The sequence below is a fragment of the Polypterus senegalus genome, chromosome 11 (genome assembly GCF_016835505.1).
Source record: "Polypterus senegalus isolate Bchr_013 chromosome 11, ASM1683550v1, whole genome shotgun sequence".
Classification (NCBI taxonomy): Eukaryota; Metazoa; Chordata; class Cladistia; order Polypteriformes; family Polypteridae; genus Polypterus; species Polypterus senegalus.
In genome coordinates this window covers 115207364-115279452 of record NC_053164.1, presented here as the reverse complement: position 1 = coordinate 115279452, position 72089 = coordinate 115207364, and the positions used below count along the sequence as shown (strand labels likewise).

General features: G+C 38.7%; 1 protein-coding gene across 1 annotated transcript; it reads left to right on the top strand.

Annotated features, from left to right (window-relative positions):
• Window positions 1-20278: 20278 nt before the first annotated feature.
• Window positions 20279-36033, top strand: LOC120539460 (achaete-scute homolog 4-like). Its single transcript, XM_039769533.1, has 2 exons — window positions 20279-20474; window positions 32508-36033. Exon 2 carries the CDS (start codon window positions 32508-32510, stop codon window positions 33066-33068), a length of 561 nt encoding a protein of 186 aa, XP_039625467.1. The 5' UTR covers window positions 20279-20474; the 3' UTR covers window positions 33069-36033.
• The last annotated feature ends 36056 nt before the right edge of the window (window positions 36034-72089 follow it).

The following is a 72089-nucleotide window of genomic DNA, read 5'->3' as shown; positions in this document are numbered from 1 at the left end:
CTTTTATAGCACACCTGGAAATGCTCCAGGTGTTTCTCGACGTTCTTCCGGCTGCACTTCCAGTTGTAGTGGAAGTGGTTCCTTCAAAGACCCAGTAGCATCTGCAGTGCCACCTGGTTGCACCCACGGAGCCCAACAGGTCTGTTCCAAACTACAAGTCCTGACATGCCCTGTGGGGATCCGTGGAGCTGTAGCTGTAGTACTAGTGTCTTGGGGGAGATAAAGTTGTGAGTAAAGTTTCTCCCTTGGTGCTTCCACCCACCCGGTGTCCCCGCCAGGTGATGCTCCTTTCCATTCGTCACACCAGGTATGATTGAGTATTCCAATGATTGATTGGCGCCACCTCCAGATTCTTGCTTTCAGCCTGATGCTACCAGGGTAGCTTTTACTTTCTTGCTACTCTATATTAGATAAAATGAATCCAATAATTAAATGAATAGGTAGATATAACTTGTCATGCATCCACAAATGTTGAATAATAACTCACATTATATCTATATAATATAACATTCTGAAGTGCACTTAATCTGCTTCAGGGTATTAGCGGCTCAGAACCAATTAGAACAGAAATAAGTACAAGGCAGGAAATAGCTCTGAATACCAGTTCATCACAGAGTCACAATAAATCATATTTGGTAAAATAAAAGTAAATCACTAAAATCAAAGGGATATGAAGTGTTGAATATACCTGTTGTCAATCCATTAATATACTTGTTAGCTATGTCTTTGTTCTAAAGAAAGAAAGAAACATAAAGAAAATTGCAGACTACTCAAATGGAAATATTTGGTGATAGTTAAAATTATGAAACATCTTTGTTCAGTTTTGAAATATTAATACAGTAGTGTAATATATTTTTGTCATCCACACAAAGAGGCCTGTGATGGTAAATGCTACTAAAGAAACTCATCTATAATGAAATCTGCTTATTTAACTAGGGATCATACAGTGGTGTGAAAAACTATTTGCCCCCTTCCTGATTTCTTATTCTTTTGCATGTTTGTCACACAAAATGTTTCTGATCATCAAACACATTTAACCATTAGTCAAATATAACACAAGTAAACACAAAATGCAGTTTTTAAATGATGGTTTTTATTATTTAGGGAGAAAAAATCCAAACCTACATGGCCCTGTGTGAAAAAGTAATTGCCCCCTGAACCTAATAACTGGTTGGGCCACCCTTAGCAGCAATAACTGCAATCAAGCGTCTGCGATAACTTGCAATGAGTCTTTTACAGCGCTCTGGAGGAATTTTGGCCCACTCATCTTTGCAGAATTGTTGTAATTCAGCTTTATTTGAGGGTTTTCTAGCATGAAGCGCCTTTTTAAGGTCATGCCATAGCATCTCAATTGGACTCAGGTCAGGACTTTGACTAGGCCACTCCAAAGTCTTCATTTTGTTTTTCTTCAGCCATTCAGAGGTGGATTTGCTGGTGTGTTTTGGGTCATTGTCCTGTTGCAGCACCCAAGATCGCTTCAGCTTGAGTTGACGAACAGATGGCCGGACATTCTCCTTCAGGATTTTTGGTAGACAGTAGAATTCATGGTTCCATCTATCACAGCAAGCCTTCCAGGTCCTGAAGCAGCAAAACAACCCCAGACCATCACACTACCACCACCATATTTTACTGTTGGTATGATGTTCTTTTTCTGAAATGCTGTGTTCCTTTTACGCCAGATGTAACGGGACATTTGCCTTCCAAAAAGTTCAACTTTTGTCTCATCAGTCCACAAGGTATTTTCCCAAAAGTCTTGGCAATCATTGAGATGTTTCTTAGCAAAGTTGAGACAAGCCCTAATGTTCTTTTTGCTTAACAGTTGTTTGCGTCTTGGAAATCTGCCATGCAGGCTGTTTTTGCCCAGTCTCTTTCTTATGGTGGAGTCGTGAACACTGACCTTAATTGAGGCAAGTGAGGCCTGCAGTTCTTTACACGTTGTCCTGGGGTCTTTTGTGACCTCTCAGATGAGTCGTCTCTGCGCTCTTGGGGTAATTTTGGTCGGCCGGCCACTCCTGGGAAGGTTCACCACTGTTCCATGTTTTTGCCATTTGTGGATAATGGCTCTCACTGTGGTTCGCTGGAGTCCCAAAGCTTTAGAAATGGCTTTATAACCTTTACCAGACTGATAGATCTCAATTACTTCTGTTCTCATTTGTTTCTTTGGATCTTGGCATGATGTCTAGCTTTTGAGGTGCTTTTGGTCTACTTCTCTGTGTCAGGCAGCTCCTATTTAAGTGATTTCTTAATTGAAACAGGTGTGGCAGTAATCAGGCCTGGGGGTGGCTACGGAAATTGAACTCAGGTGTGATACACCACAGTTAGGTTATTTTTTAACAAGGGGGCAATTACTTTTTCACACAGGGCCATGTAGGTTTGGATTTTTTCTCCCTAAATAATAAAAACCATCATTTAAAAACTGCATTTTGTGTTTACTTGTGTTATATTTGACTAATGGTTAAATGTGTTTGATGATCAGAAACATTTTGTGTGACAAACATGCAAAAGAATAAGAAATCAGGAAGGGGGCAAATAGTTTTTCACACCACTGTATATTGTCATCCCACTTTGTACAAGGTGCCAGTTCACAGCAGATACTGTTAATGGAATTATATAAAGTAAACACTAATAGATTGGTTAATTGATGAAACGAAATTTGCCAGACATTGGGATTCCTATTCTACTGGTAGAAGAGGCCAAACCAAGTTTGCAAAGGCTGATTGTTAGAAGATGACTTATACCTGATGACTTTATATATCTGACATTATATAAACAAGCCTAAAGGAATACTGTTAGAGACAATTGTAGAGTGGTGGATAAACAAGCTTGCAGGGCATATCAAGAAAAGAGAGAAACCTCATTTGTGACTCTTGCAGCAACAATCAGATTTTCACTAAAATTTAAGTTGAAGTCAGAGACTTTTCCTTCCCTAGGCTTGACTTTTGCTGTTTAGTTCTGTACAGTAGTGGCTGTTCCAGTCTACATATCAGTCTTACAATGCTTTCTTTATTTATTCATTACCAAAACCTTGTGGTATTTCAATTCCCTAGTATTATGTAGTGGTGAAGCCACTTCACCCCAGTTAATTTGTCTGAAGCCACTTCCTTTTTTTATACTTCACAAATAAGTCGGGTAATGGAGTCAGGCAAAGGGCTGTCCTAATCTGACTGAATTGGACCCAGCCACACCCAAAGTGGGGTTCAAAGGTTGTAACCTAGTAGCCTAGCCACCCACTTAAATCTCTTGAGCTCAACCTGAAATGGTTAGGTGGGTTCCAGAATATGGACTCACTACCTGCAAGGCAGAACATTTAGGCTGAGGATAAAGCAGTGGGACTGGTTTTAAAAACCTAAAATGCCTACGGTCACTTCATGATCACTTCTGTAAGTAGTAATCAACTCTGGAAGAGCTGATTCGTTATTGTCAGTTCTGCTTTGGATCTTATCAAAATCTGTTTTATTTTTGTCAAATAACAATTTCCATTCTGATTGTGGACACACAATGCCTGGACAATTTTTTCAGAAATCCTGTTCCATCACAGGGCTAACCTTGGACAAGCAGGAAGCTATTGTGGAAAAGAGGATGGTGGCAAAATTTGAATTCCATAATTAAAAATCCCCTCCATCCCCTCCAGGAGTCACTCTCTTGGAGCAAATTTAGCTACAGACTCATTCCACCACAGTGTGCTAAGAAGTGACTATGGGGATCTTTTCTGCCTGCTTCTATCAGGCAATTCAATGTTTTGTCCTGATGACCTACTGTACACTGAACACTTACTTTATTTTATACTCTTTAAGTTAATTTTCTGAGTTCTACACAATATACTCTACATTTATTTATTTATCGATTTATCTGTTGATGATGAGTCAGTGTCTTTGCTTATGTTTGATGCTGTATGTATCTAAATTTCCCATTGGGATTAATAAAGTTTATTTAATTTAAATTAAACAGTCAAACAAATAAAAGAATCAGAGAATCATTGAAAAAATGCACTGCACAAGTTATTTCATGCTTTTCAGGATAGCTCAGCTATACATCGTGAAAATGAGAATTACACAGATGAATCCATTCATTAGCAGTAGCTTTGATCTTTGCAATCATTTAGTATATTGTTTAATTTCAATAGTAAATGACTTTACATTTTTCATAGAACTTGTATAAAAATAAATGCTCTCATGCTATGAATGTGCACTTAACTTAAAATGAAATGACTGGGGATGACAGCCTTTTCAAGACACTGCATCCCCCAGAACACTAAATGGCAGCTCCTCTGGATGGAAATGGCTCCTCAGATTCCCGCAGGGCAGCATGGGACATGGGACCCAACCCTGTTGGGTACCGTGGGTGTCACCAGGGGTAGCTCACCAAGATCCAGGGGGGATATTATGAGAACGTCAACCCGGAAGTACTTCGGGGTCACAAGGACGGAAGTCCGCAGTACTTCTGGGACGATTGATAAAAGAAGATGTGTTGGTGACCCAGAAAAGAAATACTTCTGGGTCAGAGACTTTAAAAGGACTCTGGGAAACCCCAGCAGATCGAGCCGGAGTTGGGTGGTAGAGAATGGAGCTGCTGGGAGTGGAGGATTGTGGATTATTGTAATTGATTGTTGTTTATTGTATTGAGTGGAAGAATTGTGGAGAGGGCGGTGTTCGGGGCACTTTATTGAAGAATTATTAATAATCTTCTTGGTGTTTTTACACGTGTGTCTGGGACGTCTGTCTGATGGGTTCAATGGGGCAACACCGACCCCTAGCGTCCACAATATGTATTTGGTATCATTTGTGAATTTCTCCTTGGGATTAATAAAGTATCTATCTATCTATCTATCTATCTATCTTTTCAGGATATATCGAACTTTAATGTGATGTTGTTAGATTTTCAGATTCTTATTCCATTTTTAAATTATAAACTAAAATATCAAGAAAGTTGTGGATTTTGTCAGTTAAAACGAATGGATTGTTTATTTGGTCATTTATAAATACTAATCGAGCATAGTGGACCTCAGTTTAACAGGAATCCTCCAATCAGTAAGAGAGTAAATATTCTATTCTCATTTCATAATTTTTACTCCGTTAAATAATAATTAATTTTTCTTTTACATATTTATAGAATTTCATGATTTTGAATCCAATAAATAATAATTTTTCTTTTGTACATTTACAGATTTTAGTAATATTCTGTCCGCAACTTAGGGTTGGGTGCCGAAGGTGCCAGGGGGGTTTGTTCTGATATATAAAATAAGGTTACCCTTCATAATTGTAAGGTGTCTGCCTTTCTGTCTATCAAACCTTCTGTGTTTTGCTACTGTGTTAATATTTATTCTCTATAGTATTCCATAGTATTGTGCATTGTGAATGCACTTAATCCAGTACTGGGTTGTGAGGGCCACAGCCAGCTTTTGTAGAAAAGGATGTAAGGCAGAAAAAAGAATGTGATTAGGTGCTGGAGTATCACAATGTACACACACACACCCAACCACAGTCACAAATATATGGTGTTAATTTTCCTAACACACACATCACAGAAGCATGGAAAGAACATGTATACAATAGCAAAAAGAGCACACTGAAGATGTGAGGCAACACATTGTAAACATTTTTCCTATCCTAAAATATTTTCTAAAATTTGCCTTGTTTTCTAATAGATGTCTTGCTTTATTTATTCTAATGTACCATCTGCCATCTAAAATACCATTGAACCCAGTGTTCTGGCATGATAATGGCAACAGTCTACTATTATGAATTTAACAGTCCATTGTTTTTTGTACAGTGAATAAGACACAGTTCTAGAGTTTCCATGTATTGTCTGAATAGATATCTTCAAATTGACTTTAACAGCCCTAGATATGATTAATTAAAACTCAATGACTGACACTTGGATTGTGAGAATGAATGAGATTATGAGATGAATTTAATTATAAACATTGTTGGAATTAAAACATGTCAGTCTGTTTCAATAAATGTTAAAGTTAGTCTATGTTTGGGACAGCTTAGCTAGTAGGAAAACAAACAGGCTATACGGACTGAATGGTCTCTTCTCGTTTGTCTTATGTATATTTAAATTAAGGTTGAAGGTGTCCCTATATTTGGGTGAACAACTGCACCTGTATGTTGTCACAGTTACTGTATGTTTTAAATGTTGTTGTTTTGTTTTTATTTTTTGGGGATGTCATCAAGTCCCCTTGGAGGTTAGACATGATGGGCCAGTTTGCAAAGCAGAAACAGGGAAGTGCACTTCAACCCCTGGGCACAACAGAAGCCAGGAACGATAGCTTTGCTGGTGAGTTTAAATGCTTGCACAGCTCACTAAAGTGGTCCCTCACAGACAGACAATAGAGGAGGTGAACATTGTACATGGTATTATTTCTTTCTAGTTTTTCTTATCTGTATAATACTTAAAATGTTCAGGCATTACATGGTCTATATAAATGTGCAGCCTGTAAATGTCAATGCTGTATGTAATATGTTAAAGCAAACCATGATTCAGCGCATACCGCTTTTGATCAAAATCCTCCAAAAGTTTGTAATAGTACAATATTACAAACCAAAGCATTATATTTAAATCTGACTAAAGCTGCCATTTCTACAAGATGTGCTACACGTACATAGGATGAGGGCGAGAGTAATACTTTCAGAAACTGTAAGTATTTTCATTATTTTGAGTTCATCTCAGTCAAAGATGCAAAGAACATTGTGGTTCATTGTAAACTTTGTCCTGGCAGCAAAACGCCTTCAACCAAGAAAAATACAATGTCAAATTTATTAATGCATCTGATGTGGCAGCAAAGCAGTAATGTAAAACACTAGCGCCAGCTGTCTGAGGTTCAAACTCCAAGGTCTGAGAGATGAACGTAGGACAGCTTGCAAGGGAGATCCTAACAGCAGAGTGTCGCGCACTTGCTCCTGCATAGAAGCCTGCCTCTGCATCTATGATGTCAGCCAGCCATGATGAAAATGACTTTTTTGCATTTGAGGCTACTTGGCAGAAAAATAAGTTATGGACGATTTCAAGTCACAAGGTTGCAAAGTTGATACTCTGAACCAGTTCTTAAACATCAAAAACATGTACATGAAGTACAACATTTCAACCCCATCTAGCAGCGTTTTTTCAGGTTAGGATGTTTAGTTCTCACCCCGAGTAGGGGTTTGAGAAGCTTGTGTTAATGGGGTACAATATTTGTTTCACTTCTGAACATTAGATAATGTTTAATATGTCAGAGAGAGGTAACAACACTGGGGATTGAGTCTGGACATGATATCAAGCCTAAATATGAAGCAATGTTTAATGTTTTGTAAATGTTTGGTAGAACCATTAAACTTCTTGCTACTGTGAGAATAGTTTAGTTAAAATGACAGAAGAGACTAGTACTTTAATTTTTATATTTATAATTTTTAATACAAGCTACAGTGTCTGTGGTTATGCAGTCAGATTAGAACATTACAACATTAGAACACTCTGGACGAGAACAGGCCATTCAGCCCAACAAAGTTTGCCAGTCCTTTCCACTTAATTCTTCCAAAAAAAGTCAACTTGTTTTTTAAAATTCCCTAAAGTCTTACTGTTTACTACTTGGTAGCTTATTCTAAATGTCTATCATTCTTTGTGTAAAGAAAAACACCCTAATGTTTGTTCAAAATTTACCCTTAACAAGTCAGAGATTGTTGACTCTTTCTGTACAAAGTTAATTGTTCCAATAAATTGGATTAATTTTTAAAAGAAGCTAATGTAACTAATTACTTTTGGTACAAATTAATAAGTAAAGTAATACTATTACTCTTTAAAAGAGTAATAAGTAAAAAGTAGCTTATTACTCTTCCTGAGTAACTTTCCTAATAGTGGCTACAAGATTAAATTATATTTATACCTAAATTTTTTAATTGAAAAGAAGTCAGTTTCCTTTAAAATAGTGTTTTGCAATGACCATCAACAAAAGCCAAGTCACTAGCAAGAATTTATCTGCAGCAGGAATGTTTTGCTTATGTGCAATTGTATGTAGCATGTTTGAGAATAAGAAGCACCAGTGAATTAATGACATTAGCTCTGGAGACAAAAAATATTGCATACAGAAAAAGACTTGGTTACTTTCACAGTACTTCTGACACATCCAATTAACCCAAGGCAATATAACTTACACCCATTGTCTCCTGAAATTTCCCAGGCGAAGCCAGGTAACACAGCTAGTATTGCTATTTACATTTTAAACCACTTCAGGAAATTTCCACAAAAACATGAGATTAAAGATGTTTCTCAGCCATCACTAGAAACAATGTTGGGTAAGTAAAAGATTTTTAAAAATTACGATTTTTGGGTGGAGTATTCTTTTGGTGCTCACACAAATGCATCAAACACAAATCGTTATTATGTTAAACATTTCATCCATGCAGCTATTACCATTCTTTTGAAAGTTGCAGTCAAAACATAAACATTACAGAAACATTCACAGGCAAAGTTTCAATCCACCGATATTTTCATTTGTGTATTTTATATATATCAAAACCTCAAATAAAATGGAAATATGATAATAAACTTAAGGAATGTACACTATTGAAGTTTTTTTATGAACTACTTGCTTTGAGATTTTTTAATATAAATGTCTAAATGTGGTAAAACAAATACAAAAATAAACCATTTCGCTAATGTGCTGTATGTGCAATTTGGACAATTTTAAAATACTGTTTTAGGCTTCCATTTAATTACAGCAATATACATTATTTTTTAACCTTCTGATGAAAGTAATATTTTTAGTGTGGCTGTTGCAAAAAATAGTAAACAACTATTGAAATTAATACAATAAATTATACATTTACACTCTTTTTTTCTTGACTCTAGAAACCTAACATTTTCATTTATCTAATTAGTGGGGGCTGTCTGCAGGTAATTCAAACCTGTAATCTTTAATAGTGTTTAGTTCTTTTTCACATAATAAAGGGCTGCTCCACACAGTCTCTGTCATAATAGAGTGGGACAAATGGGTACAACTGCTTATCTTCAGATCTTCTTCAATTAATGGAGACCCATTGCTTCCATTATGAATAACACAACTTCATAGATCGTTAGAGAAAAACAAAATGGTTCTATTCCCCTCTGCCATCTAAAGGCCATTTTGTAGGATTATCCTTGGGTGGATAGTAATTCATCACAAATGGAGTATTAGAATAGAATGTGTAGGCCTGGAGACCCTTCTTGACTTCTTTAATCACCATTTAAACATAAATGAGGAACTATGATTTTATTTTAGCTCCCAGTCATGGATAATTGTTAACAAAATGACTAGTAAACTCATAAAATCTATTATCTCAACATCATGAAGGTCTTCTACCATAGTTTGTGTATCAGGCCACATACACAGACAACTGGACTAAGATCTGCACATTGGTCTATAGTGCAGACCACTTGTATAACATTTCTGCAAAAGTGTGAGCCTTGCAGAGTTACTACCATGTGTTCATTCACAGCAGGCATCTGGTAGACCAGCAAAAATGTAGGGATGACAGTATGTTAAATTTAGAATGTTAGAAGATTTTAGTATTCTTTATGCAGTAATGTGCATGATACCTACTTCGTTCAGTTGGGTAGACAGCAAAGCCCCACTATATTTAAGTGCAATTCCGGCCCATGAAAAATCACTTTTCTCAATAACTGCCTTGTATACCTTTTATTTTAACAGTATAATGGAGTATGTAGGATATAACAGTATTGGTGACTTATCTCCCATGAAAGTTACACACTTTGTCTTGACTACTTTTTATTATTTATTTAATTGGTAGTTTTAATATGGCCACATGTACATTGCGTGAGTGGGCCCTATGCTGGACTAATAGTTCTACCATTTATGTGTTCGATGCCCACAACCCTTAATTGGATTAAGGGGGATCTGAGAATGTTAAATTGTTTGCATTACTCCATAGACGTTATTACAGAATGAGTAAAATGTCAATGTGTAAATTAATGGGGTTACTGTAAGATCACATTGCATTAGGAGCGTGGAGGTTTTGAATTGTTACATGTATCCCTTTGTGGACTTGGTTGGGCATTCAGGCAAACAACTAGCCTTCTGTCAATACATTGTACATTTGCTTCTGATGTTGGATTTATTGTTGGATTTATTATTGGGGTGTAGTTAAAAAGGTTCAATATATTAAAAGCTTTATAACAGACTAGCTAGACAATCTGAAATCAAAGTAATCAACCCTACCCCTAACCTCAGAGTTAACATGTAATGCATGTAGTAATAAAATAAAAGCTGTTTTAATTTAATATTATCATGCAGAGCAAAGATTTTATATATAAACCACAGTTGTTGCAGGTTTACATTCTAATCCTTTTCTTAATTTGTGCACTGTTTTTGCTTCTAATTAGCTTCTTTTGAATTCATTTTAATTGACTTGTTTTTTAGAATTTGTTCCCCTGAATTTCTTTATAGTTCCTCTGAATTGCTTCATTTCTTTGTTAAATGGCACCCAAACAGAAATGAAATGTGAAGTGAGTGAGCCAACAGAAGACCAACTAAGTCAGGGCCTGAAACTACAATAAATTTCATTCCAACCAGTTGCTTATTTAGGCTCTGATTCTTGTTGTTAATTAAACTTGTTCTTGAAATCCATGGCTTGTTGCTGCTCTCATTGTGCAACAGCATACATTTCCAAAATTTTCTCTTTTCTAAAAGCACTGTTAAAATGTTTTGGGGACCTGAGCAGATCAGCATTTTTGAGACCTTCACCTTTCTGTATTTTTAGATAATGTATAATTGACACAGTTTGCTGGCCATGTTTTGGTTCATTTTGTATCTCATTAATGTTTGGCTGCTAATTAAGGAAAAAGTAACAATTAAGGGGTCTAAGTCAAATAAAATTAATTCAAAAAAAGTTAATTAGGAGAAAAAACAGGTCATTAATTAAGAAAAGGGGTTGAATGAAAACCTTCAGCCATGGGGCCCTCCAGGGGCCTCATGCATAATGCCGTATGTAGAACTCACACTTTAATATGACGTAAGCACAAAAGCTAAAATGTACTTACGCACAGAAAAATCCAGATGAAGGAATCTGTGCGTTCGGCAACTTCCGCGTTCTCCCACTACATAAATCCCGGTCAGCGTGAAAAGGTGAGTTGTTGCCCACCGTCTGAGCTTATTAGGGTACAAACAAAAAAAAATAGGCACACAGTGGGAAAAAAGCACGAAATGTCAACTTTAATCTCGAAATTTCCACTTTAATCATGTAGTTTATTTTGTCATTAAAGTAGAACATCATAAACTTCATCTTAAAATTGTTTAATTAACCAGTTTATCAAATCACATCGTAATTAAAGTAGCATGTTAAATGCTTTGTTTTGTATTTGATCTTCTATGTGCCTTATGTGTGTGAATCACTACTTGCTTTTTAAACCGGCTCTCTTCCTCCAACAGGACACAGAATCCATTACATTCATGATATTACAGCTCTCTGAATAACTAAAATACTAAGATGTATACGTGATATAATTTGCATGATGATAGGAGTTAAAGCACGTTATTAAACATGGGTTTCACGGTGCAGTGATTGGACGCGACCTTCGATTAAATTATTTATTGCAGCAGTACTCATGGGCGGCTCTAGGCTCGTGGCGGACCTGGGCAGAGAATTCGCCTGCCAATGTCAATATGGAATCGTATGCGTGGCGGATGGCCACATCTGTTGCAGACACTGCATAGCCGCTTTGTGTTCATGACACAAGTGTTTAACTTTTGTTGAAATTTGCCGCTGCGTTTTTATCTGTGTCATTATTTTCTCTTTCTGTTTTATATTCAATATATATTGGCGTGGCCGCCCCTGCAGTACTGTCTCTTTCAAACGTACTAACCTCCAATTCCTGTCCTTGCTTTTCTTTCTCCAAGTAACTTTACAGCGAGGTGATTTTACTTATAAGTACAGATAGTTCTACAAGGAGCATTTGATTGAGTACATTTAGAGCTCTTGGGATGAAACTCTTTCTGAACTGCGACATCCGTACAGGTAAGGTTTGAAGCTTTTGCTGTGTGAGAAACAGTTCAAATAGGAAGCATGGCTGAGGCAGTGTGTGCTTGATGCGGTATACCGATAATTCTCTTTCCGATCAGCTGCTCTGAGTGGTGCAGTGAGAGTAATATGGAAAAAGTTGATCTGCTGTGGCAACCCCTAACGGGAGCAGCTGAAAGAAGTAAAATAAGGTGCAGTGAGAGTAACAACGCTAAAGCAGCTAAGGTATTTGGAATAGTTTGACCATTCCGTGGACCATTATATTGCTACTGGTTAATTACAATCAGATGTATTAAACTAGTAAACAATATGCAGTTAATTTCAGTGTATTTATAAAGCCGCGTCAGGAAAAGAAAAGATAACCACACAGGAACAGTAGCACTGCTTTGATGCTGGGTGCCACCAGTCTGCAAAACCGAGCGGAGAACTTGCATATGACAGGGTATGAGGTACCTTGGAAATGTACGTAGCTTTACGCCAAGTTTAGGTTTTATACATTGCGATTTGAACGTGGAAACATTCTTACGCAAATTTTTGTGCGTACGCACCGTTTATACATGAGGCCCCAGGACAGGAGTTGGGGACCCCTGGCCTATGCCATTATCCAGCCAAGATGCTTATGTAATGGGCAGGGAAAATGGCTTATGAAGGGCGCTATATCTCCCGAACTGCTATTTGGCAGTGCCCCTGGGATGCAACGGTGCCTCAGATCCCCACAGGGCTATATGGGATTTGGCATTTGTCGGCTCAGCTGTGTTGGGTTCTAGGGGGGCCACCAGGGGGTGCTGCAGGAACCACAGAACTCTATTTGGTCAGGCTACTGTCACACCTGAGAGGACGTCAGGATCTCACTAACGAGCCACCTGGAGTACTCCCATTTGCAGCAAAAAAGGAGCTTCCCCACTTTAATGAAATGTGTACTATCCATCACTTGTGCTTGTGTCTTTGTTTGAGGCGGCTGGAGGACCCTGGTGGTCATAATATATATATATATTATATTATATTATATTATATTATATTATATTATATTATATTATATTATATCTATATAAAATTCATTTCGCGTTTGAAACGGAAATTATGTATGACCATAGAACATATTATAATGCACTCGTGCACTCGCGTTTGAAATGGAAATTAAGGATGACCACAACAGTCAGGTTACAGTGAGACAGAAGCAGATCGAGAGAGAAGACTCACAGGCTTACTGATTAACGTATACGACAATCACAATTGAGGGCCTCACAAACACCTGAACAATGTGCTGAACAGAATCGAATTCGATGGATGCAGTATTTACAGGCTACCACATCACATAGGCATCAGGGTCTGTATATGGAGGGATTCAATTATAACATTGAAAAAGATTATTGCCTACATCCAAATGTTACAATAGGAGAAATGGACATCATGTGTGAGTACTGCCAAGCACAGATGGTTACATTTGAATCACGTGGGATGTGTTGTTCAGACGGCAAGGTGAAATTAACACCTTTAAGCCATCTACCTGAACCGCTGTTGTCTCTTATTTCTGCCGCAAATCCACATTCAACTCATTTTCTACAGAACATTAGGAAATACAATTCGTGTTTTCAGATGACATCGTTTGGCACCATGGCTGCTACCGAGGAGTCTGGCTTTATGCCATACTTCCTCTCATGCATTAATGATGACGATGTTGAATAACATCAAAACATCCATGAAAAATTATGTTCTAACAACATGTTCAAACACATGTATTTTTACTAAATTATTGTTAAATAAGTCAGTTCTGGAAAATGCGTGTAATGCATGATTGTCAGAGGATCTCCTCATGGGCTTGATAGATGTGAAAGCACACCAGGGAGAGAGTTGCCAACATTCTCTTCTCCTACTTAGCCCCTCCCCTTCTGGTCTGTGCACAATAAGAAGCCCGGCTACCCAGGAGAAGAAATCATTTCCACTACAAATGACCTGCCGGATGAAGCTCCTGCGAAAGACCCTAGTTTTGACAGCCAATAAGTTTTTATTTGTAGTTGTGCCCAAAAGGCCATTTGCTTTATCACCTAAAGGCATATATATATATATATTTTTTTTTTTGGCGTAAGCATTGAACAGGATGACCGGCTTGGTGTCCCTACTTTTCCTTTGTTGCTTTGACCTGTAATTCCTGCACCCAGCCAGACATTCTTGTGATCTGACATGGATCGTGCTTAGACAAAAATGAACATTTAAATTGCAGACATACTTCCCGTCATTTAATTCATATGCTCAACTGGAAAACCTTGAAATTATGTAGTTTCCGGCTGTGAAACTGCACAAGTGAATTGACCTTCTGCTTGTTGAATGTTTTTCACTTGCTTTTATTTAACTTTTAAACTTCAGTTTGCACCCATCTCTCAGTTACTTTTGCACTGTCACTATCACATGAAATGCAATATTAGCCAATAAATGAGCTGTTACTGTACCAGTGACTGAGGTGGCCACTGTGTCTTCAGTTTAAATGATAATTTCCAACTGAACACATGCTGCTTTAGTTTTACTTTCAAAATTACTTATTTAACAATATTTTAGCAAAAATACATGTGTTTGGGTTGCTGTGAGCATACAATTGGATGACTACACACATGGATTATGTGACATGAGTAATGTAAGATGTTTTTCAATAGATGTTTTGATATTGTATGCTGTTGTCCTACATTGGTCACCATTGACTTATACTGTATAAGAAACTTTTTCATTTGTCCATTTGTAACTGTGTCACTTGGATAACAAGAGGTATATAATATATTCTTGTCACATATTGTTTATACCCTGGAAAACAATCTAACTTAAATTAGATTAAAACTGTAAAGTCAACACGAAGACCCTCACATTCATATTTTATATGCATTTTACAATAACCAGTACTACTGATCGAATATATGAATTCAACATGTTATTAGATGCCAAGTTATTTGTAGAATTTAAGCCTGGCATGAGATATCAAAAGCAATTATTATCTTCCCTTTATGCTTTCCCCTCTTGTCTTTGCCTCCAGGTGTTTTTATTCTCGATGCAAATAATTAAAACCCTATCCAATATGTTAAACAATCATTTAGCAGAAGACCTCCCAGTGTGTATGTCTGTGTGCCACCCTAGGCCAGAATTAAAATGCCACATTGCATAAATGTATAAATAAAGGGCCTTTACTGGGGGAGAATTTCAAAAGAAGCTGAAATGTGCGTAGACAAAACTAGAAAACATATCAGCCCCACTGGGTCTAAAGAAATATATTCTGAGATTCCTTTGTACCAGTGAGGGAAGCATTTTTTGCATCAAAACCACATTGATGATTAACTTTCTCACTCTGTTGCTGTCATCCCCACGGTTCCCTAACCTGGACACGTCTTGTCTTTCCCTTTTATTCTAAGTTCAATACACCTTGTGGTTGGGCAGTAGATTTTTAAAAGTGCTACAAAATACGCTCTTGCAGCTTCTTGTTCCCAGACACTCAAGACTACTCCTGTACTGACTGCAGTGTCCCTATTGCCAGCATTATATGTACAAGTTACACTTTGGTTTTATTTTTTGCTTATCATTTTGTACATAGTGTCTGTCTCTTTTGCTTCTTGTCATTTTGGTTTACTTGACTGATATGACATCCTGCATTACTATACACATCATTTATTTACTGCTTTACATGTGATGTCAAGGCTTACAATGTATATAACATTACTTTGCAACTCTGAGGGCATTTAGCTTTTGTGCATATAAACTGAGGACTTTGCAAGAAACTTTAGTGGTGGAACAAATCAAAAAGTTCTGTATCTGGTAGTGACGTTGTGCATCCTCAAACAACAGAGCAACAACCATGAAATAAAACCAAAAATAACATTATAAATGATGAAAATATAAAACATTTTTTCATCAGGTTTTAAATCTATACTAATAAAAGGCAAAGCCCTCACTGTCTCACTGATCACTAATTCTCCAACTTCCCATGTAGGTACAAGACTGAAATTTGGCAGGCTCATTCCTTACAGGTTACTTACAAAAGTTAATCAGGTTTCATTTAGAAATTCATAACTGAATCCTATTTACGCACATATATACGTCCATAGCCTGCAGCTCGGTTGCCGTGTGAGGCAGCTTTGAGTCCCCCATCCCCGCGCCTCTCACGTAGTTGGCTGCCTGCCCATATAAGGCCATCCGTCGCTCCGGTCTCTTCATTCCCTTCCTTGCTTCACTACGGTATTCATGTCTCCCTGCTATTAACTGCAGCCTTTTATTTATTCCACGGTTTCTCTGCTGTTTTATTGTTCGTTTATTACGATTATAGTTATTGTGTAGGTATTTTAGACTTAGTTTACTGTTCAGGTACCCATTTGCTTTACCGTTCCAACCGTACCCCCATTAACATGTCTATTGAGGTGATCACCATCGATCAAAGAACTGTCACTTACCGAGTGGTTTCCATGCCCGGAGATGCCACCTGCCTTTTCCATTCTCTGTGTTACATATTGCACGGCCATATCAGGCTCACTCTTGATATCCGGAGGAACATTGTGTCTTATGTATTGAATGACTGGGACAGGTTCAAGGTGTGGACTGATGATGGTATAGGAGATAATTATACTACACAGGAGCACTATAAGAGTGAAATGCTTAAGCCCTTCACCTATGGTTCTGCATGTGAGTTGATGGCTGCCGCTGAATTGTATGCTATCGCTAAATACTCGCAGGCAAATCCACAAGTTCATAGAGACACTGCCGCTAAATATTCACAGGCAAATCCACAAGTTCATAGTGTCAGGGATGCCAGGGGCAACAGAAGCGGATAAGGGTCTACGCCCACCCTGGATCATGTGGGGGCCACCTTCCTGGTTGCTTTGGGGGCCACGGGTTGAGGGCATGGAAGCTCCACCCTGTAGGGGCCCGTGGTCACTGCCAGGAGGCGCCCCAATGCCTTGGGGACCTGTTACCTCAGCACTTCCGCCACACCAGGAAGTGCTGGGGGGAAGAATTAAAAGGGCGCCTGGAGAACAGCCGGCACTTCCGCCACGCTGGGGCGTGGCCAATGAAGGAGTGTCGGGAATCACCTGGAGCTCATCCGGGAGAATATAAAAGGAGCCGTCTCCCTTCATTCAGGGCTAGAGTCGGGTGGAAGAAGGACAAGGCAAGTAAGGAGAGTGGAGGCGGCCCGAGAAGAAGGCATTTGTGGCCAGGACTGTTTGGGGTTTGTGCACTGATTTTGGACTGGGTCTGAGTGACCATTATTGTAAATATTGTTTATAATAAATACGTGTGGTGGTGAAAAACAACATGTCCGCCTGTCTGTGTCCGGGTCGGCTCCACAATAGAGATGCTGTCGCTAAATACTCGCATGCAATTCCACAAGTTAATACTGGGAATGCCTGTTAAACATCTTAGATTCACGAGTACTGACTTGGGTAGTGAACACTTCGATGAATGAAACCTGTTATCTTTACAACGGTTGACAAACACGGAATGTAACTTGAACACAACACGTCCTCCAGTTACGAATCTGATTGAAAGAAATAATGATAATCATATCCTTGATGACAGCAACACCCATAACAGTGACAAAACAATTACATTGACAATCATGTTGTGTTATTTTTAAAATGTTTCCTTTTCTTTTTCATAACTTCTTTAACACACTACTTCTCCGCTGCGAAGCCCGGGTATTTTGCTAGTTACTAATAATACACAGACATCGTTGCTAATTGACTAAAACTAAGATTCATGACAACTTTGAATATAGTATTGTTTAGTAAAAATGTAGTTATCTCTCATCACTCTTGAAATTTTCTGCTAATAATCCAAAAGCTTGAGAAGATGAGTGTAACAGCCTCCATCTTGTAAAGGTGGAAAGCGATGATATTGTATGTCACATGGCAAATATTGGGGATAGAGTTTGTAAACAATAAATTAGTGTAGGTTGTTGCCAATGATAAAAAATATACAAAACGGTGGTGCTAGTGCTAAAAAAACAAATACAAAATGACTGCCAAAATAATCAAGTGATCAAAATGAAAACAAAAGTGTAAAATATACACAAAATCTGTACCTTTCAAAACCTCAGAGTCATAACATTATCATTCTGTTACTGTTAATTTTTATTGTTTTTCACTGGTGCCAGCATTATCTGCACATTTTAATGCTGGGACAGGAACAACTTTCTATTTCTGCTGCATGCTGCCAGGAAGTCATGTTGAATGACATCAGTACAAATATTTTGCTTTTGTGTACAATGAGAAACACATTGTGATATTTATTTAGCATTAGAAGCTGTAGAATATTTCTGGGATATTTGGATTGCGTATTGGGCTTTGGTATACTTTTAATTTTGATCATTTGGCTTCTGACCTTACTAAATTTTTAATTTGATTATTTATTCTTTAATTTCAGATCCATTTTCTTTCTTTCAGTCATTTTTTACATCTTAATCAGAGCTGAAGAGCTGCATCTCCAATGTAGCCTTTGTGTCTTTTAGGTCACCCTGGTCTCTAATCATCTCAGAGGAAATGATCTTCTTCTTCTTCGGCCACATCTCACCCTAGTTTGTAACTGATCCAGTCTGAAACCAAATAAAGATATTCAATAAAATTACAGGACTCATTGTGCCCTAACAGAGCTCTATCTTTGACATGCATCACATAATTGCAGTGAATAGTTCTCTCTGTTATATTTGTGAGTGTGTGTGTGTGTATATATATAAAGATGAATCATCAAAAGAGTGGAAAAAGAAAAAAACAGAATTTTCAATGTAGAGTGCAAAAACAAATTGAATGCCAACTTTTCAAACAAATTGTCCTCAAGAAAATGTCAAGATGTAAGATCATTTTTTATTTTGGTTACTGATTCTTTCACAAATTTAAAAATGTGTTTTTTCAATGAGCTCATTACTATAAGGGATTTTGTTCTGTTATTACCACAATGTGTTCTATCTGAATATACTCTGACTGAAATTGTGTAAGTCTGAGGTAACTGCTGCTCAAGACAAAGGCTGTCCATCTTGTTAAACCTGCCTGAACTGTTTACATTGTGATGCGGACCAAATATACCCTTCACCAGACATAACATGTATTTGTTAAGTGTTTAATGCATTTAGAGTCTGTGAAGCTCACACAAATTTCTGACAAAGTTAACCTTTGTCTACTATTAGCCAAGTGGTGAAGATCTAGCACATTCACATCATTGTGTCAACTTAAGCCATTCTAATTCTCCACTGAGGCTTATATTTTATTACTATAAACAATCTTTAAAATGTACAAACATTTTATAAATAACAAACCTTACACATTAATTAATTGAAAAATTGAACACTTCAACTTTGTTAAATACAGAATGTACTGTCCTAAAGGTTTATTAGCTGCACTTCATGTCCCATAGTTAAATAGCCTGATTTTAGGAGAAAAGAGGACAAAAGAGACTCTTGAATGACTGATAGTAACTGTTCAGTATTATACCTTAAAATGGTTAACTGGACTTACATTTCACTACAATTTGCACTTTGTGTATAACTATATGTGATTCATTTTTTTGTAACCCACACACACCTTTACTAACTGAAATTTTCCTTTTAGTGTTAACTTCATAACCCTGATAATCATAAAGTGGTTATGAAGATAACCACTGCCCTCAGAGCATGCATTTCTACTTAGTCCTTTGTTAAGGACAAGAATCGATAGAATTTTTTCTGAGAGTGATTTTTTGAGCTAAGATGCTAGGTTTTATAATGCTTTTTTTACATGTCATACCTGCTTACCAGCAAAGGATTAGGCATTTTTTGTGAGTAGTAGTAAAGATGATCATTTTAATGTCCCTTTATTGTTTTCTATCATTTTGACTAAACAGGATTTCTATTTAGATATACTCAAGTAGACTGTAAAACTGTTATTTCTTCAGATATTACAAAACCATACTTTGCAAAATTCCTGTTACCTGTTCATAGAGGCAAATGTTTACAATTATCAGTGAAGATCCTTAGGTAGACAATATCCAGTTTATTTGGCCTACCTGCATGCTTGCAGGAAAACTTCACAAAACATGGAAACCTTTCAACTCCTAAAAGCTATACTCCCTGTCAGTCTACCATGCTTTATGAAGTTATTCAATTTTCTCCTTAATACCTCTAATGCTGAAACCTGATCCCATCTAAGGGATTATGCAGGAGGTAAATCTGCTATTTCAAAAAGACTTTGTGGGTGGAGGCCAAAGCTTGAGCTGTCTGTCTCAGTTGTTTTCGTTTGATCTCATCTCATTTACCTGGCCTTAAAAAAATGTAGTGACAAACAGGGTCTCTCCTCCCTTCAGAGTCTTAGACGAGGAACCTATCTGCAAGCTCTTTTATAGCACTCGCTAAGCTTGTGGGTTTAAACTACACCATTTACGTTAACCGACTGCTTTTGAACTATGATTTTGCTTGCAAATTAATTTGTGAATGTGATTTTGAGCGTCAATGGTGTAAATGAAACAAAAAAAAATCCTCGAAAGGTAAGAAAATGTATTTATAGATTATATAGCTTTTGTGACTGATTAATGACTGTGGTATTTTAAAATGTATTTATAAATGATGTGTTCAGTTGCATATTAAAATTAAGTTAATTGCAGTTTCACTTATTATTATAATACAGTTTTAATTTATAGACACTGCATGAGTATTATCCACCCAAGAAGTTAAAGTGGTGAATGTTAATGTTCTTTTCTTTGGAACTTAACTTTTTTCTGCAGCTTTAGCAAGAAAAGATTTAGCTATTGCCAAACCACATCTGACATTATGCACCTTCAAGGAAGATAAAAGTGAATATCAAATAGTTATAGCATTTTCAACAACAACAACAATAATAATACATTTTATGTATATAGGCTTTTTGTTCCATTGTCCACTAACACACTATAACTCTGAGAGCACCAGAAGCAGGAACACAGCTAAAAGAATATTTTTAGCTTTAAATCTTTAAAATTTTAATTCTTCTAAAGTGGAGTACATAATATGTCAATTTAATATATTGATTCTTAATTTTAAGATTAGCACAAAGTTTAGTGCATTACTTTAACCAGTTTATCATAATTTTATCACAAGCACAGCAAAAAAAATAAAAAAACACATCAGACAATAAAACAAAAAAGCATGCAAGTTACTAAAAATCTTTCCAAAACACATTTGAATATGTTTTTAATTATGTTTTAAACAGTATTGCTGTACAAATTGAAATCAGGTGTTTTTTATTGTTTGGGTTGTGCCCTGATACCCTGAACTATACTCTATAGAGTGGCATTGACAAAAGTATATTTCATTGGTAGCCTTTTAGAGAATGTTCTAGACTATTAATACTAAATTAATACTATAGTAAACAGTGCCTATCTATCTGGTTGGTTTAGTAGAACAAGTTGAAGATGAAGTTTATACAACTGAAATGCTGTCACTCTATCCTTCATTTCAATTTTGAATTTTCTTTTAGCCTGGAAAAACATCAATCTGTATTAAGCTATAGAGCTAAATATTAATTAAAATCCACAAATCCTGCTAATATTTTTTCATGGTCATAATAGCACAGCAATAAAATATGCAGCAAATGCAAATTTTTCATTAAAATCTTTCTAATAGATTATTAACTATAATTGAGTTTTTATGGTCAAATTTAGTTATATGTTAGTACTGTAGTTCACACAACCACCTTAAAGCTTCCTGAGGCTGGTAGCAAATTCAGACCAGGATGCTGTCTGCATCCATGTTGTATGTTCTTCTCCCAGTATCCTGTTTCCCTGCAGTGTGCACATTAGGTTAATGGCAGATTCCTAATTGGTCTTGCATGGGAGAGAGGAGGTATGTGTGTGTCAGAAAATGGACTTTGGCTCCTGACTTAAGCATGATGCTGTAGACAAAGGCTTCAGCCCTCTATTACCTAAAACACTGAACTAAGCATTCAGTGCTTCCGCCCAATGCACCAAACTCAATTCATTTTGCAATTTCTGCTCAATATACATTATTAATAGATTGATTGATTGCTTGCTTGCTTGCCTGATTGATTTGGCTGTATTATTTGTCCTGTGAGTCTGTATCCTCGTTTTTTATGTTTACGCTCCTGAATGCATGTAAAGTTCCCCTTGGGATACATAAAATGTATCTAAAATAATTTAATATAATCTAACCTAATAAACATCTTGCTAATTGATTACATACAGTATATACATATATTACACACATTATTAAAAAAATAATAAGCATATAACAAAAGAATAGCTAAAGTCTTGTTACTGAAGACTGAAATGTGCAAAACTGATAATATTAAGAAAATGATAATAAATACAGAGCTGTGAGTTTAACATCAAACAGTGAGATATTAAATACTTTTAGTTTTGTATCATCTAGGTATTTGTTAATAGTATACATGTGATTTTTAAATATTTATTTGCTCCAATTAAATGTACATGTCAATAAGATACATGTAAACAAATATTCTATGCTTAGATTAAATATTTAAACTTACATTCCACATGTATGTAATACGTAATTAATCCCTGAGCTAGAATAATTGAATGAGCAAATAGTTTCCTACCAAGATTGGCACAGTGGTTAGTACTAATGCATTGTAGAAACAGGGAGCAGGGTTTGATTCTGGACCACACCATTGTCTTTCTTCAAGCAGCATGGCTTTCTTTTACAAATCAAATTCATGCAAGTTCAGTTCAAAAGCAATTCTGAATCAATACAATGAGTGTGGGATTGTGTATAAAAATGCATCCTGATTGACAGGCATTTGCTCCAAGGTTAGTTCCACCTTTGCTCCTGATGTTGCAGACATACATGTTGGCTTCAGTACAATGGACTAAGCAAATAAAGAACAATTATGCATAGATGTTTGGGTTACTGTATTACAATAACAACAACATTTATTTCTGTAGGACATTTTCATGCACAGGATGTAGCTCAAAGTGCTTTACAAAGTGTCAAAGAAATAGTTTCAAGAAAAGAAAAACAAATTATGTTAAGCACAAGCAATAATGAGTAAGTAACAAAAATAAAATAAATCTATGCAGGCTTATATAACATAGATATATAACTAGTAGAAAAACAGAGTCCATATATATATATAATATCTTACTGCACTTTGATAAACTCAGATAGCCAGGAGGACAGATAAAATAAGAAAGAAAGAAAGAAAGAAAGAAAGAAAGAAAGAAAGAGAACAAGCTGCAGAAAATAAAAACAAAACCTGCAAGGCTTTTTTTAATATTAATATTAAAAAAAATCAGATATACAGCTAATAACATCAGAAAGCTTGGTCATCACAATAAACACAATAACAGCTCTGTTGTAATGAGAAAAAGTTGTCCAACATGATAACTGGAACAAGAATCCTTAATAAAATAATTTTACCCTCACCTGCTTTTTAAGACTAAAAGCAGTCTTTATAGAATATTATGATCCATTGCATTTTGTTTGAAATTCACAGCAACAATAAGATGACCTTGTTGAGATTTTCATGACACAAAAAAATTGCATTCTCATTTGGTAGGAACAGAAAATTCACATACAATCTCATTGTACAGGTCGTGGATGATCAAAGATATTTTCCATCATTATATTGTTTCATTGTTCATACCATTTATGCATCAATGATCTAACAACATCTATAAAATTAGCTTAAACTAGCCAGTACAGATAGTCCAAACAATATTGGGCAAAAAAGCGAATTTGTATTGGAGTCTAGTTTCTTGTATAACATACTGCCTAACCTATTTTCCAAGCACTTATGCTTATACACTGTATACTTAAAAGACACTGAATTCTATTTTGAGAAAACATTTCATATTGTCTTGTATTCCTTTCAAGTTCTCCTTTGTGAAGCTTATGACCACTAATCTGCAGATATTGTTGTCAATCAGGTTAATAAGATATATTGGTTAGGTGAGACTCCAAATTGGACCATCAGGAAGGAGTAAGGATAAGTTCATGATTGTGTCCTGGAGTGGACTGGAACCACACTTGTCTTTTTCCCATCATTGACAGGAATGTCTGAACCTCTTTAAAATCTTGAGTTTGCTAACATAAAATTACATTACAATTACATTTGTTTTGATTATTCTTATATTCTCTAAATCTAATTAAGAGTTTTAGGGGATCAAAGACAATAAAGGCAGAATTGGATGCAAGACATGGGCAGGGCATGAGCCTATTGCAAGGCTCACTCATGCACACACTCACATGCACACGTGGTAAGTTTGGAATCACCAACCTTAGCCTAACCTGCAGATTTTGGGAGATGTGAAAGGAAACCTAAAGTACCTGAAGGAAAATGTACTGTATGAAGACACAGGAGGATGTGTAAACTCCACAGAGATGGTGACCTATGGCAGGACTCATGCTATGCTATCCCTTAAGTTTAGATAAGTGGGTTAGAAAATGGATGGGGGTGTCTATGGTTAGACACAGCACTTCTTTAACTTAATGAACATATACTTAACTTAGCAAGTTAAAGTATTTTGGTTTTGTGAGTGAGGAATAAAAATGCAATAAACATTATTTTAATATATGGAAAGTTTTCTATCTTCTCAAATCAATTGCCTTAATGGATTTGAAGATCCATAAAGGGAACAGTACAGTTTTACAAAAACATTTTAGACAAAGTCAAGCTACCCGGCAAAAGCATTATATTAGCAATTTCTGTCAGTTTATTGGCATGGGCATAGTCATACTGCATAACGTCTTACTGTCTCTCCGCCATTATCCACAGTTTTCTCTATTTTAGTTTTAAATTGAAATACAATAGAATGCGCTAATAGAAGTATATTCACTAATATATGGTTTTGTCATAATATTATACATTCAGCTGTATGCGTAAGAAACAAGCAAGAGCAAAAGTACTACATCTGAAGGCTAAATTTATTTTTTTTTTATCTGTGGTCTTTCAGAGACTTCAAAAATAATTAATTGTTAAAGCTGAAATAGAGAAGAAAGATTTTAAGAAATGGGATAGATCTGCAAAATGTATACACCAGCTATACCATTAATTCCGAGACTCTTTAATCATCTCCAAAACAGGTCTCATCCTGCATTAAGGAATAGACTTCAGAGGTGAATGAAATGCCTGCTTTATTCTCCAACTTTTTTTTTCCTTTGTCTTTTACAGCAGAACACATGTAACTTAATGGTAAAATTATTTATTTATATTTTTATATTCTTTTTTCTGTAAATGCCACAGTTGAATAAATAACAGAAAGCATGCTTATAGCAAAAAAACTCATCAGTCTTACTTTAGTATAACATTTAACATGTTGCTAGTTTGAAGCCACAATCCAATTTAGTATTAGTATTTAGCAAGTATTTAAGTAGATTTCAAATATAAAGGGAATTATTTTATATTGCTACTTTTATGAATATGTGCCATGTAATTTGTGGGTGTTGAACTTTGCTTTAATTCCTGCATTTAGAAGAACTATTTCTTTAATCAAGTGACTCATGCTGTATATACTCTTAGAGTCAGAAACACTTACTGGATATTATTTTTTTAACAAAATATTTTTTAATGAAACCTTTAGCTGAAATGTAAATTGTTTAATCTTATACTGTTTTTCTTTACAGTTAAATTAACGATCAGGCATAAGGACAGATAAACGCATCATAAATTAGCAGCTCATACAGTGTTCATTGTACACGTATCAAAAGAAGGTTGCTTTAAAAACTAAAAAGTATGAACAAAATCAAAACAAGCAGCACAGGTAGGAATGAGTTCAGGGATCTGTTTCTTATAACAATAAAGTGACAAATTTTGGGCCGTGCACATTTTGATGAATCTATCTATCTATCTATCTATCTATCTATCTATCTATCTATCTATCTATCTATCTATCTATCTATCTATCTATCTATCTATCTATCTATCTGTTAGTTAGTCACTGTTAATCTGTGTATGTACTGTATGTGCTTATTAAAGCATGCCTGAGAATGATTCCTTATAAACTAGATTTTAGTATATATAAAACAGCATGGTGGTCTGAATCCTAGCCCAGTCCCTGTCTGTGTGCTTGTATGTTCTCTCTGTATGTGTGAGTTTTCCTCTGGGAAGTCGGTTTCTTCCTCCCATTTTCCATTCTCTTATATATCTGGTCACATTTCATTTCACCATAATGAGTGTTTGTGCCCTACAATCGAGTATATAGCAATGCTACTGTAATATGCTCATGCCCACACAATTCTGATTTGAGTTAAGCATGTTTGAAAATGGAAGGGCAGATGGACTTTACAAATTTGCAGTTTAGTCCATATATACCTTATTTGCTATTATGCATTTCAGATGTAGGGTAGTACAGTGGCACTGAGTGCCGAATCCCATACCTAGTCTCTGCCCTTTCTGAATCCTCACACTTTCTGAGTATCTGCATGGGTTCTTCTTCAGGTGCTCTGGTTTTCCTTGTGGGTTAATTGACACTTCCACATTGGGCTTTTCTTAAGTGGAGGTGTTTGCATGACTGGGCTCTGCAATTGACCAGCACTGCCCTAGGCTGTTTCCTGCCGTGTGGCCCGTGGTGCCTGGGTAGGTTCCACTTCTCCAAAAGGATGAATTCAATAAACAGGTTTTAAACCGCTATGCCATTTTATTTTGCTTCAGAGTTTCTTTATATACTGCGATGGGATATCGCCTTGGCCGGGGTTTGTTTCCTGCCTTGCGCCCTGTGTTGGCTGGGATTGGCTCCAACAGACCCCCTGTAGTTAGGATACAGCGGGTTGGATAATGAATGGATGGTGTCTTTATATATTTAGAACTTGGGTTGGCATATACTAAAATACATTTGAGTTCCACAATATAATTCTTAATAATTCTTTGCATTTATATAGCGCTTTTCTCACTACTCAAAGTGCTTAGCAATTGCAGGTTAAGGAACTTGCTCAAGGGCCCAACAGAGCAGAGTTCCTTTTGGCAACGATTTGGCTTCCGATTGCCAGTATAGATCCCTAGCCTCAGAGCCACTACTCTGCCTATATATACTATACTATAATATACTGTACATTGGATGTTTGTAAGCTACTTTTGGCCAGTCCAGGGTGTGTCCTACATTTGCTTAATGCTGCTTATTTAAATTCCACATGTCACAAGAAATAAATGGATTCAATTATATACGGATATCGGTGAACATACAGATACCTTGAAAGTGCAAATAAGGTGGAAGTTTCTGTAAAAGAGTTGCACCTCTATCATTTTCGTTGTTTAGTAAGTATTAATTATCAGTGTTTCTTTCCTGAAAAAAAAAATACATAATATTATAACAGCTGTAATTATCTGCAGTCATTGTTCATTTGCAATCACTCTTTGGCACAGGGGTGCAATAGTTCCAGTTCCCAACAGCAGCAGTGGTGCTTACTTTTTATTCCACCTTCAGTGGTGTCTGGTACATGTTTTGTCATGATCAATTTAAGAGGTTCACCATATTAGAAGAGAGCCATCTAAAAAATAAAATTGTGAATTAAATTCAGATATTCAAAATTGTTAGGATAATCATGCTAAATAAGGTGTAACATAATGATGAGCAGAAACAAACGCCACTGAAGAACATCACCCTGTTTGAATTTCTTTTCACAGGGGAAGCTGCAATGACAGAAATGTGAAACTTCTAAGTGAAGAGAAAAAGTCCAATTGAATTTGAGTTTTATATTGAAAGTATTGTCCTCAGCTAAAGAAGTTACCAGTTATTGGAGCATAGTGACATTACAAAATGACCTTTTAAATTATATTGTGTTGAATAGCAATTGAAAATATATTTTATTCTCCATGGAAGAAAAATGACTACAACAACATTTATTTATTTATCCATCCATCCATTATCCAACCCGCTATATCCTAACTACAGGGTCACAGGGGTCTGCTGGAGCCAATCCCAGCCAACACAGGCCGCAAGGCAGGGCACTAGCCCACCGCAGACATTTATTTATATAGCACATTTTCATACAAATAATGTAGCTCAAAGTGCTTTACATGATGAAGAAAACAGAAACAAAAGACAAAGTAAGAATTAAAATAAGACAACACTTATTAACATAGATTAATACTAAGGTCCGATGGCCAGGGAGGACAGAAAAAAAAAAAAAAAAAACTCCAGATGGCTGGAGAAAAAAATAAAATCTGCAGGGGTTCCAGGCCACGAGACCACCCAGCCCCCAGTAGGCATTCTACCTAACATAAATTACCTCAATCAGTCCTCATTGTATTTAGGGTTCTCATGGAAGGACTTGATGATGATGGTCATGTAGACTTTTGGCTTTTAATCCATCAATGTAGGAATATCACGGTGCTTTGAACAGAAGAGAGAGTAGGGGTCAGTACGGATTTTAGAGCCACCATGAATAGTTATGATAATAAATTGAATATGCAGAGCATCAGGATTAAATTAAAGTGTAGTTATGAGAAGGCCATCTTAAAGTAATATGTTTTCAGCAGTGTTTTAAAGTTCTCTACTGTATTAGCCTGGCAAATTCCTATTGGCAGGCTATTCCAGATTTTAGGTGCATAACAGCAGGAGGCCGCCACACCACTTCTTTTAAGTTTAGCTTTTGGAATTGTAAGGAGACACTCATTTGAGGATCTAAGGTTACGATTTGGAATATAGGGTGTCAGACTTTCCGATATATAAGATGGAGTGAGATTATGTAAGGCTTTATAAACCATAAGCAGTATTTTAAAGTCAATCCTGAATGACACAGGCAACCAGTGTAGTGACATCAAAACTGGAGAAATGTGTTTGAATTTTCTTTTCCTAGTTAGGATTCTAGCAGCTGCATTCTGCAAACAATTTATGTCTTTTTTGGGTAGTCCTGAGAGGAGTGCATTACAGTAATCTAGTCGAATGAAAACAAAAGCGTGAATTAATTTCTCAGCATCTTTCAGTGATATAAGAGGTCTAACTTTTGCTATGTTTCTTAAGTGAAAAAATGCTGTCTTAGGGATCTGATTAATATGCGATTTAAAATTCAGGTTCTAGTCAACAGTTACCCCTAAGTTTTTTACCTCCATCTTGACTTTTAATCCTAATGCATCAAGTTTATTTCTAATAACCTCATTATATCCATTATTGCCAATCACTAAAATTTCCTTTTTTCTCTTTATTTAGCTTGAGAATATAGCTCAAGCCAAAGACTATAATATAAACAGTCTTCTCAGAAGCAGGCCACTGCAAAATCTGTAAGTGGAAAACATATTTTTCAGAGTATAAACACAATAATTAAAATCAATATAACTGGTCTGACATATCTTGTTAGCTCACATTCACAGTTATGGGAGGAGTAAACATAATACTGAATGTGGTGGCTTTAGTTATTTATAAGAAAGGGAATTTGATCCATTTATTTCACAGGCTGCGAGTTGGCAGTGGAGTCTTACAGGTGAGATTTTAAAAATGAAAGACTGATCTATAAATTGAATTTTAAGAAAGACATACCACAGTCACTCCAGAAATGAAACATATTATTTTAAAAGGGTGATTCATTGTTGTGCATGATTTTCATTTTTGAGTTATTAGATTGTTTAACAGTTTAAGAAAGATCTATACTAGAAGGCAGCAAAGTATTGTGAAAATGCTATTTGACTGCTTGTGATTTCTAAAAATGTCAAGTATGAATAAGTAACTTTAACAAAACAAAGTTAAAAGAGTGAGTGCTTCTAAAATGCAGAGAGCTAAATAAATTAGCCTTTAATTAATTTAGCATCATTCACAGAATACTCCAAATTTCCAACTGCAATTACAATTACAATTAAAACCATGAAGTGTACATGACTAAAGAAAATTGATAACATCACATGCATTACAAATGACTTTAAAATAAGTGATACCAGTATCTGTGTAATTATTTTAATGTATATGTGAAATTAAACCTTTGTGTTGATGACCAAAATTAACAGCCAGCTTTAATATATTTTGTAAAAGAAAACAGCATAGTTTTACTCTTGTATGTCATAATGTAATTATCTCTGGAGGTGAACAAGGATGTATTTACAGTAGCTAATGTATAAAAAAATTATTTTTAAAATAGTTGGTGTACATTAAATTACAAAATCTTCATTTCAAGAAAATGTAAAAGGTGTCAGCAATAGTCTTTTTCAGAAATGGCAGAGTAAAGGAGAGTAACTAGGGAAGAAAAAATGTCCATTCTCCTTCTTGAAAACTAAAATACACCATGCATTTTTAAATGCAGCATGTTTATTGTGTTTCTTCTTCAGTTTTGTTTGTTTCAAATCTATGCATAACTGAAGTCTGAAAATATGACAGTCAAAGAGAAGTTATATAACAATATTGCAAGATTTAAAAAGTCTTAGTTTAATTTGGGAGAGGTGTGTCTGTTGTACAATTTTCAGCTGATGTACCGTGTTGTTTTGCACAAATTGAAGAAGAATGAATGCTGCAAATTATTGAATTCCCCTACTTGCCTTGCCTGAAATATTAATAGAAATTTCTCTTTTCCAGGATTGCTGGAGGTAGTCTGGCAGTAAGCACTGTGACATTTATTGATAAAACTTGGAAATCCTGCCAATATTCTTTTCATTACCAGTTTAAATGTTTTCAAGTATGAATGTTAGAGGTAATGGATTAGGGAAGTTTGGCAAATTCAGCTTTACAAAGTTGCTAACTTGTAAATAGAAAAATAAGTACATTGAGGGAATTTCATGTTTACAACAGATGCGATCAAAAGGTGACAATGTATTAATATAAAAATCTCTGAAGGTTGAGATACCTATTGTCTTCCAAGAATTAAATACGGTCTAGGTCAGGGAGGGCTAAAATACAGTGTTGTTCTGTAATGGAGCAGCAGACAAAAGTGTCTTCCTTTAAAATGTTTTCTACATTGGTTGCATATTTTGAGCGAGTGATGCACTAGGAAATTGATAATTAATAGAGACCGGAGCACAGATCAAAGTATACAGAGAGGTCTTCTTACAAGATTTTCTTTCCATATACTACCAGACAACAGCATATTTAGAACGCACTTCTTTTTATTTTCTCAAATTATAAATATTCACAACTTGGTAGAATTCAGACAGCATCGGGCCATTCTAATTTTGGCATTTGTAAAATAGTTTTTTTAACACATGGTCTTTTTGCTTTTCATATAAATGAACTAATAATGGAATCAAGCTGAAAAAAATATTTGTTAATAATAAGAATACTGTAAAACAGGAATAACCAGAATAAACATTTTGGAAGGATATTCATTTTGCCAGCTATACAAAGGTGAATAGTTGGCCATAACTATTGACATCTTGTTTAGTTCTTTCCATCAGCAAAAATTATAATTAAAAAGATCTTAAATAAAATACTTCAACTGCTTTGAAACAGTTAATGGATTGCCTTCTAATACATCATTACATGCTAAGCCCACTTTTTCCAGATTCATTTCAAATCTAGAGAACTTGTGAACGTCAAGACTGGGAATAATACATTAGTGGTGAATAGAATCCTATTGTTCAAATAGAGATCCTAAGTTTTTGTACCATTCTTTGCCTTATTTTTACATTAATTTTTGCCGAAAACAAATAGTCCACGGTTAATTGCAATTGCAAACAAAAAAAGGCTAAAGTGGACAGCCTGGTCAGGTTGCACGTTCAAATGGGAGTTTATATTGTTTTACCTACACGATGGTCTTTGGGATAAATGCCAAGACTAAACCCAAATCTGAAAAACACTGTTAAGAGAGTTTATTGAAAAATATATTTCACCAATATATACATGTAAGTAAAAAAACAGATCTGTAATTTTCATTCTACTTAAAGCTCTTATATTTTATGTAGTAGTCAGTTGTAAATTTTAAGATACTGAAAGTAAATGTTTTAATCATGCTTATACAATTAACATTTTAAACGTAGATATCATTTCACATTTTAACTGCATTGAATTTTAATTTTATGTGAATATAGCAAGCATTATTTTAAATAAATAATATCTGAAATAATATTTTGTTGTTTCCTGCAAAAGCGTTATCTTAAAAACCACAACAGAGCCTTCATAAACTTAAGGTCTATAAAACCAAATCTAAAGATTTGAAAAAGAGCTTTTTCCATCAATATATAATAATGTATGTTAATCTTTGAAAAAGCTGGAAGCTTTGAACAGTGCAGTCTTAGGCATGATCCAATGATTATAGTAACATCAAATACTGCTAGGGATTATAAAGCAATATTAAAGGCAGTTTTGTCAGAGAAGGATTGATTACTTAAACGACGATCATAGATCTTCTGTTTAAAGAGGATTTTTTGTTTACTGCTTTCTTTTGAGACTGGCTGTATCAGAAGAAATTTGTAAGGCATTATATTTAAACATGCAGGTGAGGATGATTAACTCTTAAGCACCCTGGATTTTCCTTTGACTTAATGAAGCAATTATTTTTTTTTTTGTATCTTGCTCAGGCAATTCTACAACTAAACATATTTCAAAGGATCACTTATTTGAGCATAGATCTAAAGAAACTGGTTTAAGGATTTTAGAGAAGTGTTGTGGAATAAAAGCACTAATAACCTGAAATATCTGTTTTTGATTTAGATGGCCACTAATCAAGCAGGATCATTTTTGGGCCATTTCCCTTATCCAAGGACCTCATCCATAAGCATTCCAGTGGACCACCCTGGAGTTGCCTTTGGAGAACCATTTGCTGTGCCGGTAGCCTTTGACCCTTCTTACTTGGACCAGGCTTACAGCCATGGATTTTCTAGGAGAATATCCTACATTCCTTTTCCTGGCCACTTAGGAGTTTATGACTATTCTTTTGAACCAGCTTTCATTAGAAAAAGGAATGAACGGGAGAGGCAAAGGGTCCGTTGTGTCAATGAAGGTTACGCCCGACTCCGTGAGCATCTTCCACAGGAGTTTGAGGACAAGCGCCTTAGTAAAGTGGAAACCCTAAGGGCAGCAATTAACTATATCAAGCACCTTCAGAATCTGTTGGATCTTCAGACTTCAGCTTTGTCAAAAGAAAAGTCTTTGCCTCCCAAAGGACTTTGTGGCTCATCAACTCCTTCAGAGAGGAAAGAGTGCAATAGTGATGGGGAATCCAAGACCTCATCAACCTCTTCACCTTACAGTGAGTCAGATGACATGACCTAAAGTAAAATCAGCCTGCTAGATTAAATGTTGAATGTTCATTGGTACTCTCAGGAAATGGGCTTCACTGACTAAAAAATCAGCATTCAATCAGTATTCCTTTCTGGACCTAAAAGCACTCTGTATTCAACTGGCATTGAGTTCAGAGTATAAAACAGCTATTGTTCCTTTGACAAACCCTAAAACATTGCATCCAACAGACTCTGGACCCCACAGTACTGTTTTGGAATTATCAGTTTTGAAACATAAAGAATGCCAAATTGCCAAGAAAAGACATGGGTGTCTAGATATGAGCTCCCCCAAAACTCAAAGACATTGATGGTGTTCTGTAATGTAATACAAAAAACTGGAACTTTATTACTGCTTGGTTGGGAGCCTTTATCTAGAATTATTGCCAACAAGTATACACTGTATTAAAAAAGCTGACCTGTTCTCTTTACGGTGTTATTTTTCAAAATGTATATGTCAACGTTCATTGAAGAATATGGAGTTCATTTTCCCTGTAACATATTGGATTATTCTAATTACACAGTAGGTTGTATACATCTTAATATATCCAGCAAGTTTCACAGACATGAAAGAAATCGACCTTTATATTTAAAAACAGATGGTGGAGATCATCGATAATAGCTGAAGCAAGAATAGCATTCTACAGAACCATCTAATGGTTGTTTTTCACTCTCAGAAAGCATAGACAAACATCAAAACTGTGAAGCCATAGCAGGAAGAAATTTGGAGAATTCAGTTACAATAATGCATATTTCAGAGGCATTGATTTTGTTAAACACGGTCTGAGATGGTGGTGGTGGTGGGGGGGTTGTTAAGATAAACATAAAAATGTCAAAGAGTTGAGTGCAAATGCCAAGCAGATAATATCACATTTTCAAGAGGGTAAGCAAGGAAAAAGAAAGAAAAGAAGCAGTTGTTTTCCTATTATCTCTTACAATGCTTAAATTCAATCCATCAGTCTAATTACCACACATCTAATAGCCATTTCTTCAAAGCTGCAAAATACATGAACAATCACTTAGAAGACATTAAACCAGGTAAGGCATTGCTTATGGTGGAACTTGCAGCGTCACACATCAATTAATTCATACTGCAAAAAAGCTATTCTAAGTGTTTTAATGTATAAAGTAAACAATTTTAATTGAAGGGAATGAATATGTAATCGTTAATGGCATTTAAAATAAATAATGTTTACATTGTTTGCTTGAAATAATTAAAAATCAGAGGGGATCACATAACAGAGAAAAGGTTTACTTCATTGCAAAACCGTTATAGTCTGGGCTTACCACACTGCATTCAGATTCAGCTGAAATGATCACTGGCCAAGCTCCTTTAATTGCCAAGGTAAATATCATATTCTAGAGGAAGTGAAAAAAATGAAATAAAATAACAGGAAAGTGGATTTACTGTGCTCTTTGTCTTTGCAAATCAATAGATTCAGCATGTAACCAATCATCTGTAAATTACAAATAATGTTTACAATTTCCAGAATTTTACTGAGCATGATTAACTTTCTTATAAATGGATCGTTATTAATGCACATGAACACTGAGCGATGGCCAGGGTTCTTATCTCCAGCAACCAGCATTTCAGTGGGTGGGTACTTTCTGAGTAAAATTGGCTCTTCATCTCCTTGCGTGGGTTACTCATGGGTATTACGAATTTCTCTGATGATCCTACCTCGAGGGATAGTTCTATTTTTTTTTCTCATTTATTAACAATAACACACAGTTCAATCAAAATTACAATCATACAGAGAATATACTAACAAAAAAATCTCCAAAACTGAAAACACAAATTCTTTCCATGACCCAACTCAGAGAGCTACAGTATATGACAAGAGAACCCTGTTCTCCCAGCTCCTTATCTACTCTATGAATTCTTACCTGATTCTAAAAACATTTGTTGCTGTTCCTCAAAGAGGTGATTCAATTTTCTCCAGTTTAAAATAATATATCAGCCACCACTGAGGCTTAGTACACAGTTACACTGATACATTTGAAAACACTAGTTCGATTTTAATAGTTTTCTGTTCACACTAGCATTTTAAGATCATTTTCCAAAAGTTTATCATCCACACTGAAACACCAAAAACGTGTATATCTTTTAAATTGGACATGCACAGTTAGTCAGGCAAGAGCGTTGTTTGTTTACAGAGCAAACCCAAAGTAAAGTGAAATGATGAAATAACAATAAAAAAACAAAAAATCTGACTTCTTTGTGAGGACAGGTATTAAAGTACAACTGCTTTTCTGGATTATAAAAAAGAACAAGGTTACCAATCCCTTGGAAAATATAGACGGAGAGTCATAGCAAAAATAACACAGCAAGCATGCAGCATATTGGTGTCTCAAGGCACATTATCTATCAAATGATGCAGAGCACTTATGAATGGACTGTCCCCACAGTAAATATGCAATCACAGGTGACCAATCTGAATTCAGTATCTAATCACATGACAATCATAGATTAATGCTTTCAAAAAGCTTTGTTTTCTCATATACATGTTATGTTGATCCCAGGGCTATGTGTAAATTCCTTTTTTTATGTTCTTTTTGTTTTTGGTGCTTTGCTTATTATCATGTATGTTGTTGTTTTTGATGTTTATTATTTGTTTACTTGCAATTATATATTTTTTATCAGTTTTGTTTATTGTTTGATTTCTGTGTGTGAATGCTTGTTCTGCCATGTCCCTTGTATTTAGTGGGTGGCCCTCCAAAAGGTATGGCTACCCGTCAGGCTCCCTGCCCTATAAAGGGTTGTGGAAATTGCAGTCCCTTGCAATAACATTGTATGTGCTTGGTGTTGGTGAGTTCCCTGCTTGTTTATCGTCATTTCCTTTGGATTTTCTGGATCTTGCACATTTTTTGGCTCTGTTTTAGGTTTTTGACTTTTGATTAACATATTGGTATTTAATGTTACAGTGGAGTGTCTTTTTAGGCAATCCATTTTTGCTTTTCTGAGCATTTAGCTGTATTTTTTTATTTTTGTTAAATAAATCTGTTATTTATAAAGATTCTTTACTTTTCCTTTTGTAAATAGATCAGTGACCCTTTTCCTTTCTGGGTTTTTGCTATATATTTTTTTATATTTTTAGTATTTTTTGCCAGCTCACAATTCTTGCACTTGCTCCAGCTGAAGCCAGCAGATGGTATTTGTGGCCTAGCAGGGGTGGCTCTAGGCTCGTGGCAGCCCTGGGATGAGAAAGAATCGGTGGCCCCTTCGCCCACTAATGTCAATATGGTATCTTATGCATGGTGGATTGCCATGTCCGTTGCGGACACTGCATAGCCGCCTTGTGCTCATGACACAAGCGTTTAACTTATGTTAAAGTTCAGGATTGCTCCTTTCTGTGACGCAATGAAAGCCTCCTGAGCTGCCTTTCTCTTTTGTTTCAAATAACCAGATTCATGTACTTGAAATCTCCTCATTTTGCTTAGAATGGGTATGCGAATGTCTTGTGTCCCCTATCTGACCAGATATTCACTATGACTATTGTGCTGACACTGATACTTTATTAAAACAAGGTGAAACATTAACTTGCAAGACAACTCGCCCACTTGCACTAGCTTCGCTTCAGTTGTCAGCTGTGTCGTTGTTTTCTCTTTCTGTTTTATATTCAATATATATTGGCGTGGCAGCCACTGGGATTTGGCGGCCCTAAAGCCGCCCCTGGGCCAATAGTGAGCCTATACTGGGCATACCACTGAAGATCCTGCTCTGTTTCTTGGCTGAGTTTTGGGGGCCTCACCTATTTCACTTAGTAGGGAAACTCCAATTTATAACACTATACTCTTATACAAGTCACAATGTTTTCATATTTATATACTTCGCAAAGCATTTTCAAAGTAATTTGTTTTGATATTTGAAAAAACTGTTTCAGAGTGAATAAAAGGCCACAATAATTTAATTTAATTTATCCATATTAGTGTGAACTAGGACTGAGTACTGATAAAATTAATAAAGTGCTGCTTTAGTGTGCATTTGCAATGGAAGAAAAGTTATAGGTTACTGTATTTCCACAATGTAAAGAAAAGAAGGTTTTGGTTGTAAAGTACTTCCCATGTGTGCGACCAGGAAATAACTTTGTTTCTTTTCAGATGAGTTCATCCTTTTTAGATAAGTCGTCATGCAAACATTGCAGTTTGAAACATTGCAATAGATGTTTGGTAATACTTTAGTAAATTAAGCCGCAATTAGGATTCTACATGTTGTAAAACTTATTACTGTTGTCACATATACACATGCTTAGGGAACACCTTCACTCTCACTCAGGGGCAAGAGGGGGCGCTGTCACTAACTTCTTTTCTAGCACTATCCACAGCCTTGTAGGGCTGTGAAAAGAAGTTACCTGACCACATCTAATCAAGTGTTCTTGGACACTCTGCCCCTTCTGGGGCAAACACTTCATTTTGGTGCCGACATGCAAAAAAGATAGAGCTCCTGTACTCCATTCAAGCATTTTAGTAAATCACAGCACTGGCATTTTTCTATATTTTACTCAGTTTTGCCTCTGGGATAAAACAGGGTTTTACAGAGGCAGTACTCCAAACCTTGATCTGTGCTTACTCCAGTTTATAATGTGTTACATATTTAATATGATATAAAAGAAAAATTATAGTAACATATTTCAAGAGTCTTTTATTGTTAGTGATAATGTAAAATTATTAATTCCATAAAATGTTCATAAGCTGGTATAGATACCTAAACTAAAGTGTAACCTAGATTTCAATTCATTACTATTCAAGAATCAGGTGTATTTTAGTGTTATAAGGATATCTGGCAGATATGCAAAATTTTTAACTCCAAATGGTCTGAATGTGGAGTATTCCCTTAACTAATGATCCAGTGTGACGGCATTATTTGTAACTTAAATCTTGTCTTAGATACATTTTAAAAAAGGTCAGAGCTTGATTTTACCATATAATTTCTGATATTGTATAATGTTGATCGTATAAGTAGAATATGGAAAACTCACGCTATTGGTCCAAGAGATTATGATCTACTAATGACCACCTGAGAGAGTAACCACGGAGCATACTGCCTTTTTTTCTATGTATTGTGCCTACGTGACCACACGGTAATACCCATACTATTCTGAAGCGACATTTGCACTGTTTTTTTTTTTTTCTTCACACCCTCATACACCTTTATCGTAAGAGCATTCCTTATGTACGATGGAGCGTTCGATCAGAAGAAAATATGTAGCTGCTTTTAAAAGTTGTTGAGGTGGCAAAAGAAATTGGTAACTGCACTGCTGCAACAAAATTCGATGTGTCTGAGAAACTGATGCGAGATTGGAGGAGGCAAGGAGATGTAAAAAAAAAATCTAAGTGTCGCATTTTTAAACGGGCGCATAAGTCGGGGTCTGATTTTATGATCGATTTTTCGGGCGTCAAGACCCGACCTATATGCGAGTATATATGGTAATATAAAATGGTCAAGTGTGATGAAGAATGGCAGTATGTGTCCCGACCCTTTCTGTTAAAACAGAAGTCAATACTATGTAACCAGCTACTAGTTAATAAAATGGATGGATAGGGAATGGATGAAGCAATAGACAAAAAAGGGAATCATTAGAGAGTCCAGATCAATAAGTTTTGTATTTCTATTTTTCTGTACAGCAAAAGCAGAAAAAGAATGTGGCTAGATGAAAAAATACAGGAATACTTTAGATGACATGTTAACTTATCATTATTTTTTTAAAAAACAGAGGTCTTCGATGGCAGTAGCACTATCGTAAATCAATAATTGAGTAGTTTGTGCAGCCACTATCTCAACATTCATAATAAAGCGGAATGCATTTTTTAAAATTACCCTTCTTCCCATGAGACAGTGATAGTGCTGGGATAAATTGTAAGACAGAGATGAAGAGTTAGGATTTTAATTATTGTTAGCGTAAGTGATTCATTTTAGGTTTTTCAGCTCTTGATGTTTCCTATAAAGGAAATGATAGCACAAAAACAAACTGTTTTACTATTTTACTTTGCACTGCAATTCAACAATTCAAGTATGGTATATTAAAAACCTAAACTGATTTTTTTTTTTCATTTTTAGAACAAGCAAGTCTTAACTAATTCTTGCCATATACTTATATGACAACAGAGTGGTATAGTGGGTAGTACTGCTGCCCCACAAACTCTTGGTACGAATCCCCTGCCTGGTTGTTGTCCACGTGGAGTTTCCATCTTCTCCATGTGTCTATGTGGGCATTCTTGAGGACACTGTGAAGATCATGTTAACAGGCAATACCACACTGTAGGAGTGGGGAGGGTGTTTCAGTGGGCCTTGCAAAGGACTAGCACCCTGTCTTTGGGTGTTTCCTGCTTTTTACCCAATGTTGTAAGATTAGGCTTCTGCCACATCCCGTGACCCTGAATTGGATTAAGCAGATCTGAGAATGGTTTTATGTTTTTACCCTATGTCATTTGTGATACCTGATATAATGTGCAGTCGATATGTTTGTGATACCGTATATTCATATTTTGTAATATATTTATTTTTGGCTAAAAGTAAAATTTTTATTTTTTGTGTTACTTCATTTTAACGATTCCCCAGCCTTATGCTTTTCTCTGTGGCATTTTGCAATTGTTTTTATATATTAAAAGAAAGTAATAAACAAGGAAGAAATTTTCTTAAACCACCGACATATGCATTACAATTTACTGCCCCACGCATTAAGAATATACCACATTTTAGTTCATTAAGAGTATTTTCATAAGTTGAAAGTGACTATTAATGTGGAGAAATAAGTCATAGATAAGCAAAAACTGGAAAATGTCTGGACTGTAAGAGTTTGCACACCTTTCGTTCCTTCAGCATATTAGTTAACCAAATGTGGGATAGAACTGTAACTTTAGTAGTACTATAGCAGTTCATCTTAATTACAGTTTGTCAAGCCAGGCTGACAGATATTTTGAAGTCTTGTCAACCATTACCTATTTGGCTCTTTCATGAGCCCATTCAAGAGTGTCACCTATTGGCACCACCTACCATCCAGAACACAAAACAACAGATATGAAAAATGAGGGTATTATTACAAATATACAAGGGAAAGGATTTCAAGCTGAAAACCAAATAATAATGTCTGCCTGCCCATCCTAAATGTCACAACATGGGACAATTAAAGTAGTTATCAGTGTGGGCAGCTTAAATAGTTTCCCACATTTACTGACTTTTCCTTTCACTGTTTCTAATTGATTGTTTGTATTTGTTTCTCCAGCCAGCATTGGTTTGGTTAAATCTTCTGCTACAGCTTCTGTCTCTTGAGGAGAACCGAAGTCACTTAAATTATATTCAAAAGTAACCTTCTGTTTGATAAATGAGGTTTAGGGTTATTACAATCTGACAATGAACTCCCACCTCTATCTGGACATATTTCAGGCACTATCTGAGATGTACTTAATGACATCCCTATACACCAGGGTCTACCATTGCCTTGCCTAAGAGATACTGTAATGCTGATAGCTACTGTAAACTGAAAAGCTGCTGGTTATTCAAGTACTCTGGAATACAGTCTGAAAACAAAATGTGTAATCTATAGCAAAGCCTGGTAGCCAAAGTGTACCCTTTAATCTGTGAAAAGTTGTCACATAACCTAAATTTTCTTTAACTATATCTCACATGGTGGTGTATTGGTCACCCATTTTAAAAGCTTTGTGTTCTGTATGCCTACTTCTCCAAGAACAAACTTTGGTGGTACACAAAACTTCTGCATAAAGAATTTATGCCAGCACTAACATTTGGTCATACTGGACCAATTTAAATAAACCTGGGAAATTTTTGCATTCACCTCTGCTGAAACAGCATATACTTTTACTAGGAAATAAAGAAGGCTGCTTATGGGCTAGTGGTTCATTTAACCTGTAGGTTGACCTTGCTTTTTAACTGTGATTCAGCTACAGAATTTCAGGTTTTCAATACTTGTGTTGCATACTTTTTTATGTTTTCTTTATTGTGGGATGGATTCTCTCTGAACATCTGGAAAAAGCAGAATGTGCTAGAATGTGGCACCAGGAGAATTCCATTTAACAGCTCATTTAAAAGAGCAAGCAACCAAGAACGTGTCAGACAGAACAACTGTAAGAATTTAAAGACCACTCAAGTGTACAACAGAGTGTACTCTAACCGGGGGACTCACGGTAGGTTCACTGTTGGAAAAAAGAGTGGACAGTCTTTGGAGGGAGCAATCTGTTTTACCTAACAAATGGAAAAGTGAGGGAGCAATCCAATCAGACAGTCTAGAAAGGCCTTTAAAAGGAAAAACCAGTACCAGTGCAGGGTTTCTTCATTTTTATCACCTTGTGTTATTCCTATAATTTCTTTTTTTCTGTGTTTTGTTCTAAAATATCACCATTCTGATCATTAAGACTCTATTTGGAAATATTCAGTGTCTGTAGAAATTGCAAGAGTGCTTGCCTATTACAAAAGTTCTAACATGGCATATATTATTGCAATTCACACTATTAAGGATACAATGCTTATCCCTATTTAATCATTACTTTTCTTTATCTTGGACAGCTGCAGGTTTTTGTTGCAGTCACTTTCTGCATTAGTAACCAATTAATTATTCTAATTTTTAATTTTCTGGCATTTTAATCATTACAATTTTTTCTTTCAGCACCAGTCAAACAATAATGAAATGCAAAGAGGTGAATGAACTAACATAGATACCATTTGCACCTGTGGCTTTCATACAGCATCTGTCTCAACAAAATATTTGAAAAGATTGAAGTGAAATGTAGTAAGTAAAGCATTTGGATGGTGATCTCAGAAAAAAAGAAAATCAGTTTGGAAAATGATGGGTGTGGCAGAAAGATAATGTTAACAAGCCACGAAATTAAAAGCTAGGTTTTATGAGCAACTAAATAGGAGATGGATTGAGTAAAACTTTGTCTCTTTTTCATGGGGTCAGATTAATAAATAAAACAAAAAGAGGGGAGAAATTTGCACGTGCAGGTTTCAACACAAACGATGGGATTTATAAAAGAAAACTTGACTGGAGAACGTGTGTATATTTATGGCCACTCTGAACCGTTCGTACACAAATTTTGGAGAAACTGGGAAATGATGACACCCTTGATCAATTAGGGGAATGCAGCTGAACCAGCTTCATGACGATTCATATGCATAATACTTCATTATTAAATTGTGCATGACGTGACAAGCATAATATTACACCTCAAAAGTGATAATTATTATGTATAGACTTATTTTAGTTCCGATTTAAGTTGGTCAATACTGTGTATTTGCACTGAGGAACTTTTTAAAGTTTTCGCAAGTTTAGATAGCCTACCTGTTGGCACTTCTCAGGGAACTCATTATCTCAGCCAAGAGTATCTCTGTCAAGCCTCACTCCATCATGCCTGCTGTGCTGGAAGTCAATAACTGACTGGTGAGGTGCTGCATCCAATTTTCATTTGATATGGGAGAACCTACATAAACACAACAGGTTTTTAGGACGAAGCTGCTTTTGTTAACTGTGAGTAGTGACAATTTATTAAAGCAATTCTTCTTTGATGCCAAGGTGATACTGAGAAACGTTGTGGCTCTGTGGCTTGGAACCACCCGTGATTCTTTTATTTTGATGCAAAGCCTTTTTGACAGACATGATGGTACTGTATGTGGTTGGATGTTTTATTGTTGACTTAATTGGCTGACACCTCAGGTTTTCATATGGCCTATACTATTCATTGTAACAAGAATCATATCATTACATTATGCCTTTCTCTGACCCCCAGAGCAAAGAGTGGCACTGTAATACCACGTATAATCTTACATGGTGTGGAGGACTGCCGGCTTTCCATGCCGGTCCGCACCCCCAGGCCGCCAGGAGGAGCTCTCCCGACAGCAGGATCATGCCCCGAGGTCCAGCAGGGCATTATGGACCTTGTAGTATTTTTACACAACCCTGCTGGATACCTTGGGGGCCACCAGGAGTCGCTGTGGGGGGGCTTATGGGCTCTTTTATGCCCTATGACCCGGGAGTACGTCATATGATCATGTGACAGGAACGAACAACGTGCTCCCGGGTTAAAGAAAAGGACTGATTGCCCTGACCCGGAAGGAGTAAGGAACTATGGACTGTCGGGACAGGAATACCTCCGGGTCAGGGGCTATAAAAGGACGGTGCCTCAGTCCAGACACCGAGCTGAGCTGGGAGGAAGGGTGGCTAAGTGTCTGGGCGAGGAGGAGACTTTATTGTGTTGGTTTATTGTATGAGTAGTGTGGAGGGTGCTTGGTGCACGGAAGAACAAAATAAAAGGTTCTGGACTTTTACCTGGTGTCTGGAGTTGTACCTGAGGGTTCAAGGGTGCACTACTGCCCCCTACTGTCACAATGGCCACTTACCACAAGCAGCCTGGTATTCTTGAATGCAGGTGGCAGAGTTGCAATGCATTGGGAGGAAGGCTACTCTATTAGCCAATGAAGTTCAGCAGTATTGTGACTGCATATGAATGAGGCTGGTTAGCATAGTAAATGTAGGTGTTTTTCAGGGCAACAACTTGATGGGGTTTGAGGTTGGTTAATGTGAGCACATTTACAAGATGTGATTTATAAAGGTAAATTATGTAGAAATGTGCATATGACAGGTTTTATAAATCGGACTGCCCTTCACCACATCTGCCAGGGGGACAAGGATGGGAAGCCCAGTATCTTCCCCTGGACGCAAGGTGGCAGCAACCCTGGGCTGCAGCGGTGCCTTGGACTCCTCCAGGGCTTCATGGGGGTTGGAGTTCTGTGCAGCTTTGTGGGATTCCACAGGCACCACCAGGGGGTGCTGCAACAGGAGCGACTGGCCCCTTTTGGGCACTGCTTTCGCCGCACTTGGAAGTGCAGCTGGAGGCCAGCAATCAACCACCTGGAGCCAGAAAACACCACTCAACAGCCAGAGTCGGGAGGAGGAGGACTAAGCTTGAGGAGGAGTGGTGGTAGAAGAAGACAGAACTGTGTTGTGGGTCTTTGTTGTGCTTTGGGACTGTGTTGGGTTGTGGGACACGGGGAAGACGTGCCACACGGCTAAAGAGAAAATAAAGAAAGGTTTTCATTTTATACGTGCTTCCGTGTCCATCTGTGTATGGTCAGGTGCCTATATTGTGCCTTTTGTTACAATATATATATATATATATTTGCCATAAGCTGTTTCTTGGCATCTGCATATTTTCATGCTTAAATCCAGTTTTATAAATGAGACCCCAGGACTGTTTGAGACCCCTTAATTAGCTGGTCATCTCCTGGCTTGTTTTGCTTCTCTTTATTGTAAGGAAAAAATCAGTCAAGCAAGTCAATTAAAATTAAGTCAAATTAAGAATGCTAAATTAGCAACATGAACTGATTACTAGTTGAGAAAACCACTGGAGCAAAAATTCGTGACTGCAGCCCTATGGAATCTGTTTAAGAAAAATTATGCATTGAGCAGAAAAGAGAGTCTTGATCAGAAGCTGTTCGGTCTTTGCAGTGCAAAATTACTACATTAAAGTTGTGGTACAATGGTTAAGCACTTGACCTTTGCTCAGTTTTATCTTAGAACAGATCTCAGGTCACTAAGCGTCAGCACCCTTAAGGTCATAATGAAGCCTGACAATACTAAATAAGATCAGGGCTCTACTTTCGGCCTTCACTCTGGTAGACAGTGATTGAAAGGTTTTGAATGTAAAGATATGCTTGAATATACTAAGGTTTTTGCATCTCAGCAGTATGTCAATATATGTTAAAGAAAAAGAATGATTTGAGTTTAAAAGTAGCCATTTATAAAAAATAACATCACTTTGTGAGACTTTGGTCCCATGTGAAAAAGACTTCTGAACTCCAGGATGATTAAATGTTATTATTCAATTAAATCAATTTATATAAATGTCGCAAGATGATAAAATTAAACGGTGGAATATTTTAAGTTATTTACACCAGGTCTATAGTAATGAATTATAGAGGTATGTGATCAATTAACAGATTATATAACATAACATAACCTTCCCAGGCATTTTAATCAATTCAAGGTGACGGGGGCTAGACTTTGTCCCAGAAAACCACAATGCAAGGCAGGAAACAGCCATATCACACAGACCATCACAGGAACCACTCACGCAGTCACCAACACTGTGACAGTTTAGAATGTCCCCAATAGATTAACCCTGAATGTTTCTTGGGATGTTTAGATATCGAGGAAAGAGCAAACCGCACAGAGATGACAACTAGGCGTGAGTTATAAATTTAGGACACAGGATCCCACTGTGCCACCTTGTGGCCCTTATTTATGTAGTAAATCAATTTATATAAGAAAATACTCATAACAATTATAAAGCAGTTTTCAGTGTTTCATAAAACTTGGAATAGAATTACTGTTTGCAAATAAATAAAACTTGGATGATTTGAATACTAAAGGTGGCATCTCTGTGGGGGGGGAATCAAACACTGAACCAGGTGGTGACAAGTATGAAGTAGACAACCATGCTCATTCCACAGAGAAATGTTGACTGGAAAAATGGCTTGTACTGCGGGAAATAGTTATATAAAAACAAAGAAATGTTGATGGGGGCTATCCCACCTTAATAGGCTGAAAGTCATGCTGGAGCCAGCCCTCCATATGAAAACATTTTAGACAGAGTAACGGTAGGCCTCACTGTTTGCTACATTATGTAGAGCTGAAATCTGAAATTGGTGTGCACAGTGAGATTTAAGAAGAGGAGTCATTGCTGCAGTGTTCATAAAGTCAGATGAAATCAACTGGAGAAAACACTTTATTGAAAGAGTTTTAAAACTTGAAATGTGTACATTTTAGAAAATTGAAGCTGTGACACGTGGTATTTAATCACAGAACAAATGGGTGTAGCTAATTGTCTTCTGTATGAGTCTTGGCGTGATTGCTCTCAACAAAGTGCAGTATAAAATAATTAAAAATGCTGTGCCAATCTTCTTACTTTTAATGTGAATCATTACATTCATTTTTACTTCTATGCATTATTATTAAATATAGCATAACCTATCATGATAAACACAAAAAACATGATGTTATTAAAACTGATCATGAAATTTACCATTTGCAGTAATTGCTAAGTAGTCAAAAATCTCCATCAATAGACAGTAATCTTAGAAGTTTCTTATTTGAAGTATGACATAAAGAATATGAGCCGAGTGCATGGTCCAAATGTTGAAATTGGGTAGTGTGAGATGTGGGTGCTTATCTTGCTTGCTTTCTTAGCTTTCTTGAACAGAAGCAATTTATAAATGTGAATTTCTTCTAACACTATCAATCGCCCTACTTGCAAAAGTAGTCTGCTTATGTGTTTAAGTGGCACTAGAACATAGGATAGCAAGAAGTTTATTTTGTGCCAATATAATCTGTGAAATTTATTTCAAAGCCATGCAATTCAGCTAAAAGAGAGGGACTGGCAGAGAGATGGACAAATGACAACTGGAAGGTGCAGGCTAATGAGATGGACAGAAAATATTTGAAGGACACACAAGCAGGCTAAAAAGTGCTGATAGCTACTTGACCAATATGGTTAAAAAACACAGTCTGCCATAAATGATGAGAACAGGTGAAGGTGTTATTTGGGTTCAGTTCAGAAATAAACAGTCCATCCCCATATCTATACTAATAAAAGGCAAAGCCCTCACTCACTCACTCACTCACTCACTCACTCACTCACTCACTCACTCACTCACTCACTCACTCATTCACTCACTCACTCACTCATCACTAATTCTCCAACTTCCCGTGTGGGTGGAAGGCTGAAATTTGGCAGGTTCATTCCTTACAGCTTCCTTACAAAAGTTGGGCAGGTTTTATATCGAAATTCTACGTGCAATGGTCATAACTGGAAGCAGTTTTTCTCCATTTACTGTAATGGAGATGAGCTTCAACGCCGTGGGGGCGGAGTTTCGTGTGACATCATCACGCCTCCCACGTAATCACGCAGTACATAGAAAACCAGGAAGACCTCAAAAAAGCGCTCAAGAAAACATGCATTATATAATTGAGAAGGCAGCGAAACAATAAGAAGCGAGCGAGTGACATATACAACCATATTCATGAGTTCTGCTACTGGAAACAAAGCACGATGTAAACCTACACTTTAAATTAAGTTCATAGACAGGCTGCCGCTGGCGTTTGTAATTTAGTGCCTGCCCATATAAGGCCGTCCGTCAGCGGCAATCCAATAGCAAACTGCCACGGGTAAATATTCACGGGTGAAGGACTGTGCTTATGGAGAGGAAGATGAGATGGTCAGGGTGGTGTTTGACACAAACTCAGCGAAACTGCGAGAGAAAGTTTTAAGTGCCAGGACTAAGGTAACATTAAATAAAGCTATGGACATAGCACGAGATGGCACCAGCACAGCTGGGAACCTTCGATGCAAGTACACCGAGTGGCTCACGTGAACTGGCGCAGTGCACAGATAAAAGCAACAGTTCCAAAGAGCTGAACAAAACCGAATTACACAATTGAAAAGGCAGCAAAAATATGAAGCGTCTGATAAGCATATTCATAAATGCAGCTACTGTGGAAACAAAGCACACGGTGGAAAAAGTCAATGTCCCGCTAAAGGAAGACAGTGTAAAAAAAACCCGTGCATGCAGTGTGTCAGGTCTCAGATAAAGAAGAAGACGAGCTGTTTATTGATGCAGTAAGAAACGAATCGATGAATGAAACCTGTCATCTTTACAACGATTGACAAACACGGAATGTAACTTGAACACAACACATCCTACAAATACGAACCTGATTGAAAGAAATAATGATAATCAAATCCTTGATGACAGCAACACTCAGTAACACTCACAAAACAAATACTGTATATTGACAGTCATGTTACGTTATTTTTAAAATGTTCCCTTTTCTTTTCTACCTTTTTAACACACTACTTCTCCGCTGCGATATATATATATATATATATATATATGTATATATATATATATATATATCCCGCTCTACATACTCGAATAATGGATACTTTATTCGCCATCAATGATTGTTTTGGTAAAGCCATACTCAGTGTATTCATTAGATGAACGGTAAAAAGTAAGAGCGAGGGAGGATGACTCATTGAGGCATGCAGGCTGTAGTCTTGCGTCAACTCTATCTGAATTGCGTGATCACATTTGGAAAAATATATATTTTCAAGTTCTATTTAGTCCATATGTGTCAAACTCAAGGGCCGCGGGCCACATCCGCCCGGCGTAATTATATCCGCCCGAGATCATTTTATATACTGTATTATTGTTATTAAAGCCCGGGTATATGAAGCGCTGGTAACACAATAAACTACAGATCCCATAATGCAGCGCTTCAGCTGCCTTGCGACACTTACCGCTTACTAGAGTTATTGCGCACTGAGTTTGCACGGCGCTTTGGTGACTTTGAAGAACAAAAAAAGTCCGTCTACATGCAGCTCGAACCTTGTGCATGTTTGGTAGCACATATCTGTGTGAGAAGCTCTTCTCAGTGATAAAGACTAACAAAACAGCACACAGGAGTCGCCTCACTGATGAGCACCTGCAATCCATCCTGAGAATCTCCACAACACAGAACCTCACACCAAACAGAAACGAACTTGTGGCCAAAAAAAGATGCCAGGCGTCCAGCTCTAAAATGACATATGAGCAAAGACAACTGAATGATTTGATTTGTTATTGCGTAAGAGCGGAGTCAACCGTTTTAACAAACAGCGTATTGCACTGATCTGAAATAGCTGTGTGTGTATATATGTAGATATGTATGTATATGTATATATATGTTTATATATGTGTGTGTATATATGTATATATATGTATATATGTGTATATGTATAGATATGTGTATATATATATGTTTATGTGTGTGTGTGTAAATATATATATATATATATATATATATGACAACAACACTCATCACTCACAACAGTGACAAAACAATTACATTGACAATCAGGTTACGTTATTTTCAAAATGTTTCCTTTTCTTTTCATTGCTTCTTTAACACACTACTTCTCCGCTGCGAAGCGTATGTGTATCTATATATATATATATGTGTATATATATATATATATATATATATATATATATGTGTATATATATATATGTATATATATATATATATATATAATGTGTGTATATATATATATATGTGTATATATATATATATATATATGTGTGTATATATATATATATGTGTATATATGTGTATATATATATATGTGTATATATATATATATATATATACTGTGTATATATATATATACTGTGTATATATATATGTGTGTGTATATATATATATATATGTGTGTATATATATATATATATATTGTCAGGGATGCCAGGGGCCATGACCCGGCCGGGACGCCAGGAGGGACCGGAAGAGGGTCAGAGCCCTGCCTGGATCACGTGGGGTTCGCCTTCCGGGTTGCTTTGGGGACCACGGGTCAAGGGCATGGAAGCCTTTCCCTGTAGGAGCCTGTGGTCACCGCCAGGAGGCGCCCCAATGCCTTGGGGACTTGTTTCCCCAGCACTCCTGCCACACCAGGAAGTGCTGGGGGGAAGATTTATAACGCCGCCCGGAGAGCAGCCGGGAGGACAGCCGGCACTTCCGCCACGCTGGGGCGTGGCCGAGGACTGCCGGGAACACCAGGTGCTCGTCGGTCAGCTATAAAAGGGGCCGTCTCCCTTCATTCAGGGCTGGAGTCGGGTGGAAGGAGGACGAAGCAGTGGAGAGTGGAGGCGGCCCGAAGAAAGGCATTGTGGCCAGGATTATTGACTGATTGGGGTACTGTGCACGGTGTGGATTGGGTCTTTGTGACCATTGTTCTGGGTCTTTGTGACCATAATTTGTAAATAGTGTAAATAAACGTGTGGTGGTTTGTGCAAAACAAGATGTCTGCCTGTCTGTGCCCGGGTGCCGTTGACATCTGGCGTAGTCAGCAGGATGCTCCGCCTGTTGCAAGGCGGAGACCTGCAACAAATAAATTTGTTGTGGACGGCCGGGCGCAGCAGGGGACACCACCCACGTTCCGCGGGTGCTGCGTGCACACAGCCCCGCGGAGAGAAGAAACCCCACGGACCGCCAGGGGTCCGTTTGATGGCCATACTTCCCTGACACGGGCGGGCGGTATGCCTAGCTGGAGAGCAGCGGTCTCCAGGGATCGTGCCGTTGCTGCAGGCCGAGACGGCATGGCGTCGGAAGAAGCCTCGCCGAGGAGGTGTCCTCGGTTGGACGGGTCCGGGAAGGTGAGTCCCCTGCCTAGTGGCAGCCAGCCCGGGAGGGCCGGGCGTGTTTTTTCTTTCTCAGGCAGGGACTTCCCGGATTCACGTCGGTGGCGGGCGCATGCCGGTCTGCAGGGCGCTGGCAGCACGGCGGAAGCCGCGAAGGCTGCGGAGAAGGAGACGCTGCGTCTCAAGAGTGCTGGCAACAACAGAGCTGCCGGCAGGCATATCGACGCCGAGAAAGGGAGGCAAGATGGCCGCGGACCGGATGTCCCTCCCCCTGACAGGCACGCGGTTGGACGGTGTGTCTTGGGTGCCCGCCAATGACCGAAGAGAGGCGGGACCAAGGAACGTTCGTCACGGGCCGGGGGGAGACCCGATTGGGCCAGAGGAGAGGGCCCACAGGAAGTGGCCGACGTCGGAGGCTGACGTACAGGTAGGCTCCGCGTCGGTTGACTTTCTGTCCTTGCCGGCTGCTCTGACGGAGCTGGGGGCGTGCCTTCAGCCTGCAGAGCAGAGTGTGTTACAGTTGCTACGTGCCCTCCGGGCTGCAGTGCGGGATCTGGAGAAGAAGGCGCTCGCGACCTTACGGAAGTTTCGACTGACAGCGGGACGGCGCGGCGCTGGAATCTCCAGCCGGAGAGGTACGGCGGATTTGGTGAGTACAGCCGACTCCGTACAGCAACTGGGAGGGTCTGCCGAAAATGGCTGTGATAACGATGAGCAGTTTCGAGTAAGCAGCCCTCCGACAAATAGTGCGGCGCTAATGGCTGTATGCGCGGCGAGGGGGGAGTCCGAGAGGACGCAGAATGGACACGGGCTGCTTAGTGCCCCGGGTCCTAGCGCCCTCCCTGAGTTGGCTGCGCCTCGCGCTACTGTAGGGACGCAGACGGGAAAGGGGCTTGTGTTTGTTAATACAAAGTCGCGTACCGTCAAGGCGTCCAAGAGTGAAGGGAGGATTAAGCGGCTGGGTGCTGCTTCCTCCAATATGGTGAGACGCGTTGCTGGGTGCACGCGTATGGCTGGCTGCCCTCTGGGGGAGCAGAGGGAATCCCTGAGGCAGGCAGAGAGAGCAGGCGGCGCCGCGACTCCATCATCGAGAGGACACGGAAGCCGCGGAGAGGGTGCCGATCAGGCAAGTGCCGGGGTGATTGGAGGGGGGAACGCTGCCCGTGCATGGCACGAGCTGGGTGCTTTGGCAGCGGTTCTGCCCTGTGTTCTCTTTGTAGGGACGGAACCCAGGCGGGCTGAAGGAACCCCTTCGGGCCGGAACAGCCCTCTGATGTCGGGCCGTCAGCGGAATGATCTCTGCTGCGGTGCGCAGCTGCGCTCACAGCTGGAGGAGCCTACGGGGGAACGAGTGGCTCGGAACAAAGGGGCGCGGAGGTCTCGGAGGGGGTGCCGATCGAGGAGGCCCCGGGGTGCCGGTAAAAGGGGGGAGCACAACCTGTGCAAGGCACAGGGATGCACCATGGGTTGGTGCTCAGATTGTGTCTCCGCCCTGTCCCTGCTAGGAGTGCGGGCCGGACCCGCTATCCTCAGGTAGGACCCGTTTCGGGACTCTGCTGCCCTCGCGGGACGGGTCGCTCTTTCCCACGAGTGGTCTTCGCTGGCTGTGGGGCACTGTCAGGGATGCCAGGGGCCATGACCCGGCCGGGACGCCAGGAGGGACCGGAAGAGGGTCAGAGCCCTGCCTGGATCACGTGGGGTTCGCCTTCCGGGTTGCTTTGGGGACCACGGGTCAAGGGCATGGAAGCCTTTCCTGTAGGAGCCCGTGGTCACCGCCAGGAGGCGCCCAATGCCTTGGGACTTGTTTCCCCAGCACTCCTGCCACACCAGGAAGTGCTGGGGGGAAGATTTATAACGCCGCCCGGAGAGCAGCCGGGAGGACAGCCGGCACTTCCGCCATGCTGGGGCGTGGCCAACGAAGGACTGCCGGGAACACCAGGTGCTCGTCCGGGTCAGCTATAAAAGGGGCCGTCTCCCTTCATTCAGGGCTGGAGTCGGGTGGAAGGAGGACGAAGCAGTGGAGAGTGGAGGCGGCCCGAAGAAAGGCATTGTGGCCAGGATTATTGACTGATTGGGGTACTGTGCACGGTGTGGATTGGGTCTTTGTGACCATTGTTCTGGGTCTTTGTGACCATAATTTGTAAATAGTGTAAATAAACGTGTGGTGGTTTGTGCAAAACAAGATGTCTGCCTGTCTGTGCCCGGTGCCGTTGACAATATATATATATATATATATATGTGTATATATATGTGTGTGTATATATATATATATATATGTGTGTGTACATATATATATACTAGCAAAATACCCGCGCTTCGCAGCGGAGAAGTAGTGTGTTAAAGAAACAATGAAAAGAAAAGGAAACATTTTGAAAATAACGTAACCTGATTGTCAATGTAATTGTTTTGTCACTGTTGTGAGTAATGAGTGTTGCTGTCATATATATATATATATATATATATATATATATATACTTACACACACACACAAACATATATATATATACATATCTATACATATACACATATATACATACATATATATCTACATACATACACACACATATATACACACAAATACATATATAAATATATACATACATACACACACACATATATAAACATATATATACATATACATACATATCTACATATATACACACACAGCTATTTCAGTATCAGTGCAATACGCTGTTTGTTAAAACGGTTGACTCCGCTCTTACGCAATAACAAATCAAATCATTCAGTTGTTTTTGCTCATATGTCATTTTAGAGCTGGACGCCTGGCATCTTTTTGGCCACAAGTTCGTTTCTGTTTGGTGTGAGGTTCTGTGTTGTGGAGATTCTCAGGATGGATTGCAGGTGCTCATCAGTGAGGCGACTCCTGTGTGCTGTTTTGTTAGTCTTTATCACTGAGAAGAGCTTCTCACACAGATATGTGCTACCAAACATGCACAAGGTTCGAGCTGCATGTAGACGGACTTTTTTTGTTCTTCAAAGTCACCAAAGCGCCGTGCAAACTCAGTGCGCAATAACTCTAGTAAGCGGTAAGTGTTCGGCAAGGCAGCTGAAGCGCTGCATTATGGGATCTGTAGTTTATTGTGTTACCAGCGCTTCATATACCCGGTCTTTAATAACAATAATACAGTATATAAAATGATCTCGCGGGGCGGATATAATTACACGCCGGGCCGGATTTGGCCCGAGGCCCTTGAGTTTGACACATATGGACTAAATAGAACTTGAAAAGATATATTTTTCAAATGTGATCGCAATTCAGATAGAGTTGACGCAAGACTACAGCCTGCATGCCTCAATGAGTCATCCTCCCTCGCTCTTACTTTTTTACTGTTCATCTAATGAATACACTGAGTATGGCTTTACCAAAACAATCATTGATGGCGAATAAAGTATCCATTATTCGAGTATGTAGAGCGGGATATATATATATATATATATACATATATATATACCCACGTATCGCAGCGGAGAAGTAGTGTGTTTAAAAAGGTAGAAAAAGAAAAGGGAACATTTTAAAAATAACGTAACATGACTGTCAATATACAGTATTTGTTTTGTGAGTGTTACTGAGTGTTGCTGTCATCAAGGATTTGATTATCATTATTTCTTTCAATCAGGTTCGTATTTGTAGGATGTGTTGTGTTCAAGTTACATTCCGTGTTTGTCAATCGCTGTAAAGATGACAGGTTTCATTCATCGATTCGTTTCTTACTGCATCAATAAACAGCTAGTCTTCTTCTTTATCTGAGACCTGACACACTGCATGCACGGGTTTTTTACACTGTCTTCCTTTAGCGGACATTGAATTTTTCCACCGTGTGCTTTGTTTCCACAGTAGCTGCATTTATGAATATGCTTATCAGACACTTCATATTTTTGCTGCCTTTTCAATTGTGTAATTCGGTTTTGTTCAGCTCTTTGGAACTGTTGCTTTTATCTGTGCACTGCGCCAGTTCACGTGAGCCGCCGGTGTACATGCATCGAAGGTTCCCAGCTGTGCTGGTGCCATCTCGCTGCTATGTCCATAGCTTTATTTAATGTTACCTTAGTCCTGGCACTTAAAACTTTCTCTCGCAGTTTCGCTGAGTTTGTGTCAAACACCACCCTGACCATCTCATCTTCCTCTCCATAAGCACAGTCCTTCACCCGTGAATATTTACCCGTGGCAGTTTGCTATTGGATTGCCGCTGACGGACGGCCTTATATGGGCAGGCACTAAATTACAAACGCCAGCGCAGCCTGTCTATGAATTTAATTTAAAGTGTAGGTTTACATCGTGCTTTGTTTCCGAAGTAGCAGAACTCATGAATATGGTTGTATATGTCACTCGCCGCTTCTTATTGTTTCGCTGCCTTCTCAATTATATAATGCATGTTTTCTTGAGCGCTTTTTTGAGGTCTTCCTGGTTTTCAATGTACTGCGTGATTACGTGGGAGGCGTGATGATGTCACACGAAACTCCCCCCACGGCGTTGAAGCTCATCTCCATTACAGTAAATGGAGAAAAACTGCTTCCAGTTATGACCATTACGCGTAGAATTTCGATATAAAACCTGCCCAACTTTTGTAAGGAAGCTGTAAGGAATGAACCTGCCAAATTTCAGCCTTCCACCCACACGGGAAGTTGGAGAATTAGTGATGAGTCAGTCAGTGAGTGAGTGAGGGCTTTGCCTTTTATTAGTATAGATATATATATATGTGTATATATATATATATATATATATATATATATATATATATGTGTATATATATATGTGTATATATATATATGTGTATATATGTGTGTGTGTATATTTATGTGTATAGGTATGTATATATATATATATGTTTATGTGTGTGTAAATATATATATATATATGACAGCAACACTCATCACTCACAACAGTGACAAAACAACTACATTGACAATCATGTTACGTTATTTTCAAAATGTTTCCTTTTCTTTTTCATTGCTTCTTTAACACATTACTTCTCCGCTGCGAAGCGCGGGTATTTTGCTAGTCTGACAATAATTCTAAATCAGACAGTTGCCCATATCTCACAAGAATTTCATTAATATGTAAATATGTGAGTGGCTATAATGACTGGGATCCAGCACAACATCAGAAATACCTCAATGCCGTTGACATTCCTGCCGGATGGGACATTTGGTTGTCAGCATTCCCCCACTTGGCTGTAATGTCCCTTGGCTTTATTCAGGCCTAAATATGTATGTATATATAATTATATATTGTATTATTGAGAATGAATGTTATCTTTTCAAGTGAGTTAAATACATATACCTCTATTTGTACCATGTTTATCTTGTAATTATTTCTGCCATAGTTATAAATGGGATGGTATTGGCTATAGTCTGTTGTGCATCAAGCAATACTTCCCAGGGGAGAAACAATGACCCCTGCCTGAGTGTTCCTCCATTGGGTAGTTTACAAAATGATCTGGTGTAATGCTGCTCTTGGATCAAACACACATATCTTTCACCAATGTTAACACTACACTGAGTTACTCAATGGGGAAGGTAAAAGCCAATGAAAGGCATCTTACCCAACACAATCCATTAATTACTTAATTTCATGATGTTTCCCTCTTGTATCTAACTTATTGCTTTTTTAAGGACCTTGGCTTTCTCTCTCTCCCTGGCAGCACCTATGTAACCCAACAGGGCTGCCGTAAAGCGGGTGTTCATTTGGGTACCAAGGCCCAGGGATGTTGCCATCTAGCATATGCAGCATTATGTTATATATTACATCTATACTAATAAAAGGCAAAGCCCTCACTGACTCACTCACTCACTCACTCACTAACTCATCACTAATTCTCCAACTTCCCGTGTAGATAGAAGGCTGAAATTTGGCAGGCTTATTCCTTACAGCTTGCTTACAAAAGTTAAGCAGGCTTTATTTCGAAATTCTACACGTAACGGTCATAACGGTCGATAATGGTCGACAACGTCTGCCATGTTGAACTTTCTTACTCATGGCCCCATCTTCACGAAATTTGGTAGGCGGCTTCCCTGCGCTAACCGAAACCAATGTATGTACTTATTTTGGTGGTATGACGCCACTGTCAGCCGCCATATTGAACTTTCCAACGTCACTAATTCTCCAACTTCCCGTGTAGGTAGAAGGCTGAAATTTGGCAGACTCATTCCTTACAGCTTACTTAAAAAAGTTAAGCAGGTTTTATTTCAAAATTCTACGTGTAACGGTCATAACGGTTGACAACGTTCGCCATGTTGAACTTTCTTATTTATGGTCCCATCTTCACGAAATTTGGTAGGTGCCTTCCCTGCACTAAACAAAACTGATGTACGCACTTTTTTCAGTGGTATGATGCCACTGTCGGCCGCCATATTGAAGTTTCCAATGTCCTTAATTCTCCAAATTCCCGTGTAGGTAGAAGGCTGAAATTTGGCAGGCTCATTCCTTACAGCTTACTTACAAAAGTTAAGCAGGTTTCATTTCGAAATTCTACGCGTAACGGTCATAACGGTCAACTACGTCCGCCATGTTGAACTTTCTTATTCATGGCCACATCTTCACGAAATTTTGTAGGCGGCTTCCCTGCACTAACCGAAACCAATGTACGTACTTATTTCGGTGGTATGACGCCACTTTTAGCCGCCATATTGAACTTTTCAAGTGTCTTTGTTACTTATGGGCCCATCTTCAAGAAATTTGGTACGCGGGTTCCCAACACTAACTGAATCCTACTTACGTACATATATACGTCCATAGCCTGCAGCTCGGTCACCCTGTGAGGCGGCGTTGGGTCTCCCATTCCAACACCTCCCACGTTGTTGGGTGCCTGCCTATATAAGGCCGTCCGTTGCTCCAGTCTCTACATTCCCTTCTTTGCTTCGCCACGGGATTCACGTCTCCCTGCTGATAACTACAGCCTTTTTATTTAATTCACGGCTTCTCCGCTGTTTTATTGTTCATTTATTACGATTATAGTTATTGTGTAGGTATTTTAGACTTACTTTACATTGTTCAGGTACCCATTTCCTTTATCATTCCAACCGTACCTCCATTAACATGTCTATCAAGGTGATCACCATCGATTAAAGAACTGTCACTTACCGAGTGGTTTCCATGCCCGGAGATGGCATCTACCTTTTCCATTCTCTTTGTTACATATTGCATGGTCATATCAGGCTCACTCTTGAGGAACATTGTGTCTTATGTATTGAATGACTGGGACAGGTTCAAGGTGTGGACTGATGACGGTACAGGAGATAATTATTCTGCACAGGAGCACTAGAAGAGTGAAATCCTTAAGCCCTTCATCTATGCATCTGCATGTGAATTGATGGCTGCCGGTTGTCGCTTTCAAGTGTACCGAAATGGCCAAATATTTTACACCTTTTGACAACCGCAAATGCCTCTTAAACATCTTAGATTGACAGGTGACGATTTCAGTAGTGGAGACTTTGATGTTTATGAATGTTTAAACTCTCAAATGCTGGATGTAAAGTTATCGATGAAACAGGTTGGATTTATCAGAGATACGGGGTGACCTCCGGCCAACAGGCACGCGTCCGGCATCATTGGTGCTTTGACCCCGCAGTACCGGCTAGAGCACAGGCTTTTGAGTACTGGGGCAAGCTCAGCGCTGGCTACAGCCAGATAAAAACCATGCTTGCCGGGTGGTGGAGCAAGTGGCGTGCAAGGGTTTGATTGACGCGATGCCAGACTATCTCGCCCAACAGGTCCGGAGGCACCCGTTTACTGATATGAACAGCCTTCTGGAGGTTCTGGAGAGACAACTGGCGGTGACCCAACTCAGGGGGGCTGAAAGCTCGCGCGCGGGTCTTGGCAGGGGCGGGTCATTGTCTCCGAGCCCACTCGCCGTGCCATGGAGGCTCCGGTCAAGCCGAAAGAAAGGAGGCTTGCGCTGCTTCAAGTGCGGTGAGCCGGGACATCTGCTGCCAGCCTGCCCTCTCAACCAGGAGCCTATGGACTGCAGCTGGGCGAAGGAGGAAAGGTACTGTTCACTGTCTAGTCCCCTCGCGCTCACCAATACGGGACTGGTATTGTTAAATGGGCACTCGGTGGTGGCAATGTTTGATTCCGGGAGTAACATAACCATTGTTGCTTGCCGTTACGTCCTACCTTCACAGTGGCTCGGTCAATATATGGGCGTGAGATGTGTGCATGGGAAGACCAGAACTTACAGGTCCGCGAGGTGCTTTATCGCTTGGGAAGGGGCTCTAAAACAGCTGGTGGTCACTGTGATGCCGGAACCCCCCTTCCCAGTCATCTTGGGACAAGACTTGTCAGACAGTAAAAGCGGTGGGACCGTCGCCACTCCTGTTCCTAGGCTAGGTCTGGTGGTAGAGGGTCAGGGGCCCCTCCCCGCTGTTCCCACGCCATGCACCTCGGCAATTGTTGATGATGTAAGGGGGTCGGGGGAGCCCTCAGCGGTGCCAGACCTCGACCCGGAAGCCCTCCCGGCCACGGCTCCGGAGCTGGTGGGCGCTCCCGTGGCCCCACTTGCGGATGTACTCGGCGGCTTAGACACACAGTACCGATCCACGCCGGCGTCCTTTAAGCGTGAACAGTGAAACGATGATGCCCTGAAGTTTGCCAGGAATGCTATCGTCTTCAGTGACGATATATCGTCTATGGCTTCCACACCACAAAGGCCCTACTTTGTGCTTGAAAATGATCTGCTTTATCGGGTTGCTGAGCACGAAGGCGAGATGCGGAAGTTGTTGCTAGTGGTTGTTGCTGGTAGGTTCGCGAGCTAGCTCACGCCCATCTCCTAGGTGCCCATTCAGGAACCGAAAAAACATTAGAGAGGATAAAGCTCTGGTTTTATTGGCCCGGGATCAACGAGGAGGTCCGCCGTTTCTGTCAGTCCTGCCCGGTCTGTCAGCTACGTCAGATTCCCCGGAGGGACCGTGCTCCTCTGATCCTGATTCCCCTGATAGATATCCCTTTTGAGCGGATCGGTGTTGATCTGGTTGGCCCCCTAGAGCCTTCCGTGCGTGGTCACAAATATATTTTGGTGATGGTTGACTACGGAACCCGATACCCCGAAGCAGTTCCCCTGCGAACTGCTAATACTAAAAACATTGCACGGGAATTAGTATCCGTATTTTCCCGAGTGGGCATACCCAAAGAAGTCCTCACAGACCAGGGTACGCCCTTTACCTCGGATATGTTCAGGGAAGTTGCCAAACTACTCCAGATTAAGCATCTCAAGGCATCTGTCTATAATCCCCAGACGGATGGACTAGTTGAACGCTTCAACCAAACACTGAAGCAGATGCTCCGCAAGGTGGTCAACGTGAATGGTAGGAACTGGGACCAGCTTTTACCCCTCGTGCTTTTCGCTTATAGGGAAGTGCCACAAGCCTCCACAGGGTTCTCCCTTTTTGAGTTGTTATATGGACGACAACCCCGGGGCTTACTGGATGTGCTCAAAGAAGGATGGGAAGGGGAGGCACTTCCCTCCACCAACCTCCTAGAATATATCGCACACTTACGCGATAGATTGGCTAAAATCCGATCCCTACTTAAGAATCATATGTCCAAGGCTCAAGCAGCGCAGGTCCGGAATTACAACAGAAACACCTCTCTGTGCAAGTTTCACCCTGGCGACCGTGTGATGGTGCTTGTGCCCACCTCCCACTCGAAACTCTTGGCTCATTGGCTAGGGCCATACGAAGTGAAAGAGAGAAAAGGACTCGTCGACTATTTGGTGAGTCAACCAAATCGTCGACCAAGTGAGAGAGTATATCACATTAACCTCCTGAAGCCGTGGAGAGACAGGGAGAATGCTCCACCTCCCGGCCCCACTCTCTCCCTTTACTCAGAAAAAATTCCGCTTAACTTTGGTCCTGATTTGTCACCCCACCAGCGACAGGAGCTCGAAAGAGCAATCCTGTCTGTCCCGGAGTTGGTCAGCGAAGCACCCGGCCGGACCTCGCTGATTAAGCATGACATTGTGACCGACCCGGAGGTGGTTGTCCGGGAACAACCCTACCACCTCCCTGAGGTGAAATGCGCTGAGGTGGAGCTAGAGGTCCAAAGGATGCTCGACTTAGACATCATTGAGGAGAGCCATAGCCCTTGGTCTAGTCCTATCTTCCTTGTATCCAAACCGGACGGGTCGTGGAGGTTCTGCAATGACTTCAGACGTCTTAATCAGATCTCGAAGTTCGATGCATATCCCATGCCCCGAGTGGATGAGCTCTTAGAGAGACTAGGGACGACCCGCTATCTGACCACTCTTGACATGACAAAGGGGTATTGGCAAATTCCCCTAACGGCATCCGCCAGAGAAAAAACTGCCTTTAGCACCCCTAGTGGTCACTGGCACTTCAAGGTACTCCCATTCGGGCTGCACGGGGCGCCGGCGACCTTCCAACGTTTGGTAGATAAAGTGCTACGGCCCCATCAGTCCTACTGTGCTGCCTACCTGGATGACGTCATCATCTATTCCAGCAACTGGGAGGAACATGTCGTGCAGGTTTATACGGTTCTCCTGATGCTAGCAAAAGCCGGACTTCGCATCAATCCCCGTAAGTGTTACTTTGGGATGAGCGAAACCTGTTATTTAGGCTACCTAGTGGGTGGAGGACTGGTAAGGCCACAGTGTACCAAAGTAAAAGACATCCTGGAATGGCCCCGTCCTATGGTCAAGAAGCAGGTGCAAGCCTTCCTGGGGTTAGCAGGCTACTACCGCCGGTTTGTGCCTCGCTTCTCCGAGAGAGCAGCACCCTTGACGAACTTGACAAAGAAAAGGGCCCCTTTGCATGTGGTGTGGACCGATGACGCGGAGCGGGCATTCAATGACTTGAAACGGGCCCTTACTTCAGCACCTGTATTAAGGACGCCTAATTTCTCGCTTCCTTTTATTCTTCAGACCGATGCTTCGGACACAGGTCTGGGTGCCGTGCTGAGCCAAAGCATTGATGGTGTCGAACATCCCGTAATATACCTGAGCCGGAAACTGCTGGACCAGGAGACAAGGTATGCAGCGGTGGAGCGGGAGGCCCTGGCCATCAAGTGGGCGGTGACGCACCTGCGGTACTACCTGCTGGGCCAGGAATTCACCCTGGTGACGGACGGATGGCTCTTCATCGGGATTCGAATCCCCGGGTCACCAGGTTGTTTTTGGACCTGCAGCCGTTCAAGTTCACCGTCATTTATTGCCGGGGTACCCTGCAGGCCAACGCTGATGCACTCTCTCGCGTGCACGACCTCTCAGTTTGGGTAGCCCGACCCGATCGGTGTGGGCTAACGGGGGGGTCCTGTCACGCACGAGTGTTTGGGGAACAGCGGATCGACCCAGTTTGCTTCGGAGAATGTCCCGTGAGGGGTCAACGGCAGTGTACTAACCTGTCTTTTCTTCCTTCCTTAGAAAGACCGAAACGCCACAGCCGTAAACAACGCCCGGACGGCAATAGGAAGCACACACTTCCGGGTCTATTCTATCCCTCTGTTGACCCTTCATGACGTCACACTCCCAGAATCCATCACAACTATCCCAGCATTCCTCACATCAATGTCCGGTCCGCCCCCATAAAATGTCTGTCTTTTCTCCCTTCAGTGTCTTTGAGTTTTTGTATGAAACGCTTGACGAACCTTTTTGTTGCAGTATACGGGTCTAAAAACCCCAAACCTTGATCAATATTTGTGTCTTTATTACAATACATAATATACATACATTATATTATATATTGCATATTTAAATATTACAGTCATGTGAAAAAGTAAATACACCCCAAGAAATGTTTGTTTTACATATGTGGACATATGATCTTCATTTAAACAGTATTTATTATATAGACAAAAGTGATATATTACAACCATTATCTCACATTTACATTTTGTATTTAATTGTATAACTTAAATTAACAAAAATGCAAATTTCACAAGTGGAAAAAGAAAGTATACGTGTACATTTGTTGCTACCTCAAATACCTAAAATTAGAACAAAGCGAACCAGATTAGGTGAAAATGACTAGAATATCATTAGGGATGATCTTGGAGAAGATTACCTTATTAAAATCTCAAACATTTAGTTTGGTCTTCTCTTTGTTGTCTGTAAGGTTACCTATGAGTGGAGAAGTCAAGTTGCCCCAGCAAGTTCATCCTGAGAGCACAACACAAGATGTTGAAAGAAGTTTAAAAGAACCCCAGGATTTCATCATTAGACCTACAGGCAGATCTTGCAAATTAGATCCACATGGGTTATGAACATTAGAACACTCTAGATGAGAACAGGCCATTCAGCCCAGCAAAGCTCGCCAGTCCTATCCACTTGTTTCCTCCAAGAAAACATCAAGTCGAGTTTTGAAAGTCCCTAACGTCTTACTGTCTACCATACTACTTGGTAGCTTATTCCAAGTGTCTATTGTTCTTTGGGTAAAGAAAAACTTCCTAATGTTTGTGCGAAATACACCCTTAACAAGTTTACAACTGTGTCCCCATGTTCTTGATGAACTCATTTTAAAATACAAGTCTCGATCCACTGTACTAATTCCCTTCATAATTTTAAACACTTCAATCATGTCACCTCTTAATCTTCTTTTGCTTAAACTGTAAAGGCTCAGCTCTTTTAATCTTTCCTCATTATTCAACCCCTGTAGCCCTGGAATCAGCCTAGTCGCTCTTCTCTGGACCTTTTCTAGCACTGCTATGTCCTTTTTGTAGCCTGGAGACCAAAACTGCACACAGTACTCAAGATGAGGCCTCACCAGTGCATTATAAAGGTTGAGCAGAACCTCCTTGGACTTGTGCTCCACACATCATGCTATATAACCTAACATTCTGTTAGCCTTCTTAATGGCTTCTGAACACTGTTGGGAAGTTGATAGCTTAGAGTCCACTATGACTCCCAAATCCTTCTCATAAGGTGTACTCTCGATTTTCCGACCGCCCATTGTGTATTCAAACCTAATATTTTTACTTCCTATGTGTAATACTTTACATTTAGTGACATTAAATTTCATCTGCCACAAATCTGCCCAAGCCTGTATGCTATCCAAGTTCTTGTGTAATGATATAACGGATTCCAAATTATCTGCTAATCCTCCTATTTTGGTATCATCTGCAAACTTAACCAGCTTGTTACTTATATTACTATCTAAATCATTTATATATATTAAAAATATCAACGGCCCTAGCACTGACCCCTGTGGAACACCACTCTTAACATCGGCCAGTTCTGATGAGGTTCCTCGCACCATCACCCTCTGCTTCCTGTGTCTGAGCCAATTCTGCACCCATCTAAAAACATCACCCTGAACTCCCACTTCTTTTAACTTGATGCCCAACCTCTCATGTGGCACCTTATCAAATGCTTTCTGAAAGTCCAGATAAATAATATCATAAGCTCCACTTTGATCGTATGCTTTTGTTGCAACCTCATAGAATTCCAACATGTTAGTAAAACACGGCCTCCCTCTTCTGAACCCATGCTGACTGTTCAGAATAACTCCTGTTCTTGCAATGTGTTGCTCAATCTTATGCTTAATAATTCCTTCCATTAATTTTCCTGTGAAGCATGTTAAGCTTACTGGCCTATAGCTGCTTGGATCTGCCCTGTCACCCTATTCATATAAAGGGATGAAATTTGCCATTTTTCAGTCCTACTGGAATCTCTCCAGTGTGCAGTGACATCCTAAAAATATGTGTCAAGGGTTTATATATGTACTCACTAGCCTCCTTAAGAACACGAGGATAAATATTATCTAGGCCTGGTGATTTGTTTGATTTCATCTTATTTAATCTGAGCAGCACTTCTCCCTCTACAATTTCCAAATACCTCAGTACCTCCTCAGTAGTCGCGTTTACCTCTGGCAGGTTATCCACTTGTTCACTTGTAAACACCTCAGAAAAATGTAAGTTTAGGGCATCTGCTATTTCATTGTCTGTATCTTTTAATTCCCCTTTAATATTCCTGATGAACTTGACCTCCTCCTTAACTGTTCTTTTACTACTAAAATACTGAAAGAATCTCTTGGGGTCTTCTTTCCTTATCTGTTATATTCTTCTCCAACTGTCTTTTAGCCTCTCTGATATCCTTCTTAATGGTTGCCCTCATTTTCTCATACGCGCTACGATTCACTTTGCAGTCATTAGTCTTATATGCCTTATACAGCAGTTTTTTCCTTTGCAACTTCTTTTTTAAATCTTTATTAATCCATCGTGGTGTTTTTCTTAGTTTCCTATTAATTCCAACTTAATTATGTGCAGGGATAGATCTGAAGTCTACAGGTCTCTGGGCCAGACAAGACCCTGGGCCCCCCTACCATTCCTGGCAACCATAATTAAACAAAAAATAAAAAAATGCATTATTTAACCAAGTGCAGATGTTTATTTATCATTTCTAGAACATCAAACACATTCTAATAATTTAATTATAAGAGCTGAGAAGATAGCACATGCTACAAAATACACAATGGGAGGTCTGTAAATTGAAAGTACACCTTATGCAAAGGTACTAGAAAAAGTCCAGAGAAGAATGACTAGGCTGATTTTAGGGCTACAGTGGATGAGTTATGAGGAAAGATTAAAAGAGCTGAATTTTTATAGTTTAAGCTTAAAAAGATTAAGAGGTGACAAGATTAAAAAGTTTAAAGTTATAAATGGAATTAGTTTGTTGGATTGAGGCTGTTACTTTAAAATGAGTTTATCAAGAACACGAGGACACATTTGGAAAGTTGTTAAGGGTACACTTCGCATAAACATGAGGAGGTTTTTTCTTCACATGGAGAGCCATAGATACAGGAAATAAGTTACCAAGTAGTATAATAGACAGTAGAACTCAACTTGTTGTTATTTGGAAAAAATTAAGTAGATAGGACTGACTAACTTTGTTGTCCTGAATGGCCCATTCTCATCTAGACTGTTCTAATGTTTTAATGTACACAATAAGAATTTGCATTGGGACTTTACATGAAGAGCTAACAGTTACAGAAGAACATGATGTAATTGTTGCATTCAGTAATAAAGCAAGCCTACATTATTCCACATTAACACAATAGAATAATAATGTGATCATTGTTTGGCCACCTTTGTTCCACATAGATAATCAGAAAAATCACAAGCATTACTTTGCTCAAACTGAGACTGTGTTTGCTAAAGCCAAATACACAGTATGGTGCTGAATTTTGCTGCAGAACAATGTACAGGGCTGTAGCAGCTAACACCACACTCTAAACATCCAGAGCTGTCACTGACAATGAGATTGCTTGAGTGATCCTGTACAGCTACGAAAAATATATCCAGCAACATTATATCTTTTTAATATCCTAGCTCGAACAATCAATATAGGCCAACACCTATCACCAGGTTGTAGTAGAATAGAAAATATAACTATATAAATATAACTATAACTGTGTTGGAACCTGAAAGCTTGCTGGTTCAATTCCTATTACTGCTAGAAGCGATCCTACTCTATTTGGCCAGTGAGCAAAACCTGTAACTTGAAAATTACTCCAAGGGTGCTTTACAATGGCTGACCCTGCACTCTGACCTTCATATGTCATACAAAAAGACAATTTCCACTCATGGATTAACGAAGAATATGAAATTAAAAGTTCAGTGACTGGCAGGGTCAGAAATGGCCTTAAAGCTATGTAAATGTTAGAAAATGTGGGCTGTTGTCCATATTCCAATAACATTTTCATAATCCCTGATAGGGTTTTAATTTGATTAGGCGTAATGAAAGTTTCAGTTTTACATATCATCCCCAAGCAACTGTTCAAGTCAGAAAAATAGCTAAAAGTAGTAGACTGATTCAGAGTAGCAGAGTACACTACATAGAAAGCATAAATGCTTGTAAGCCTGTTTACTAGATTGTCAATGGTGGCTTTGAATGTTTCTATCTGAAATCTACTCTTCATGTCGAACATCACTTCAGAATCTGCACCCTCATCAACAAATGATTTGTACTTGGCTGTCCATTGTTTATCTTGCTTATAGGTTTGACTTATATCATCTTATACTATCAGAGCTTAGCTTTTATAGTAAACAAACATGTGTTATTGTGCAGACTCAAGTACGTTTACAAAAGTAGAGAGGTCAAGCTCATATTTCTGCAATAAAAGAGATGTTTCTTGAAACCGAGTTAATACAGTGGCCCATTAGTTTGACATTAATATCATCAACATTGTATCCAGATGTGCACAGAATGCAGTGGTTTTGCTCTGTGGGTCTTGTTTTTCACCATCATCTGCAAAACTGCAATGTTGCCTTTACTTTGTAATAGTCTTGCCTCTGTAATTTAGCCGAGTCTGCTGCATAACAGTTCCAAAATGTGTTGGATACAGAATTTAAACTTACATTTATGAGGAATTCAGCATTGCCAAATACTCTGGCCGACTGAAAAGTGAATGCTGATGAAAACCTATACAAAGCTTGGAGTTAGCCAAAATAGTTGCCAACTATCCTTCTACATGCTTCAACACTATTGACACCAATTCATTTTAATGAACGGGCTTCATAAAGACTATATTAATAAAATTGATATTTTTATATATAGTGACTACAAGGAGGCAACCCACACCACAAAAACGAGACACAAATGCCATGGATACAGTTCTAGAGAGAGAGAGATTGGCGCACATACCACATGACAAACCAACTCAGGATCCAGATTAGGACCCGAGTGCAGCCATGCAACGGGTAATACTTCAGCACCACACTAGTTCAGATGGAATGGAACAGTGTGAGATTTTTTATTGTGGCTGGCGTGCCAGTTCTGCCACCAACCCCCAAGTTTTACCCTGCAGGTTGGATGTAGATTAATGTCACACCCAGGACGGATACAGTTCCAAGTGAAAATAAAATTGTTTTACTTTACAACAATACTTTTATAGGCTTTTAAAGTCAGATCAACAGCAGTATGACCACCAGAATGCTTCTGTCATCCCCTTCCACTCTTCCTCAGTTAACACCACCTTCTTCCTCCCAGCTCCGACTCCCTAACTGAAGTAAGACACCTCCTTTTGTTGTCGGTTCGGTAGCACTTCCAGTATCAGAGCATTGCATACCGGAAGGATGTCTGGGTCATACTGAAGCCCGCTGAAATAGGGAGGTCTAGTTTTCCCCCCTCCAGCACCCAAGGACCCGACTGGGTTGCAATGCTGTACTACAACTCTCAGGCAACCCTGAAGGTGTCCAGACTGGGCTCCAGCCAGGGGAGCACTGCCACCTCTCATGATGAGGGACAAATTGTTCAAAACATTTATTCATCCCTCATGTGTCCATTGGGATAGAAACCGAAGAAACCGAAGACTCCTCCCTGACCCCAGTTGCAGTTAATCCAGTTGTATATACAGTAGATGGATAGGCATCAGTTTGCATTATACCATGCACAGTTTGTTTTCAAAATGGAAAAGTGGGTAAAGAAGTATGTTTCATTGCTTCATTAGTGCAGCCATAAAGTACCTACACATGCCTCTTGCTTTTGGAATCTGTAGTTGCCATTGTTCAAAATGAGGAAAAGGGCTGTGCTAATGAAAGTCAAACAAGACATTATGAGGCTGAAAAATAGGAATAAAACCATTTGAGACATTGGCAAAACATTAAGATTACCTAAATTAACAGTCTAGAATACCATTAGGAAGAAAGAACACGCTGGTGAACTCTAATCACAAAGTGATTGGTAGGTCAAGGAAGACCTCCACTGCAGATGACAGAAGAATCCTCACTATGGTAAAGAAAAAACCACAAACTCCAGTCCAACACCTCAGAAACAGTCTTCAGGAGGCAGCTGTGTAGGTGTCGGAGACTACTATCCACAGGAGACTTCAAAAACAGAAACACAGATGCAAGATGCAAGCCATTAGAGGCCAAAAGAACAGGATGGCCAAATTACACTTTGTGAAAAAATACTTAAGAGACCCTGCAGTATTCTTCTGGACAGATGAGGCAAAGATGAACCTGTACCAGAGTGATGGAATAAAAGCAACATGTGGAGACAAAAAGGAACTACCCAAGATGAAAAGCTTACCTCCTCATTCATTAAACATTGTGAGGGGTGGGGGTGTTATGGCTTGGGCATGTATGGCTGCCACATGCACTGGCACACTAAACGTTGATGACAGAATTGCAGACCGCTGTTGTACAAAGAATTCCGAGGTGAATAGAAACATCCTATCTGCTCAAGTTCCAGTAAATGCCTCCAAACTCATCAGACGGTCCTTCATCCTACAACAAGATAATGATCCCAAATATACTGCTAAGGCGACACAGGAGCCTTTCAAAGCCAAAAAATTGAACATTTTTGAATGGCCAAGTCAGTAGATCCAATTGAGTATAACTGCCATATGCTAGAGGGGAAACTTAGGGGACAGGCCCCCCGAAACAAGCAGGATGGTTGCATTAGAGAACAAACTCGGCACCTGGTGATGTTTGAGAATCGCAGACTTCAAGCAGTCATTGCAGGCGAGGGATACGCAACAACATACTAAATTTGACTGCACTAACATACCTGCCATTGCTGTGTCCCAAAATGTTATGGTGCCATGAAATGGGGGAACCATGTATAAAAAATGTTGTCATTCCTAAATGGTGTGGCATAAATCTATGCAAATACTGTACCCTTAAAATTAAGTCTGCAATGAGCACTTTAATCACATCTGAATTGTTTGATTTGTAATTCTAAACTATGGAGCAGATGGAGTAAATCAAGAAAAAATGTGTCTTTTTTCCAAACATTATAGAGGGTAATGTACAGTATATATTAAAGCTTCCACTGAATCCAATATATGAAGACATTTTGTTCTTTCAAAGACTGTATTTAATTTTAACAATAATAAAAGTGGTAAAGCATCCAGTCATAAGCTGAATCATCACTACCTTAGTCAAAAACAGTATGTAAAAGTGATCAGTTTAGTCAGAGAACCAACAAATAATTCAGTAAGAGTTGATTAGCAACAGGAAAGACATTTTTTATACAAGCAGACGTTTTCCTCTAATTGCCAGACGATGAAAAATTAGACCTAAGGGAACTCTCTTCTATCAAATTTGAATCTAAATGCTAGAACAGAAAAATTATCTTCCAACAATTACATTTCAACTGCAAATGCCTGTGGCAGTGGAGTTTCAAAATATATAGTTTATTCTATACATGGATTTACAAGTTACATACGGTTTTACTGCCAAGAGATTAAGCATTATGTTATGACATGTTTCTCTGTGTTCTATACTCTATAATCCCCTGATTGCTTAACATTTGGTAAATTTTAATATTTTAGTAGCACACTGATAAATAATTAATTTATTTTATTCATTTTTGAACCAGTTTCTTCTCTTAGAGATAAAGGTGACAGCCACAGTTTATCTAGGCAGAACTCATCTTATAACAGCCTCACTAATTCACTGAGAGTAATGGACCTAACCTGAATGTCAATGAGAAGCTGAAGTTGGAGAAAACTAAAGTAATAAAAGAAATCTCAATGCAGACATCGAGGAAACATGCTAACTCCTCATGGGATGTTCATGGTCTGGAACATCAAACCAATACTCTAAAGCTGCCCATGCTGCTGAATAAACCAAGAGATATTAGTATAATAGCAGCACTCAAACAGCTTTATGGTTCATATTTCATTTTTTACATCCTATTGGAACTTTTTGAATTCATGGAATTGGATGCATTTAGCACAAAGAGAGTAATGGGGAATGTAATAACAAGAATATGTTTGCATGAATAGCATCAAAGTCATGTATCTTGGTAATTTTTCATTCACAATGAAGTGCAAAAGATTAATATGGTTTTCATGACTACATACAATCTAAATGCATGCAATCTAAGAGATGTAAGCGTTAATGTGTCCAAGAAATGGAAACATTATTTTCTGATGTTTACTCTTCTGGAAATAATGACAAGAAATGAGTCAGGGTACTTTAAACAAGATCATTAAATATTTAAAAGGTTGATCTTAAATTTATTGGGCATCCATTATATTTAAATAACAAATCACTAAGCAATGTAGGAATATAACTTTCTGCTCCAATAATAGTGTTAGTTATATATTAGCATGTATTCTCTCAAAGGCACCTACTGTGAAAACTATTACCAGCTAAAAGATGGTTATGAAATGAGGACTAGGTGAACTTAAATACTGTATAATGTACTGGTAGAACATATCTGAGACCTGATAAATGATATAGCATACTGTATGAAATATGATATAATAAATCTATGTATCTACAGTATTACCTCATGTTAATACTTTTAATGAAATTATTCAAATAATAATGAGAACATGAACTTAAAAACTTTAACATTAAGCTGCAGATTCATAATTGGTCCAGTGTATTATTTATTAAATAAGTAGAACTTGTCCCTATTTTATTTTATTCTTTTTTGGCTTTGGATTTATTTTTATTTGGGTGCTGTTGATGAAGTAGAGTCATCCAAATGGATCTTCAGTGATGTTAGAATTATTTTTTTCTTTTGCTCTTTTAAACATATACATATTATAAACTACTCTAAAACAAAGGCCAAAACCTTTGTCATCAAAACTCATATAATTACAAAAAAAAAACATATTTAAAGGTTTATTTAATAATAATTAAAGTATCAAGAATAAGCAAGAACCTAATTAACATTTAACAAGGTCAAACAAAAAAGGAGGAAATGCAGCCATGAAAACCAATACATTCAAAAAAATAATTAAAATCATTAACAAAATCTAACTAATTAACAATCCAAAAACTAATTCTGCACTTCTCATCAAAAAAGTAAACAATTTTTAAAAATAAATGTAAAAACTAAAAAAAAAGCAAATCATCATCAGAGGCCAAACCAAAAATCTGTAACCATAAATTCAAACCTCAATAATGCAAAATTTCAATAAATAAAGAGCAACTTTAGGAAGAGAAGGGAGCTAGAATGCAAAATATCACAGTGAGGGGCTGTTGTCAAAGCTACCCCCTATATCTCCATCAGGTAATTGCATTGCCATTTGCTTCATCACCTTACAGAAATTAGATGACTCAATTCATTAACTCACCAAATAACCCAAACTGGAAAACAGGACACAGAGAAACAAGTTTATTATTTGATCAGCGTGTATGTCATGCTTCTGTCTTTTCTTTAACTGTTCCTAAATAGTTGAAAATGCCCATGTTGTTATAGATGATCCACTGTGGCACCCCTAACATGAGCAGCCAAAAGAAGAAGTTATAACTCTAAAATTCTATTATAAAAACAGATCAACTATATTTTACCTTTTTTATATGCAAAACTCCCCATTACTACTGTATACTGGTACCGAAATGGAATCATGGCTTCTTTCCTCTGGCTCACACTTGGTGGTATTTGCATATTCTTTTCACTTTGAAAAATCCCATCCTTTCATTGATATTGACATTTTGAAGATTGCTATTCAAGTGTGAATTGTTGTCTCTTTCTTGCAGACAACTAGACCATAATCACAAAAATTGTCACACTCACATTGCTTCCATATGTGTGATGAAAAATATCATTGCCTAATCTGTGTGGGAGCTGCCCACAAAAGAATCTGTTCAGACTGCTGATGCAGAGTGGTTTGTGACCCAAACTTGCCATTTACAAATGTATAAATAAATTTACGAAGAAATGTGTGAGCATGGCGGTATAAATCAAAGTACCTACACATAAAACTATAACTTTGGTCTCGTCCGATGCGAGAGATGGACGTCTGAAGTGGAGCTCCGCTAGCAGTGGTGCTATTTTTCATATTATTTTCTTATTATTCTGAGATATCCTGTATTTATTCAACCCGAGAGGGACCGCTACAGTATATGTAAACACATATAAACATGGCCAACAAGCAGGGGGGTACGAAAGAATCGAA

What these genes read in the sequence shown, in the direction of transcription:
- LOC120539460 (XM_039769533.1), top strand. Translation starts at nt 32,508, where the DNA reads ATGGCCACTAATCAAGCAGGATCATTTTTGGGCCATTTCCCTTATCCA.